A 72,089-nucleotide genomic window follows, 5' to 3' on the forward strand; every position below is an offset into this window, starting at 1 on the left:
AACTTTTGGTCCACCAAGTATTACGGCTTGGTGGCGCTAGCCACCACCCGATCTAAAGGGTATAGCCATATCAATCAATCTATTCATCCATCCATCCATCCTCTATGCGCTCGTTCACCTCCGCTGCACGCTCGAGGCACTCCAACGTAGCGCCTCCAGAATACTATTAACCGATGTTCTTGCACAGAACATTAAATAAATGTTTTGCTCACCCTCAACGGACGCAAGATTATCGTCTTTCGACTACATTTGCAGCGTAACATGCAGACACGAGGCCAATTTTTTCGGCATCGTCGTCCCTTATGACTGACCTCCTGTCAACGCACTTTCACTGGAACTGGGGGCATGGTACTCGGCTGCTGACCCGCAGGTCGCGGGTTCGAATCCCGGCTGCGGCGGCTGCATTCCCAATGGAGGCGGAAATGCTGTAGGCTCGTGTGCTCAGATTTCGGTGCGCGTTAAAGAACACCAGGTGGCCGATATTTCCGGAGCCCTCCACTGCGGCGTCTCTTAAAATGATAGGGTGGTTTTGGGACGTTAAACCCCATATATCAATCAACTGGGGACATCATAAGCACAATGAGCGAAGACAGCATTCTGTGGATGAAAAATCCAAAAAGAAAAGAGAACCTCTTATATAAAGTTGTCCTCCATATTTTCGCAAATTGTTGTCTTTTGCTCTTCAGTGGCCCTGAAGACAGACTGTGCAAGAAGACGATAGTAATAGCGCGAGAACAAAACGACGACACACAGACAAGAAAAACACGAAGGACACGAGCACTAACTTCCAACTGAGTTTATTGCACAGAGCGCGAAAATATATAGAGGAGACAGTAACCATTATTTTTCTGTTGTGTTTCCTGATAGACTTTTTTTGCCTTTTTTGTGCTTTTGTTTTTGTTTTTTCCTTACTCATGTTTTGCTCTTTGTGCCATATGTTTTTTTTTGTCACATGGTTACTGTCTTCTCTATATATTTTCGCGCTCTGCGCAATGAACTTAGTTGGAAGTTAGCGCTCGTGTCCTTCGTGTCCTTCTTGTCTCTGTGTCGTCGTTTTGTTCTCGCGCTATAACTATCATAATGCTATACCAAGTAGCCCAAGCTGCTACACTTCTAAGGTGTGAGAAGCTCGGGATCTTTGTGTCTGTTTGAGCTGACGGTTCTCACGTGTTTCCTGCATCATCGAGCAACCGTGCGCTTTTGAGCACCTCTGACCCTGCACGTCGCGGATACCTCGCTTCTGTGCCGAATCTCGAAGATCTGCCAGTGGTAACAAAATCAAGCTGGTGTCATCGTCTGTGGTTGCTTCCTGCAGAAGCGATAAGCAAAACGCTTCACTATGTCGTCGGCACCGAGCCGCGGCCGCCAGTGACCAGTGGGAGTGTGTCGCCGAGGCAGGTGAAAGAAGCATCGCATATATTTTGTTCCACAGAATACGATGTATTCTGGAGTAAAGTGCTGCCCGCATTGTCCGCCTGATGCACCAACTGTTCTCAAACAAGTAGCGCGAAACCGAGAGCCGAGACGACGCCGACAGAACCAACGAGCACCTGCCGGAGAGCTCGAACAAAACCCGGATGGTGGTCCGTCTCTTTCGTTGGAAATACATAAGTCACCCATTGCCCATAAGACTCCGAAGATAGCTGACACGTGCTCATTTGTGTCTGAAATGACGAGACGAAATTCGCACAGGATATGTATTTTGTGATCGCCAGCTGTGTTTCATCGCACAGCCGTGCTCCTCGAAAAGGTTTAGTACGCCGTGTGTAAGAAGCTTGTATGCAGGCGTGCACCACTCTTTGTACGCCCGTTATCATGAATACGTGCTGCCACTGTGTTTGTGCATCGCCGCTCAATGAAAATCATTGAGCTGCCGTGGTTCGTGTGTAAATAGGTATATTGTGTGGACTTGTCCAACAGCAGTGCTAATTTTGGCCGCACCACTGGTTGGCCGCACCATATTGACCGCACCAATGGTGAGGCCAATAGGCCAATATGCCAGCATGGGATAACAGAAAGGGTGAGATCGGGTGGGTTTATAATAAAGTGCCGGTGTGGCTACTAGCGACCTGCAGCCATACTTAAGTTTACGCTTGCACTTTTAATCGTTATTGTTAATCGATGTGAAAACACAGCTCTCCTACCAGTACTAGACGGCCGGTCAAAAAGTCTTGCCTATATATACCGGATTGTCGACGTGCAGACGAGTAACGCATGCTGTTGCTTCGAGTGGTGTTTTATTCTGTATTTGTTGTGTGTGAATGTTTATTTGTATGTTAATCTGTGTGCCATAAATTCTGCCGTCATTTGGTATTTAATAAATTTGTCGACTGTGAGCGAATGCACCCGTCAACACTTATATTTTACCACCTGAAATAACTCACGAAATCACCTCAAAAACCTTGCGAAGGTAGTAAAAATTTATTGACTCTATACTCGCTCAAAGCCTCATTGGGGTAAATAATTAAAACCCTTCTTACATTGAAAAACTCAGTGAGCACGAGAGTAAATATTTACTTCGAATAGTAGGGGATTAAAAAAATTAGGAAAAGTAGTGTGCTAGAGGACAAGAGGTTTACTCAGTTTTTGAGGTTATTTCAAGTTATTTTCATTTAGTGTGTGCGGTGATATCAGCTTCAAAATGATAACTTCCACCGTGTCCTGAAGACCATATTTTGTGCTCGACAAGCCGAGCTTCACAAAACACGCGATATCTAGCCTTGCTCTTTTTGTGTGCTTCATTTTATTCAATTGGGAATTCCAGACAAATGCGCCGCCTACCATATTACTTGAAAGTGGCTTTGTCTAGCGCGCACTGTAAAACACTGAAAAGCGTTGGATCACATTGGAAAATGTCCCGAGTGCCTAACAGTGAGCCCCTGCTGATGGCTGAATTGTCCAAGAAGCAATACACTAAACGCCGAATAGCAGGGTGAGGGGGAGGTCTAATAAGACCAAAAATCGCATCATCCAAGCTTATGAGAAAGAAATCTGCATCAGCGACACTTGACAAAAAGGGCACCTTCGTGCAACGACTGCTGCTCAGGACGCCGACATCCGCGACACCGCGATGGCAAGCCCCTTCAGTAGTGACAAAGAGACCGGTGCGGCTGCTAGAGTGTCTGCAAGCGCATAGACCAAAGAACGACGGCTAGCAGAAGGTAAACTGAAGAGCCACGTTGTGGCCCAGAAGCCGCGCCTCTCCTTGTCTAACAGGTCTTAACTTCGCAAAAGTACACGTCACCTGGATCGCGCAAGACTGAAAAACAGTACTTTTTTTACGGGTCCATGTTCACCACACGCTGGGGCCAAAAGCAGCGTGTGTGGCGCCCTGTCAATGCACGATACGCGCAAGAAGTAGCATCGAACGGATGCACGGCTGTGAATGTTTGGGGCGCTATGTCCCGTGATGGGCTTGGTGTTTTGCGCCGCATTGAGGAACACCTCACATAGGTAAGGTACTGAGACATTCTCGATTATAGGGAGCTTTAGAATAACGTTTGTAGGCAGTGTAGGCGTTGTGGGCACAGCGGGCAACATATGACTTTTAGAATAACGTTTGCACCTCCTAGGAAATAATCTAGGCACTTTAGCTGCCCCGCAAACTTATATTCACAGAAAGTCCACATAGCCTCGACAGCAGCGTTTGCGGGCTGCACACGCCGCCTGCTATTTCTGATTTTCTGCGGGCGCGCCACGAACGCGTACGGCGGCTCGCGTTACGAAGCATGCGACCTCGCGGCGACCGCACCGCGAGGGTTAGCGGGGTGCTATTCTGAAACTTCCTGATGTCTTGATACCTTACGCGTTGAACAGGTTTTTCTGATGGGAACTTCCTGTTTCAGCAAGACTTGTCTTCTGTTCCTACTGCAAAGGTTGGTGAACAGCTCTTGAACATGCGAGGGGTGCGGTAACTGAATTGGGTCCCCAAAGGGGCAGACCTCAACATCATCGAGGCTGTATGGGGCAGAATGAAGATCAGGCTGTGTAAAAGAGGGTTACACAGTGTTACGCCAGGGAGTCCACAGCGAACATCAATGCCTCTTCAAAGGCAAACTGTGTCAAGGCCAGCGAGCGAGCCTGTCTGACTTCATCAACTTAACGACTTCATCAAGCGGCGGCACCGGTCTGTCTTACGCAACGCACGGCGAGCTCCCTCAGCCCACGGGCCCGACGAAGCCATCGGCGCCTACCAGTCTGGCGAGTCGTACGCAATGCGTGGCGCCATCACTCGTCCTTGGGTGCAACCCAGCGCAGCGGCTGGGAATTTGAGGATCATGACGCAACCCAGCGGTGGTTCTTGACTGGAGGAATTTGACACGATGGCCAGCGGCGCTTCTGATTTAACGCTGGTGACGTAATGGACGACCTGGGGCCTTTAAAAAAAACCAAGTGGCGTGTCGACAAGCAGCCCACCTAAGCGTTAGAGAGAAAGGCCAACGTATGTGCCGGAGAGAAGACATCTTGGCTCTTCCAGTCCCTAAGCTGTCGGTCCCAGTGCCGAATATGTAACGCCTCTATTTCTATGCTGTACATAAACCTTGCCTTAACTCAACATCGTCTTGTCAGCTCGTCGATCAGCTCTGCGCAGAAGCAGTCGCGAGCTGAGAAACACACGCTACCCCAACAGCCAGTGACCTTGGAAGCGGTGAGTGTCACAGCAGTGGCGCCTTCTGGACTGTGTTGGCGTCGCACTTCGTAACAACAGTTCGTCCGCCAATCTGCTATGGAACGCTGTCGAAAAAGAATGGATACGCCTCCAAAATGAACGCAGTTTAATTGGTAATTTGTGTGCGTCTCTACCATCCAGAAAGCAGAATAAGACTGCCAAGCATGAGCCGCTACTAAGGCGTGGTGACCGCTTCATCTACTTTCCTTTCCCTTCACCTGCAATCTTACATCTTGATACTATCAGAGGCGACGCGTGATGGGTTCACCAGCAGCCGTTCAGCATTGGTTCCGCAGCCAAGCACCATCAACGAAGTTACTGGCTGGAATAGAAATTCGCATGTACTAGCTTCTTATGTTATGCATGTCAGTGTAACTTCATTTTGTTTTATTTCTGTGTACAATTCTGCCTTTTTACACTACTCGTGGTATTATTCTGTTTTTATTTTCATTGACTGCCAGAAATTGACTTTCCTTCGCCATTTCGAGCAGCACCTAATAGATATTAGACAAGCATAAAAAAAGCTGCACAGCTTTTGTTCTCACTTGAATATCAGTTACCTTTTTTGTTCTAGCAGTGCTTTGCTCTCTTTAGATGACCACACAATTATTTTGGAAAGCCAGGTGCATTGGCAGCACAGCTCTGCTAAAGATTATTACTCAAAATACTGCGCAGCCCGAGTCATCGCCGGCTCTCTATTTCTTCGAGAAGCTTGATGCGATCTGAAAGTAGCCAATTATAGTAAAACAGCACCTTTATATCTATTCTTGCACGAAGTTAACGCTTGTAAGAGTCGGAAGGAAGGACGCTGGAGGATACGAGAAACATAACAGGGTTTATGTCATTATTTACACATATTTACAGAAAAGAAGGGATAGTGGTTTCACAAACCACGAGCGTGGTGGTTGAACGTTACATAGTTCAGAGCGACGTCCAGCACTCTGCCCCGTCATTTTATGCCCTGTCGGGCTCCTCCTCTCCGAGTCGAACACCAATCACGCACACACAGGTGAGGGGGGCGAGCCTGCAAGGTCCACGTGAACACTGCACTGTGGTGGCGCCAGCAGGGCTCTTCCTCGTCGTGTGTGTACCTTTAGTCGAGAGTGCCCACGATCCTGGCCGCATACTTCAAAGGGTCCGCCGATTTTGTTCGCTCAATCAGCGGGGCGATCCGCGGCAGCCGCTGCGGTCTCCCCCAGGAAGACGCCGTCCCTGTTGTCCTCTCTGTGGCGTCGCGGCGTCTTGGCGACACTACGTCTCGTCCTCCGGCCAGCAGGGACAATGCCTGGCGGGCATAGGCAGTCGGCCGGTCGGCTACTTGACTGAGGATTAAAGAAGCGCCGCTCCGCCGTCAGCTCTGTCGCCGGTCACGCCAGCTTTTCCGTTGCCCGATGAGTCGCCGAGTCCATTAGTCACACTGCTGCTTGAAGGGACGACAAAAGAGTCCGCACTTGAAGGACGGGAACTCGCCTCTGCCCGCCGCCTGGTCTGGATAATCGCTCAAATACAAGACAGCGTCCGTCAGACCAGGCGCCGAAGGGATTGAGGGCCTCACCAGTGGATCGGCCCACGCACAAAGGCGTCTGGTCAGACGAGTTTCCAGGCCAAACTTAACAGCTCCTCCGCCGCCCGAAAAATCTCGGCTGGCCAGCGCTTCCAACCGCTGGGCAAGAAGAGAAAGGTTGGTGACGAGGACGAGGGCCTGGCTTTCTCCCTCCAGCTGCGAATTCAAAACCAACTCCCAAACCAACTCACAATAGTCGACAACAGCAAGGCCAACCACACAACACAATGCCATGCCGAAGTCAAGCACATTAGACCCGTTTAAAACCCTCCAGGCTTCTCAAGAAACGCAAACCAATTCTACTCTGAAATTTTGACAGAATTTCGTGCTGCCAAAGTTATAACAACCATGGATGTGGAGACGCTTACTAATGATGGAACAAATTGCCGTGCGAAAAAAGCGCACAAAGGCAAATACAATTTGGCCCCATATAACCATAATTACTCTTTGAAAACTAGCTTTCTCCTACCATCCACCCTACTACGTTGTAACTTACATTTACTAATTGCATGAAACACAACCACCTAAATTCCGCACAAATGCAGCCTAAACCTATAACAGGTAATTGTGTGCATTCTTTATTCTCTAACTTCATACTTGCAAGGCGCAGTCGAGAGTATCTACTTTCATGATACCCTGACGCCAACAAAACTCTCTCACATCAAATCCAACTGCGTCTTATAAATCCTAGAAATGTATCTAGTCTCAAAATTTGGTGAACGCAGTGCTTTCAGCTCAAGTGATCATATATGATCCCTAAGTGATCACAAAAACAACAAAACTAAGTAAACTTGGTGTGCTAACACGCTCATTTGCTGGATGTAGTTTCATGTCAGCCCATGTTTTAAAGAACGCACATGACTTTGCTGTGCGCTCTAGCACGACATCATACTATCATCCAAAGAACGCTAGCACACCAACACGCACCTAACCATAGGCGATATCTCTCTCACCTAGGTATCCTTAAATCCTCATCTGAACGTAAATTTTCTCAAGATATCGAACTGTGTAAATCCTTAAACGCATCTCTAATCTGAACGTTCGATATAACATAACGCTTCAGCGAAAGAATTCACCTGATTCCTGAGCACCTACTAAAATAACAAAGGGAAATGCAACTCGTGTACTAACGCGCCCATTAAATGAATGTAGCCTCATGCCAGCCCATGTTTTTAAAGAACGCACAGGACTATGCTTGTGCGCCCTAGCACGACATCATACTCTCACTGAAAGAACGGTAGCACACCAATCGCACACCTAACGGTAGGCCATTTCCCTCTAACCTATAGCCACCACTCCTGTAAATTTTGCGGGCGTACCAAAACTTCATTTGCGACATGCGTGTTCTTATCTTAAAAACTTCTTTCACGCAGTCGGTTGACCGAGGCGGGTAATTGCTTCCGCATACCGCTTAAGAACTTAACTCAAAATTTTTACAAAGCTTACGCACAAACAAAATCTAGAGGGAAGAAGAAAAAATATCCAAGCCAACCAGCTGTGGAGATGACAAGAACACCACTTTAAAACCAAATATAAACAAACAAATATGTTTCCAAAAAAACTCCTGTGTCCAACTCTCCAGCCTACAGCCGTCGCTCCCTCTTCAGTCGTACACGTGGCGGTCAAGGACTTGGCGGATGTCGAAGGCGCGCGAGGCAATGTCGTGTAAGTGCTACAAGCTGAACAGCGCAGTCACGCATCATTCGCGATTTCTGCGGGCTTTTGTCAATCTGGCGGAGGGAACCCGAGCAATGCCAGGGAAAGAGCGACGGTGTCCCCTTTGGTCTAGCCGAGCGGTGTTTAGCTATAGTGGCCTTTCTTCTAGGACCACGTCGACACTCTTTTCCATGAAAAGCTCTAAATCTCCACCGCGCATACCGTCGCGTGGACTTGCGCCATGGCCTACCACCTCGCCGCTGGCGTTTTCCTGCACGACACAAAGGCCTCCTCGTCGAACTGGCCGATAACCCACTTTTCCGTCGTTCGCCCGGCTGATTGCTACCTCCTTCATCCCTTCGTTTTGTCACTCGTGTACGGTTCTTCCGTTTACGGCGGCGTTTGCGACCGACCTTTCCCTCATTTGTTTGAAATTGGTCGCGGGTTGAGTCACCGGCAGTACTACAGTTCGAAGGCAACCCATGATACTTGCCCTTTCCACATGATTGCATTCCCGCGGTCTTTTTACTTTTCGTCTGGCAGTTCAGACGCATACAAATGAACTTTGACGCCGATGCAAATTTCCTAGTTCTGCTTGCTGCACTAATGGGCTTCGAACCTTTTTCAAACCGCGTAGAGCTAATTGTCTCACTCACGGCTCTCCTACGTCTCTTGCGTCGGCGCCGCTTTTTGCGACTCGTTTCGAAGCTTCCCGCTCGCATCTCAAACTCGCTCACCCACTCACAGCATTTTTCAGCTGTCGATGCCACGCCGTCTAAATAATTTTCGAAAAAATCACCTATTTCACATTCTAGATCGGCGGACAGCTCGACGCTTTCAGAAACAGTCCAGCTGCTTTCCTGCAAAAAATCTCGCTCGTCTTGCTGGGAGCTGCCTACAACCCCACTGTTCTCATCCTCTACCGTCGCTGCTTCTCCTGAGCTCTCTCCGGTGTCCTTGACTACTTCCACATTGTCTGCAAGATCCACCGTCGCGACAAACACACGTGAGGCCTGTACCAGTTTTTCTACAGCTATCCTAGCTGTTCGGCTAACAGTTGACTGGCACAGCACCTTGTCGCACTCGCTCTGGCCTTCGTCGGCCTCGCTACGCAGCGCAGCATCTGTAGCAGCACTCAAATTTGGTTCTTCATTGAAGCTGCTACTCTCTTCACACGTGCTAGCCTTACCTACGGCTATCAACTGCACCTCACTTATGTTTTTCTCGCACTTTTCGTGTGCTACACTTACGTATGGCTGAATTTTCAGTCTCATTGCCTCACTTTTCTGTTCCAATTGTTCGAGCACCAAGGCGCGTGCTCGATCACGCTCTTTTCTATCCCTTTCCCGTGCCTCTCGTTCCTCCAACCTTTTTAAAGCTTTTAACGCGTAACCAAAGTCAACCTCACTGGCGCTTTCCCAAATTAGCTCTAAAATTTCTGACCTGCCCATTCCTTTCTTAATTTTAATACCCAGGTCTTCACAAATGTACAAAAGACCATCTTTTAGCAGTGTCTTCACCTCCATGATTGCCCTTGTACTTTCGTCCTGCATCTCACACATAATTAGGTGATCCCTCTAACACACAAATAGGTGATCTCCCTAACTCACATACAATCCAGCTTCTAAACAATGCACAATCAAGAAATGAAGCCTAGAAAGTTATAGCAAAGACCAAGTACTCACCACAGCACAGCACCATGTCGTGAAGTTCATTTCACCGCTGCCAACCAGTTGTTAAGGTTGGAAGGAAGGAGGGTCGCTGATGGCATCCCACCGCTGCCATCAGTTGTAGCAGTCGGAAGAAGGACGAACGCAGGAGGATACGAACACAAAAACATGGTTTATGACATTATTTGCACATATTTACAGAAAGGAAAAGTTAGTGGTTTCACAAACCACGAGCGTGGTGGTTGAGCGTTACATAGTTCACAGCGACGTCCAGTACTCTGCCGCGTCGTTTTATGCCCTGTCGGGCTCCTCCTCTCCGAGTCGAACACCAATCACGCACACACAGGTGAGGGGGGCGAGCATGCTAGGTCCACGTGAACACTGCACTGTGGTGGCGCCAGCAGGGCTCTTCCTCGTCGTGTGTGTGCCTTTAGTCGAGAGTGCCCACGATCCTGACCGCATACTTCAAAGGGTCCGCCGATTTTGTTCACTCAATTAGCGGGGCGATCCGCGGCAGCCGCCGTGGTCTCCCCCAGGAAGACGCCGTCCCTGTTGTCTTCTCTGTGGCGTCGCGGCGTCTTGGCGACACTACGTCTCGTCCTCCGGCCAGCAGGGACAATGCCTGGCGGGCACAGGCAGTCGGCCGGTCGGCTACTTGACTGAGGATTAAAGAAGCACCGCTCCGCCGTCAGCTCTGTCGCTGGTCACGCCAGCTTTTCCGTTGCCCGATGAGTCGCCGAGTCCATTAGTCACGCTGCTGCTTGAAGGGACGACAAAAGAGTCCGCACTTGAAGGACGGGAACTCGCCTCTGCCCGCCGCCTGGTCTGGATAATCGCTCCAATACTTGACAGCGTCCGTCAGACCGGGCGCCGAAGGGATTGAGGGCCTCACCAGTGGATCGGCCCACGCACAAAGGCGTCTGCTCAGACGAGTTTCCAGGCCAAACTTAACACGCTCAAGCTTTGATAAGATTCGCACGACACGTCTGGTGGGCAGTGAAGTCACTGCATTGTGTTAAATATTTTTAGTAAACACAGAATCAGCGGGCAAAACGAAGCGCAAAACCTTCTTCCAAATAAAAAGGGCGAGGGTGAAAGCAAGCGTGTGGGACCGATGTACATTTGCAGGATAAAGGTTGGTTCACACCAGCGACTAGCAGCGGTCGCGCGACCATTCGCGACTGGTGACCAGAAAGGAACTGATCTTCACTCCGGCAGAGGCTGCATGCGAGTGACTGGAACTGTAGAGTCACGTCCGAATATTGTTATCGGCGAGAACTCTGGAGACCGGCACCGATCAGCTTTTCGCTGCCAGCTGAGAGAGCGGAGAAACCGAGCGCGCCACATTTATTGTTTTCGTCTGTTCTCGCACAGCGTTCCCAACAGCGTCAAGGAGTTCGATTCAAGCGAAGAATAAGCGAATGTCATGGTGCTGGTACGCTGTGCTTTGGTGTCAGCACTGGCAGCACAGATGCCCCCAAAGAAAAAAGCTGGTGCTGGGTGTGACCGTCCCTTCGATCGCGAGAGTTGGTTGGCCATGCAAGCTACCTACCTCCCGAGCTGCGCTGAGATGACGAGGAGTATTTCCAAGAGTCGTACATATTCAGAAACGCTCTTGAATTTATCTTGACTTGCCAAAGCCTCCAATGCAGCACAAACGCGTCTCGAACGTGTTCCCTTAAGTTGTTGCCAAGGCATAAAGCGCAAACGCGTTCCAAGTGCGCTGCATTGAAGGCGGTACAAAGTCAAGTTCAAGAAAAAAAACTATTCTGAATACGGGGGAAAGATAGTGCACAATTTATTTTCTCTTTACTTTGGCGGTGTTTAGCTTCTTGCGAATGCCGCCACATAAATTCGACACTTTCCTCGAGCTGCTGCGCCCCGCCATCTCTGAGCCAAGTATTCCGTAGTAGCTATGGTGCCATAATCCAAAGGAACGCACTCGTGTGTATCTGGCGACAGAAAGCCAGCGCAATGAAGGGAAAAAACAAAAAAACAAAAATTGAGCATCTCTAATTGGTTCAGCAGCTTCGCGACAGCAGTCGCGCGACTGAAAAATCGGTCAGGCAGCGACTAGCCAAAGCAGTCGCTTTGCAAACGTTTACGACAGTTCGCGACTGTTTGGGACCGTCGCAATTGGTCGCGCAACCCTTGCTAGTCGCTGGTGTGCACCAGCCTTAAGCCAAGCTCTCTCCCGATAACTCGAAAGTATGTCACGATCGGCGCTACTGTACAACCTTGCACCGTGCTCGGCCACGCTTCGCGTGATGTAGCTTATACTGAGCGCGATAGTACCTCTGATATTCTGCATTTTTGCTCTGGCATTAGAGTCTGCGTTAGCAAGCTTCTTTTGTCCGGTGATGTAGAGTTGAATCCGGGGCCTCCTAAGTTAAAAAAGGCTAACACTCGTCTTCTTGGTTTGTTCATTGCCGATGAGACTGGTGATTTTGACTCAGCGGATGTTGCATCGAATTCAGTGACTCAAATGGTTACTCCGTTAACCAAGGTTCAAAAAAATATATCACAAGATATAGCTGCAATCAAGAAATTCCAGGAAATTGTCAACTCTAGGTTTGATCCTTTAGAGACTCATGTCTCCGAATAACAATCGCTTCCCATCACGCGTTCACCCCCAGCCGGCAGTGAATGCGTTCTTGATGCCCTTCGTCAAGACGTGGTGAAGCTTACGGCGTCGCTCGATAGAGCAACCGATCCAGAAGAAACAACCTAATCATTTTTGGCCAAGATGACGCAAACACTGAAACATGGCCCGAGTTGGAGGAGAAAGTTCTATCTTTCTAACGAAGGCAACTGAGTGAAAAGATTACTGCGGTAAATATATAACGCTGTCTTGGGCTTGGTAGATTCAACGAAAGGAAAAACCAGCCTGCCTTTATTAAGTTGCTTCGCCCCGCCACGGTGGTCTAGTGGCTAAGGTACTCGGCTGCTGACCCGCAGGTCGCGGGATCAAATCCCGGCTGTGTCGCCTGCATTTCCGATAGAGGCGGAAATGTTGTAGGCCCGTGTACTCAGATTTGGGTGCACGTTAAAGAACCCCAGGTGGTCGAAATTTCCGGAGCCCTCCACTACGGCGTCTCTCATAATCATATGGTTGTTTTGGGACGTTAAACCCCACAAATCAATCAATTATTAGGGTACCTAACTTCAAAGATAAGGAATGCATCTTATCTCGATGTAATAAGCTTAAGGGCACTAACTTCGCTATTCGTGAGGATTTCAGCCCGGACATCAGGCTTGCACGATCTAAACATTTGAAACATGCAAGAATGCTGAAATGCCCTTTCAAGCTTCGATACAATAAGCTCCTTGTTCATAAAAAAGTGCTTCCTGTATGATAACATGCAGGATATCGTGATTGAATGGCAAAAAATAGCAAAAGGGGCAGTGCCCGAGCGATGCTTCCTCCGAGCTGTATGTCGACAGAAGGCGTTCTACTCATCCCGTTTCCGAACTCACCATTTGGTCGTTAACTACCAAAGCATAAAAAACAAGACCGATTACTTTTCTTCTCTAACCTTTTCACTCAAAACTTACGTGATTTTAGGCACGCTATCCTGGCTCGAAGAATCTGTTGGTAGCGCAGAGGTTTTTTCACCTGGTTTTCACATCTACCGTTCTGATCGCGATGCACATGGTGCTGGGGTCTTTCTTCTTGTTGATTCATGTTTACAGTCGTCTCCAGTGTCAACGCCATCTGACTCTTCCGAGTCAATTTGGTGCAATATCAATTTTACAACTGGACAGTCTCTGACATTTAGTTCCTTTTACCGTACCCCTCCCTGCCTGCGTATCGCCTGAGACTTTCAGGTCTATTTCCAAGTTTCTCTCTACAATAAACGACTATCTTATAGGCGGCGATTCAAATATGCCCAATGTTAGGTGGGTTGACAACAAACCTATCCTTGGTAATTCATCTGCCCTATATATGGTGTTTCATGAGGCAATTATTGTCAATGACTTGTATCAGTTTGTTACTGAGCCTACTAGGTATGGCCTCAAAATAGTTCTTCCACCTTAGATCTGCTCTTTTCATATCAGCCATCGCTCATGCATGTTACCACTGTTATTCCTGGGATTAGTGACGATGAGTGTATTGTGGCTCAATCTCAGATAGTCCCTTTTTCTTGTGCACATGATCGACCAAGGAAGATATAACTTTTGATGTAGGAAATTATGCTTCTTTATCAAATGAGCTTGCCATTTTTCTGCAAGAATTCAATCATTTAGCAGAGATTTCAACACCCTATTGGATACATTTTTCTTCACACTAAAGCAGACGGTAGACAAACATGTTCCAAGTAAACGTTTGTCTGCCAAACAACGTAGTGATAAACCTTGGGTTACTCCAGAAGTCAAGCGAATGATATAACATTTTGATATACCTTTCTGAATGATCAACAAGAGACATCGTCTCCTGAATTCTTATAGTAGCAACGCAATACTGGTGTAATCACGGTGCTAAAGCCACTTGGACAATTTATAAAAACAAAAAACGATTGCCAAGGGAAAACATTTCTTAGCATCGGGCCCAAAGTTACAAAATAACCCGAAAAAAATGTAAAGTGTTTAAAAGCAATCGGCAAGGAATCAATTGGCATCCCAAGCATGAACGATGGCGGTCTACTTTTAATTGATGACCCCGATAAAGCTTCTGCTTTCAATCGCTATTTTCAGGCTTCTGTTACGCATCTTTGTCGAAGAGATGTACCATGTATTCCGGGCAATATCCTTGAACCTATGCCGAAGCTGGTGATAAAACATGTTGGTATACTTAAGTTGCATGACAAAATAAAGGCTTCTGCAAATGGCCCGGATGGTATACCCTCTTATGTACTAAAAGCCTCCTCTGGTCTTATTGCCCACTACCTTAATGTTTAGAAATAATTGCGTACTTCTTGTTTACTTATTGAATGCGAAGTCCCGAATGTGGTTACGATACATAGGATTGGCCCTAAATATATTGTCTCCAACTAAAGGCCAATTTCCCTAACGAGCATGTGCAGCAAAATATTGGAACACATAGTATACAGCGTTAAAATGAATCATCTAGAAAGCAACAATTTTTTGTACCGAATCTCCTAATGAATTTTTATCTGGTCTTGTTCAACCGAACTCACTCAATTCAGTCAAGATCTTTTTAGCTCATTTGACCTTGGGGAGCAGACGGACTGCATATTTCTGGACTTTTAGAAATCATTTGATTCTGTGCCCCATGCTTACTTATATTACTGTATTTAACTTATTATCAACTTCTCAGGCTTTTTTTTGAAGTATAATTTGAGAAGTTGGAGGCATAGTACATTTTTTACATTCAGGGTATCTGTATGAAAAGTTCTTAACGGGCTCCAGGCGCCTGCGTAAGTTGATAAAAACGATATAAACAAAATTTTCCTTTGAGGAACAAAATATGGGCGATTATAACGTCAAACTATCTCTCGTTGCTTCCTTTCGAAATTGCCGTTAGCTGTATATTGAATTGAACTGAGTTTATTGCACAACAACGTTGTGAGGAGACCAGGCAAAAAAGTTGCACTGAGTAGCTTGAGGGGAGCCTTGAGGGAATATTGGTGTGAACACTCTTTGTCATGCACACAGCACCAGCTTTCCACGCGAGGCAACAAATGACGGGAAAATGCCCACTTATGCACGACCACATAAAAAATAAGATAATAAACTATTTTTGGTATGGCATATTGTTTGCCACTGGTTCTTCGGCATTTAAAATTTTCTGTGGGCCACAAAATCGCCTGCTTGTTATATGACGTCACGAAGGCGGAGAACATCTCGTTTAAATGTAATTCAAATAGGATAGCTCTCATTCAAATAGGCAGCGGCTACATATAGTAGCTGGCGAGAGGGATTATGAGTTTAATGAAATATTTTCACTTGCAGCATAACGGTGTTTAGTAGTTTGTATGCGTATACTTCTCTCTGAGCTCATACTAGCTGAGAAAAAAGAAGTAGAAATAAGCAGCGCTGCACGTGTGTGCTACTATGCCGTCGGAGATAAATTTAGAGTTGAAGAGGACAATTTAAGTTGAGTGAAAACCAACCAACAAAATCGATTAAGCCTCAGTAGTGCTAACAACCATGGTATTGATTGATATGTGGGGTTTAACGTCCCAAAACCACTATATGATTATGAGAGACGCCATAGTGGAGGGCTCCGAAAATTTAGACCACCTCGGGTTCTTTAACGTGCACCCAAATCTGAGCACACGAGCCTACAACATTTCCGCCTCCATCGGAAATGCAGCCGCCGCAGCCGGGATCTAACAACCATAGTATTTAACCTTCTTAGTTTGTAAGGAAAGTTGTAGGGCAAGCTTAAAAGCTGAGCTTCTTACTGAGCTCGAGTCCACTGCTTTATTCTTGGCCACTTTGCAAGGTGCCGCTTTGGCTCCAAGTAACCATAAGGCTGATCAGGTTTGTCATAGACTAAAGCGGAAAGATTTTGTGGCCTTTCAGTATGGAAAAACTCAAGCATCAAAAACCACTCATCACACCCATTGACTCGCAACAGCTTCGGCAGGTCGGCTGCTGACCCGCAGGTCACGGCGGTGGCTGCATTTCCGATGGAGGCGGAAATGTTGTAGGACCGTGTCTTCAGATTTGGGTGCACTTTAAAGAACCCCAGGTGGTCTAAATTTCCGGAACCCTCCACTACGGCGTCTCTCGTAATCAAATGGTGGTTTTGGGACGTTAAACCCCCCATATCGATCGATCGATCAGCTTCGACAGAGCAGCGATGATGGTATATCCTTTTAGAAGAAAATTACTTTCCGGAAGCAGCAAATGCTTTGACCGATACATAAACAGTTTCCACGTTCTCATCCGTAACTGCAACAACAAGTGTGGCAGCTTTGGCTAATTGGTATGACATCACGATAGTTATAGCGCGAGAACAGAACGACGACACAGAGACAAAAAGGACACGAAGGACACTTCCAAAGCTCATCAACAAGTCACAGCAGAATAAAAGCATGAACAAATATTGTAATAATATAGCACCCCTGTTCAGCGCTGGGCGTGTTAGATGCGTCGGTGTGTGCATGCGTGAATGTGGCGTGCGTTTGCGCTCAAATTAATTTTTTTTAATTTAAGGGCAGGTTACGTTTGTGAACCCCGCAGTCAATAATCAATCACAGCGTGGCCCTTACTGCCAGAGAATGGGCCTGGTTGTCAAAATATGACGAAGCCTTATTTGGATTTACCAAATGAGCGCGATTTGCCGAAGCAAAGCTATTTACCAAAACATTGCTTTGACCCGTGCCTACCAGTGTCTATACACATTTTCACTGAACGCATCCTGGGTGCCGCCATAGTCCTCTCTGGGCTGGTGTTAGTGCGCGTGGCCCCCTAAAAATTGCACCACCGAGGCTACGACGTCGGCTTTGTACTTAACAGCCCACAAAAGAGCAGATCCTCCTCTCGGCCCGGAGCCAGCACTATTTTTCAGTAATGCGGGCGAAAGCGGGGGGAGGGTATTTTCTAAAGGGCTTGAAAAACCCGTATTTTCAATATTATTGAGAAAAGAGCTTGCTTCATCCGAATATGCTGGTGTACAGTGGTGGTTTGCATTTGTTGTGTTGTGAGCCTGCTTTATGTCAGGTAAAATCCCTTACTTTGTAAGTTTTGCCAACTTTTTACAATTCTGTTTCTCAACTTGATATCACGTCTTCCTTTCCAGGTTCCCTTTTTCATGGCGGCTCATGCTGAACATGAGCAGCAACATAGCAAGCCAGCAAGCCACAAGTTTGATTCCTTCATCCATCATGACATTGGTTTATTTATAATCAAAGGGAATAAACATGGAACCCTAATGCTCATGTCTGCAGTTTTTTTTTTGCGTGACTTGACTTCAATACGTACATCACACCTATTTTAGCTGGCTATACAAATAGAAGCATGTAAATGAGAATAACCTCACTGAAATTCACACACCATTTTATTGGGCTTTTTGTATTACTCTGCTGGAAATTGTTTTACGCAAATGTTATTAAATAATGCTAAATTTGAACTACAATTTTTATGCAGTTGCTGGCCACCACGAAAAATATTACTGTATAGTTGGTAAAAAATGCTTCACTATTTCCAGCAGTAGTCGCGCAAAGTAGAACATGGGTCAATAGAGTAGCTTAAAATAGCCGTGGAGTCACTTGACCTACGTAGGAGCGCCACTGGCAAGAGTCGCCTGACTCCCCAAAAAGTAGCAGTGTGATCCTTCGCGATAGAGTCATTTCAGACTTCCTAAGAGGGTTAGCTAGGGCACTCTTCTAGAGCGCGCTGACTCTGATCCACCAAGAGAGTGACCCTGTCTCCCTGGAGAGGGTCGTATACGGGTCAAGTCAAAACTATCCGAAAAGAGTCTGGTATACTTTTTTTTTAAGTAGACAGCGGGCCCCAAACGCATAAGCTGGCTTTCTAGCACTTAATATAAACGGTGTTTCATTTCGTCTGATAAACAACATCGGCGCTTGTGTCAGCGTGCTTTCTGTAGTAGCAAAACACAATGAGGGCCATTTTATCGAACCTCTTAAAGCATGCAGCCGTGGTGTAAAAGCAACAGACTTCTGGGATGGTTTTTTTTAGTATGAATTTGCTTGTGAAGCACATAGAATCACAAAGTGGTTTCAACGGTGGAGAATGGCTGCATTGAACAGCCTGAAAACACCCCACATCCCCGGGTTCATCGCGGATACAAGACGGCAAATGCGAAATATATTTAGTCATACTTTAAATGATATGTACCCATGATATGTACTATAGTAAAAAGGGTTACACAAATATATATTCGAAAACGTTTAACAAAAAATAATGAAAGTAGATATTTTAGAGAGTCAACACACTTAACTAACAAATCTTGAAGTTAAGCAATCAACCGGCTATTGGTTCGAAGTCATAGTTCGCGATCACATGACATAGCGGTGTTCTGAGTAATAATATATGTGCGTAATGAATGTGTCCTTAGATTAGCTCTACTACTTACACAAACGCAGTCTAGCTTTTACAGTAGCAGACTTATAAATGACATAAATGAGGCGTATTAGTAGAGCACGAGATTTTCACCTTTTTATATTTAGATAATACACGTGAAATGCAGGCGCTAGATAAGCTAGTTAAAAGGTCTACAACACAACGCAGAGCTTTTTTTTTCGTGGGATAAACGATTCAAGTAAAAGACCGGCCTTCTGTAAGTATTTCCACAATGACCATTGTACGGTAACACTTTCTAAAACCCGACGGACGCCTACTTTTGATCAACCATCCATTTAAGGCGCTGTTCTTTTAAGGACATGCCGGTACCTCTCAAAAAGACACAACCAAACAACAAGTCAGGCTCGTAAAGCGTGTTTCAAGTGAAACTCATACATATCTATCACAATACGAATGGGTCACCGATTTGTTGTTAAGCCAAGTAAAACCAACCGATGGACAGGAGTGGAAGACGCTTCTGTTGAGGCTGCAGCGTCTGCAAGAACTTGAGGTAGAACGGACGCGACCTTATCCGTTCGGAGCCGCTTGATCGCTGGTACTGTGTGGCTCGTGCTGTAGTCGGACACCGAGGACACTGGAGTGCTCGACCTCGGCGGAGCTGCAAGGACACAGCGTCTGCGATTCGCATGAGTTGCACAGCTTCGTACAACTATTTATTGTACATGTTTAGCTCAAGACGTCTTACGCTCAGCGCCACACAGATGAAGAGCTTCGAGAGAGTGCAGAGAACTACCATGACCGCTACACAGAGCAAAGTTTCTGGCTGCTGGGTCACGCTGCTGACGATTGGCGAGCGCGTCTCACCTGACTACTACAGTCCCAGCTGCTGTTTCAATGTGATAGCAATTTTAATAATCTCGGCTGGTTTTTGCGTCGTCATCATGTGCAGTGCATGTACCAATATAATAATAAAAGTCTTTAGAGAAAGAAATTAACAAACTAACACTTGTTCCATGTACAAATAAAACCGATGAGCGAAGGTCCATACAAAGGGAACCGAAATTAACATGCGCCTGATCTCGCGGCTGGCTCTCATGAATGCGGTAGTGTAGCGAGTGGGTGGGGCGAGCATCTGTTGCGCTCGGTGGCGGAAACAACCAAGTGAGTTAGTTTCCGACGGGTGCGTCTAGGGGCACCTGTGATCGCGCTGTCCGTTTTGTTCAGCGTGCTAGCCCTGCGCGCTTGCCCGGTGTAGTGAGCTTCGACGGCGCCGGCAGGGACTGCGGAGTGCGGGCCTAAAGAGGCGGAGGGCTGGCCCGGCGTTACGCCAATCTCGGGAAGTAGTATCTGCGCGTTCTCGGCATTATAAGCGTGATGGCACAAAGGGTGCCCTTGGCGTCCCGCTCGTCACAACGCACACTCGTCTCCCACGTGTACTTTGTCCCGAGGGGGTACACAACATAGGCGCGTGCGCTTATCTCGCGAGAGCATTGTACGTGCTGGGCTTTAACCGGAATGATTGCGTCCAAGTTACCGAACTTATAAACGTCCATTCACTGGCTGCAGAGTTCCCGTTTGCGAAAAGCGCCCGCTTTTCAAACACAGCGAAGTAACTACTGTAACTTGTTCGCACTCGTCTGTACGTGTGAGTACGTTTTGTGCGTCGTGTTTCTTTGTTTGAGCAGCGTTTAGGCGTCAAACTGTCAACGTCGTTAGTTCGCTCTCGTCCCGTGCATGTTGTTTTTGTGTGTCATATGCGCGTGAGCAGTGCGCTTCAATCTGCTTGCTATTCCTCGCGTGGCATTCCAATTTGTTGCTATCGCATTCATCGCCTCGCACTTCAGCCGAAACCGAATTTTCGATGACGTTACCACTTAAACACACAAGATGGTTGCGAGTTCGTGCCATAACGTGCTTGCCTCGTGGTTTACGATTGTTTGTTTGGAGTGCCGGTAACTCGGCTGGTTGGTAGATGATTACGATGGCAAAAACAGCGCTGGACTATGATCTGCATGGATATGTGTGGGTCGATTGAAAAACGACAGAAAAGGGCACTGACCTAAAAACATTTGTTTTGTTGCTGGGATATGTAATATATGTAGAATCTTTGCACGGAACAACATCAAGAACGTGCTAATAAGGAGAAGAAGTCTTCACGCTACATGCATCGGCAAAAAAGTTTGTCGAGATTTTGACAAGTAACTGATCACGACTTTACGAAGATAAATGAACGGCACACTGGCGCAAGCGCTTTCGTGTGCATCTATATGCTAAGCGTCTGTTGCGAGAACGAAGCTTGACTTCTCAAAACTTTTCATCGATAGAATGTTGACTTTTGGAAAACCTTTGCGAGAGCGCGGCACTGTAGTTGCCACAGTTTACTACCGAGGAAAGAAAAAGGAAAAGCACTTGCTCACAGCCCGCCATATGGCAGAGCCACTCATCAAAAACGTTGCTCTGCCTGACCTCTGCAATGGATGTGGCATGATATCTGTTGCAAGCAGGTACACTTCATACAAAGGTATGTACTTTGCAGAGAAGTGCTTGCTGACTAGTGATGGAAAAGCAAAGTCGTGCTTCCAATGGAAATGTTTACGAAAGCTGTCGCAGAACAACGTGTACAGGAGAAAAAAGACGACAGATCTGTGCCCTGACAAAACTAAGTGCAAGAATCTTTCTCGTGCTTTGAGAAGGACACAAAAGAGCTTGGCCAATGTTCAGCAGCAAGTGACTCAAATGAAGGATCAAAACAATGCACTGAAAGAAGAAGCTCTAGAGGCTAATATACAGTCACTCCCGAAGAAAGAACAGCTAGCTGTGCGAACTTGTTTTCTGGCTGCAAGACGAAAGACTCTCAAAGGCATGACCTATGATGATGAATCGGTTGTTAAATGCTTGCTAATGAGAATGCGGAGCCCAAAGCTCTACGAGCATATTCGGAAGCAAAGTAATATGGTTCTGCCTGGAAGAATTTGCTTGCAGAAGTATCTGCACCGATTCGAGGATGGCTTTGGATAGAACGCTAGTATTTGAGGCTTTAAGCGAAAAGACCAAAAGCATGGACACCTTCAGTGGTCATGGGGCCTGCTTGTGGACGAGATTAAACTTTCGGAAAATCTCAACGTGAAGGCAGCTGGTGAGCTCCGCACTATTACTACCGTTAGATTGTTCTAACTTCACATTATTTCGATAATGCACGTTGAAAAGCAAGATGGTATTTTATTTGCTACATTTTCACAGCCTACGTGCTGCATGACGTGTAATGTATTTTTTTAATAATTCAGGTGATATCGCGGGCTTCGTGGATCTTGGGGACTACAAAACTAGTATTTACAAGGGTGTGCTTGCAGACGATGGGATGGTTTTGCTGTTTCAGCCCTACACTGGTAAGTTGTTTAAAAAGTTTACTGTCAAAAATATAACAACATCAACACTGTAATCCTAGATCATCATTGGTCTCGCCCATTTCTTTAGGCAGCTGGGCAGAAATACTTGGCGTGTTTGCCTCAAGAGGCAGTGTGAAGGCAGCCACACTTGCAAAAATTATAGTCGAATGCACCATCTTGGCTGAACAAGCGGGCTTGTATGTCGCCTCCGTGACTTCTGACGGCGCCAGCTAGAACAGAAGCATGTGGCAGATCTTTGGCATACACGATGAGCAAATTATTAACATCATTTTTTATTAGTAATGTCAGCCAGGCAGTGGACAGCTTAAAAGCAATGCTTTAGTTACTTGAATTCTGCCAGTAGTCATCAAAGAAGCTCTCTTGATTTTAAGCGCCTCAATTATAGAAGCGCTTGAAATGTGTATGAATGGTAGGTCGAAGTAATTTATTAGCAAACAATGGTGTATTCTTTTAGTTTCTTACCAATATATTCAAAATCTGAAATTTCATGCACTGCTGCTGCAGTGATTCAATGTGCTGCTCTATTACTTAACGTTAAAATTTTGTAGTTTAGCCTAAATAGTGTCCATCTGACGCTGGCTTTTTAAAAGCTCTGTTTTTGCATCATTTTGTACTTAACTAATGTACAAAATATATGTTTTAATAGGTTCTGCTAGTCATCTGAGAAGCAGCACGAAGCACCCTCTGGACCCCTAAAGACAGCTTTTCTTTGTCTCAGAATTTCCGCATCTTCTGAAAAATTTGCGCAATGGTTTTTTTTGTCTGAGGGTTACCTGACTCCGTCTGGCCGCGTTGACTGTGGCATTATCGAAAGAGCTTGGGAGTCCCACCATGAAAATGTCACACTAAAAGCTATGCCGAACATAATGAATGCACACCTGAAGCCGAATGCTTTCGAAAATTTGAGAATAGATTTAGCGCTCCTACTTTTTGGGGATCAAGTGGTCAAAGGGCTCTATGTGCATAGGAAGTGTATAGATTCCGTGTAAACAAATGTGAAACGAACAGATGAATTCATCAAGCCATTGAATCGACTTTTTCGAATAATGGCCTCAAACACGAGTACAAAAGCACTGAAGCCTGTTCAGATGGATGAAAAGTTTCTAGAAGATTTTCCAGATTATCTAGATGCGTGGGAGAAACACGCGAAACCAACTGGGAGAGGAGTTTTTACCGACAACACAGCTTGTGGACTAAGGGTTACGATCAGAAGTACGTTATACCTGCTATCTTATCCTAATTCCACTGCTGGTTACAACTAGCTCTTGACATCACGTCTAAGTCAGGACAAACTAGAAAATCTTTTTGACATCATAAGGCAGGCATCAGGTTGTAATGATCCTCCTACCGTGTCACAGTATCTTGTTGCTGTTGACTTAAAGTCATTATATAACCTGGCAAAACCACCGAGAGGAACAAACTGCTCACCAGATGTTATCAAAGCACTGTTAAGTGAAACACTTGTATCGCAATCTGGTACTAAGGCAGCACCACTTTTGAACGTTATTTGTGATGTCCAACGTTCGGAGACGAACATAGAGTAGCAAAACGATCTATTGCTATATATTGTCGCAAGTACGACGGTACAACAGCAAATGAGAAGGGTGAGGCAGGGCGGCAGCCTAGACATGCAGCTTTATACCGATCGCAGTCGGGTCACATGATTACTGGCAGCTGGGCTGGCAACTCTATCGACAATACATGGCGCTATCGCATACATGACATTTCCTCCCGCTTAAATTGTGGAGAGCTACAGTTACACAACATTAAGATGGCGTGTAGCGATCGGGCGCTCGTCGACTGCGTACTGGATATCTTCGTACTGATGCTGCTGTCTCGGAGGCGGCGGGCGCTGCCGTAGGAGTCTCCGCACTGGCATCCGAGAACTCCCAGAAGGTTTCTTTGTTCTCCTCACCATCGGAGACGTCAGCTGCACCCAAGAGAAGCTGATCTTGGTGACGATGCCACACGGCCAGTCCCCGTGGCGTGTGTACTTTACGACTTATGAAACAGGTCCTTTCTGCCGCACTACAGTACCCTGAAGCCATCTGGGTGGTCCCCTATAATTTTGAACAAGAACACCGTCACCTACAGCAAATTGTCGGGCTTTGAAGCTGCATAGGCTGGACTGAATGAATTGCTTGTGGCGAACTAATTCTTTTAATTCTGGCTTGAGAATGTCCAGTTTGGAACGAAGACGGCGACCGAAACATAAGGTTAGCCGGCGCTTCTTTCGTTGTAGCGTGGGGTGTATTCCAATAAACAAGCAAGAAGCTGCCAAGGCTAGCCTGCAGGTTTCCAGCATTTAAATCTTTCTTCACGGTCGTCTTTAGGGACTGAACCAAACGTTCTGCCAAGCCATTCGAACTTAGGTTATAAGGTGCTGTTGTGACGTGGCGTGCTCCTATCTCTTGAACGAACGTCTGGAACTCGGCAGACTTAAATATTGGGCCGTTGTCCGACACGATCGTTGCTGGATAACCGAAACGGCTAAACATTTCACGAAGACGATCGATGGTTGACGTGTTAGTAGTGTTTTTCATGATGCACACCTCTGGCCATTTAGAATGTGCATAAACCATAACTAGAAACATGCGATGCCGAAAAGGCCCAGCAAAATCGATGTGTACTCGCTTCCAAGGGGATGTTGGCCACGACCATGGGTGCAGATGAGCAATGTTAGGGGCAATATGCTGCTCCTGGTAAGGTTTGCATCCTTTGACATAAGACTCGAGATTGGCGTCAATTGAAGGCCACCAAACATAGCCACGGGCCAACTCTTTGGATCGCACAATACCTGGATGACCGTCGTGAAGTTCTTGTAGCACCAGAGACCGCAGCTTTGCAGGCACCACTATACGCATTCCCCACAGGAGACAGCCTTGGTGTGTGGTCAGCTGTGTCCTCCTGTCGAAGAAAGGCTTGAGCTCTGCATCGTCTGTAAAGTTAGGCAACCCCGTACTTGTGAGCTCGAGTACTCTGCAAAAAAGCTGATCATGTGAGGTTGCACGTGCAATATCTTTGTGCGTCACCGGCATTGATTGCAATCGTAACGACTAGAACGTTTCCTCTGCATCAGCAGCAGATTCCCGACGAACCAGCAAGCGCGACAAGCAGTCAGCCTCTAGATTCTCGTTTTACGGTCGAAACTTCAAGGTGTACGTGTAGGCAGAGAACGTCACCGCCCAACGTTGAAGCCTTGCTGCTGCCAAGATTGGTATGCCAGACTTTGGACCCAAGATAGTTTGCAGTGCTTTATGATCCGTTATCTGCGTGAACGAACGCCCGTATAGTAGTAAAACTTCTTAACGCCGAAGATGATTGCTAATTCTTCCTTCTCGATCTGGCTATACTTCTGCTCAGCATCAGACAGAGTCCTTGAAACGTAAGAAACAGGGCGAACGGTTCCATCAGCAAAAATATGAGAAAGCACAGCACCTACCCTGTAATGAGATGCGTCGCAAGCCATTTGTAGCGGTCTTTGCGGATCACAGTGAGCCAGGACCTCCGGGGATACCAACGCAGTCTTAATATCGTCAAAGGCCGTTTGACATTCGCTGGTCCATGCCCAAGCTTGATCGTCATGCAGGAGTTTGTACAGGGGATGGGCTAGCGTAGCCAGTTGAGGTAAAAATTTTCCGTAGTAGTTTACGGCTCCACGCAAAGAACGAAGCTGCGGATTGTTCTCCGGTGCTGGCGCGGCTACAATGGCATCAATCTTGTCCGTCGTGGGATGAATGCCATGTGCACTCAACTTGTGCCCCAAGTAGGTCAGTTCCTTCTGAAAAAAGAGCACATTTCTCAGCTCTTATTTGAACTCCTCGGCTTTCCAAACGGGTTAGAACTGCTTCCATGTTCTGTATGTGTTCGACTCTAGTCCTTCCGGTCACCAGGATATCGTCCAAATAGCATGCAACACCTTTGAGACCCTTAAGCACGGTGTCCCTTTTTCGCTGAAAAATACCAGGCACCGAAGACACGCCAGAAGGTAGCCGGTTTACGGCGAACAAGCCTTTAGTCGTGTTTATCGCCAGAAGACAACGCGCCGTTTCCGCTAGCACTACCTGTTGATAGGCCCTGTTCAAGTCAATTTTAGGAAATTCTTTTCCTCCACTGAGTGCAGCGAAAACTTCTTCAACACGAGGTAAAGGGTAGCGATCAGTGTCTAACATAGGATTGACAGTAGTCTTGTAGTCGCTACATAGGCTGATGTTTCCGTCTTTCTTTACCACAGGCACTACCAGTGTAGCATACTCGCACGTGGCTAATGGTGTGATCACACCCATTGACTGCATTTTGTCAAGCTCTTTTTCCGCTGCTAGAACCAGTGCGAAAGCCACACTGCGCGCCTTCAAAAACTTTGAACGAGCGTCCGTTTTGAGAAAGGGTTCTGCCTTCTCATCTGTGATGCATCCCAATTCTTCCTTGAAAAGGTTACTGTACTTCTGCAAAAGCTTGCTAACCTCTACTTTTGCTTCTTTGTTTGTCGGCTCCAGTGCCGAGCAGAGCTTGTTGCAGAAAAATACTGCGTTTCAGTCGAGGCGCACGTGCTGTAACCACTCTCGGCCCAGAACCGCCGGTGATCTCTGCTCAGTGACATACAAGAGTAATAGAACACTTTGTCCATTATGTTCAACAACTTCAGCCACTCTTGCTGGTTCGACGAATCTACCTGTGTAAGTGCGTAGACGCAATCTTGTCGTGCGAAACTTTAAAGAGGGGAACAATTTTTGCTGTTGCCTGCGAAAAATTACGCATACCGCTGCTCCCGTATCCAACTTCATTTCAAGTGGAATTTTGTATATCAACAGGCGTACTTTTATGACATCTTTTGCCGAGCACGTCATGCCGTTTAGCATCATTTCTGCGGCCCAGTCAAGAACTTTCAAGCTGCGTGCTCGCGCCCGAGATAACTTCGTGTTCTTGACCGACATATACGCTGGATATGCCCTTTTTTGCCACAGCCCAAAACACGTCGCCGACGCATGTCTGCAGTTTTTGCTCACGGGCTTGAAAGAACCGCACCGCCAACAGATGTTTGACGCTTTCTTTTCGCTGGCATCTTTTACGCCGACTGCTTTATGCCCCTGCTTTTGTGCAGTTACATGGTGTAAGTCAGAGACGCTTGTTGAACCATGCACATCTGCTGCACTTTTTGTTGCTTATTCCAATGCTAAAGCTTTTTCGACTGCATTTTGAAAGGCTAACTTCTTGTCTCCAACAAACAGCACTCGCTGAATATCTTGTCTTTGTAAACTACAAACGAATCTGTCCCTCAGTGCCTCGTCTATGAAATTATCGAACTCGCACGAACTCGAGAGGGAACGCAGTTCCACGACAAAATTGACAATGAATTCAGTATCACGCTTAGACCGTCAATAAAACTTTGCTCTCTCACCAATTACTGAAGGCTTCGGTGCCAGATGGTCACCAAGCAATTGCCTGAGGGTGTCGTACGACTTGCTTGATGGAAGGTAAGGGGCGGTAAGTGAATTGAGCAGAGCGTACGTCTTCGCCCCTATTAGGCTTAGGAACGCGTAAACCTTGTCTGCCTCCGGTATTTTGTTGAAGTGGAGAAACGATGTCGACCGCTCGTCGTATGAAGTCCAGTCGCTTGAGGAATGGTCGAAAGGTTCCATGTGGCCAATTCTTCCTACCACTTGCGTGACTGGGTCTGCCATCCCTGCTGTTCCAGTAGCTCGCTATGTGTCGGCGACCACCCCAGGAACTTCCAACAGGGTAGAACCTTTCTTCTGTTCTGCCAACACCGCTGAAGGTTTGAATCCCATCCTCGTCGCTAGATGTGATGTCCAGTGTTCGGAGACGAACGTAGAGTAGCAAAACGATTTATTGCTACATATTGTCGCAAGTACGACAGTACAACAGCAAATGAAAAGGGTGAGACAGGGCGGCAGCCTAGACATGCAGCTTTATACCGATCGCAGTCGGGTCACATGAGAACTGCCAGCTGGGCTGGCCGCTTTATCGACAATACGTGGCGCTATCGCATACATGACATTTTTGACCACTTATTTAACCATGGAAAGATTGATGAGGTCGAAAAGGGTATTGACAGTGTTTTATTAGAAATTGATCATGCCGCGTATGTATAAAAAAACAATGCTGCCTTGATTTACAATGCTCCCGGCTATGTGGCGAGAAAAAAAATTGAAAAAAAAACGCATGCCCACAACGTGCATCTTGCCATTGCGTGTCCCCAAGTGACGCAAGTGTGGATAAGAGCTCTCACTTCACGGCTCGATTTGACAATGGCGGACATATTTATCCCAGTTCTGCCCTGTCGAGTGCAGTGAAGCTGATCGAAGACGAATGCAGTCTTCTTTAGCAAAAACATTCTTCATGAGAAGAGCTTGCTATATTTTGCAAGGTGCCTGCGTTCGCTCCCACTGCCGCAGCTTGGCTGCTCAAGCCATGAAAATGAAAGCCTGTCTGAAGTGATCAAGTTTTATGTCTTGTTAAGGTTCAGATTTTTCGTTAAAGGCCTGAACAAGAAAAGAGAAAGTTGAGGACAGCGGCAAAAACTTCTTAAGTTACGCCACTGCCACTAACGTGAAGTGCGTACTCTGTAGGACCTGGTTTTTTTTTTGTGTTCAATGTTCTGTGATTAAACTGCTTTACATTTGATGTCTGCAGTGTTTGCAACTCTCTGAAATTATTTTTATCATTTTTATTGGTTCAATATTTACATTGATCTAATGCAAGCACTTAACAGTGACCAGATATAGTCGGGATGCAAATTTAGATACGGGTTGTCTTGTTTTACGCATATTAGCGTTGGTATGGTGTGTTGAAGAGTGTTTTGTCTATATCATCCTGAACTCTCTGATAAGTGGGTCAGTAAAATTATGAGGAAGGTATTAATAATGGTTGGCACATAATTCTGCAGTAATATCATACAGGGTGTGACTTAGGGCCATAGTCAGAAAATTTAAACGAGCAGGTCTACATTCTTTATGCTGTGTTTGGGGAAGCGCACCTGCTCGATGATATTCAGTGACAACATTATTATCATAAGGCTCGTCTATATTTTAAGTTTTGCATAGGTGATATAAGCTATGTTCAATTCTTCATGGTGTAATTGGGAAAATTCTCACTAGGTTGATTATTGGTCGTCAAGAAGGACAGCCCTTTGATTAATTTCAGGTATCAATCTTCAAAACAAGTTGACAGTATCGCTTTAAATTTCAGTCGTGTTATTTTACAGAATTCACCGTCGGATTCTCCGCGAAACGAGATAGTGAGTCTCATGCAGCATTAGTATCAGATAAGTGATTTGTATGTTACCATTCTTTGTTTTCACTCAAATCCTGGTAGAATTCAGACTGTTGTTAGGCTTTGGGGCCTTCTGTAATAATTTTTGCTCTCAAAAACAAACCAAAACTTTCAAATAATTTGTGGTCGCTGTCAATGTGCACGCGCGCGCGCGCGTGCATGTGCGTGTGCGTGTGCATGTGCGTGTGCGTGTGTGTTTGTGTGCGTGTGCGTGTGTGTGTGTGTGTGCGTGTGTGTCTGTGTGTGTGTGTGTGCGTGTGTGTGTGTGCGTGTGCGTGTGCGTGTGCGTGTGCGTGTGTGTGTGTGTGTGTGTGTGTGTGTGTTTGTGGGAGCGGTAGCTGACAGTGAGGTGTATGCCACAATATCCTCATTTGATATTGCTAAATACGAGTACTGTGAAAGCAGTCGCATAAGTATTGTACAATAAAACGTTTTGTAGAGAACTCTCTGGAAATAGGGAAAAATTGAAAGTTGGCCTCACGCGATTTGGCCTACTGAAAGCTTCGCAGCGCTTCCGAAGTGCGCGGATTCAACAAAGATTCACCCGCTCACGCAGGAGCGCACCAAGCGGGTGCCATAGGAAGTCATCTGCGATGGAGCCATCTCCCCGCCCGCGCTCAGCACACTGGGCAGCATTTTTCTAGACACTGTTACAGCACTACAAGCATGTTTTTTGAGCTGACTGTATGGTGTACTATTACCGTACAAGCAAATATTTTAACCTGTGTGAAACCTCGTGAACATAGATATAACGTCTGTGCTTGCCTCATGCCTTGAATGATTTGAATGCGAAGCATTTCTTAGTGAACTTCGGCGACTCTGATCGTATCTATCTATCTATCTATCTATCTATCTATCTATCTATCTATCTATCTATCTATCTGGTAGATTGCCACTATTGCCACAGGTAGAAAAAGCCCGAGCAAGGGCACTCGGGCTTTTTGTATGATTCAGTGCATTTCATGGATTCACAAACGGTACTGATAATGCGAAAACAGCCCGTACGACACAGCACCAACTGATAAAACCCTCTCGCTATAGTTTTAAATAATCATTGAATTTCAGGCAAGCTTAGGATAAAAGGCATGTGTGTTAAAGTGCTCACATCAGGCCTCTAAAACTTCACACCTATGCCATGCGTGTTTGTTGCTTAGGTATTAACATAATGGTCCCTTGAAAGTTACATGGCAGGTCAGAATATGGTACCTATATATACCCGGTGACTGAACCGTAGGTGTGCAGCGCGGGTGGCAAGCTGTGGTGAGTGCGAGTGTTGTGACATTACGGGAACGTTGTGCGCATGTATGTGTACTGTAATCATTATTGTGTGCTTCGAAGGTAATGCAATTAAAGTTACGCTTGCGCATGTTACGGCTGCTGACGTAATTTTCTTTCTCGGTTGATGTAAAAGTTTGCTCTCATACTGACCTGAACAAGTTCTCCGATGGATGTAAAAAAACCCTGCTGGGACCATGCATAAACCCCCTACTAATGAGGAGAAATTTTTTACTACCTCCGGACGGTGTTAATAAACCCCCCATGGGGGCGTTCGCTAGAAGACAAGTCACTGGCCCCTATCTTGGTTTATTTTTGTTCACAGTGCAAATACCTACACACACGGCCATGGCACCGAGTTCACGTCTGTGGCATATCTCGTATTTATGCGGGTGACCTAAATGTTATGCCTGCGATGTGCGGCTAGAAAACGCATAATTTACTGCCGGATCAGCAGCCTAGTTGCTCTTGCTATTGCAATGTGCAACCTCTTCGGAATCTGAAGCTGTGCCCGAGCAGCGCCACCACAGCGAGCGCACAAAGAACAAGATGCCCTTTCGGTGCCTTGGGACAAGTTGCATCTTTTCTCTTTTAATTGCGAAAGCATATCTTATACCCTTGTTACACAGGCAAAACAAGCACAGTTAACCAACCACGGTTAACTGCGTTCAACCGCGGTTAGCGCCAACCGCATTTCGCTGACGTTACACAGCGCAAAAGCATCCTCGGTTAAGGTGCCTAATGCCATCTAGCGTAGAACAAACTAACTTATGCACTCATCAACAGAGCGACGTTTTGTTCACAAATATTCCACTTATTTCTTACATAATGTTCTTCAAACGTATAATTGTGTGAATATATGCATCTTTTACGCTAAAGCCTCATCACTTGAGATAGTTTTGTTTTTGTGTGCCTATTACAGCCTTGGAACAATTTCACCGTGTAGTCTTGCAACACTGTTTCTGTTTTGCTGGGAGTAACTGGTGTTGGTGTTTGTCGAGCGTAAATTTTGTTGCTCGTTTTCTTACTGCCATGACTTTATCTCGGGAGTTGTTTGCTGCAGTGACTCATGTGCGTCGCAGTGACGGGCGTGCGTAGAGCTGCATGAGTGGTGATGGCTCTCAGCAAGCTGACGCTTGAAGTTGCAGCCGATCGCTACGAAGACAATGAACCCTACCAGCAATGGCCAAGGGCTATGATTGGACACACATGGGATTCCCATCGGCTTCCGTTGTCATTGGTCAGTTCCCTGACTGGTTGATAAAAAAGGGCATGGCCTACGTCCCAATTATGGGCAAGATGATGGTAATGACGGCAAACATGTTTTTAATGTGTTTATTTTTCTTATTGTTGGCGATCGCCACATATCAGAATGAAACAAAGTTTCGGAGATTGTTGTGTAAAATTTAATATGGTGGCCAAGAACTTTTTTGTGACATACCATGGTCGTGGGGCAATGCTCTCAGACTACGCTTGGTCATCAAGTACACTCACTTCTGCGTATCATATATAGCATATAGAAATTCGTGGCACAGAAACATGTATGTGCCAACGGTGAAAAAAAATGACGTGGAAGCGCGGCTGTACGTGTCTGTGATCAATGAGGTCGTAGAGTCAACTGTACCCGAATAACTATAAACATGTATGTTAGCGGTCTGCAATGCAATTCCGACGTGGGCGCTCTAATGAATACCTCACTTTTTACCCAGAGAATCAGACCTACAAATGCGCACATAACATTCGCGATGTTTGAATTTTGTACCTTTTCCTGCTCTTCGAGCACTTCGGCCTCCATACAGCCGTACTGCGCTAACAAAAATAGTTCACACAACGATTCAAACTGGTATTTTTGCGAACTTGCAAAGTGCAGCAGTTGTCAAGCGTTTATGTTATACTACATAATTCGTCAAACATATCGCACTTGATTCGTCTTTAAGCTTGTTTCGGCATGTACATATTTGCATTAGAGCGCGCATGGTTTTTACCCGACTTCCCCTGCGACTCCTGCGTGTGTCTGCCCTTTTTCACCTGTTGCTCGCTCGGTCAGGTTGTTCATCAAAGCTTTCGCCAAAATTGAAGTGAGTAAATATGAACTGTCTTATTCATTGCTCTTTTTATTGCGTGCAATTTATTGGTGAGGTACTGCGATGAAAATCGCCAATTTTTATAGTGTATTCCTAGACCCTTTTTAATTATATTACACAAGCTGTCCTGTTATTAGCGGACACGTGCGAAACATTCTTAGATGTGGCATTCGAGCACAGATTCAGTTAGCCCTAATTTATAATGATAGATTCGCTGTTTTGGGGACAATCGGCTATATGAAATCATCTCAATTCAACGAACGATGTCCTGTTCAGGTCATGCAGACGTACGGGCCATGTGTACTACATGCAGCGGAATGAGTAAGCCGCGCGGGCTGTCATCGCTCCTGTACATTCCTGCAATTTTAATAATATGGTGCAAGTGTTGAGTCAGTTGGCCACGGAATATCGCAGCGCCTAATATTGGCGAGGAGTAATGATCGCAAGGCTCTACGATGCGCAAGCGCTAAAGACACGTGTGTGCGATGCACACACTTTGTCTCACTGTTTGCTTAGAGATGACCGAATGCACCCTCTCTATCAGCGTTATCTGTGCAATCGTGCAGCATTAGCCGGTGTTAAGCTGAGCGTCGTATTACAAGTCTCGTCACTTCTCGCTTATATTAGAAAGAACATATCGATGATTTTTTTCTCTAAAAAGAAGAGTCGCATAGCAGAGATTTTAAATTAGTTTTAAAGGTTCATGTGTAATTAAGAATGCTTTGGCAAAGTTTGCAGTGATCTTTTGACTGTGTGCACTGTGGATTACTTTTTCAATGTAAAAAAACACTACTACATTATGGTAGCAGCAAATATACCAACAAAGTGAGATATGACGCAAAAGGGGGTGCACGCCTGCAGATATATCTGCAGTTAACTTAGTGCTCATGAATAACATGAAACAGTGCACTTGGGATGAAAATAAAAGCATTGTTTGGACACCTAGAGCATCCACCTTTTAATTATTTTAAGCTGACAAGAATAGCCAATCATTAATTACTTCTGAAATGCCGTCCATGTGACTTTTTGGAGTGTTGCTGTAGTGCATTTTGGCTATCGGTTTTAATACAGGTTCCTGTCCTTGGGTTCATAATGAGCATGGAGATATCTTCACAGGATCACAAAAGGTGATAATAAGTCCTTGCGTTGTCATTTAATTGTCATGATCAGGTGGAGTGAAGTCGAAAGGACACGGCACAATGAGCGAAAGAAAATCATTGGCGATGCGAACACAATCATTTCCCGCCCTGATAATTTTGTCCACTAGCTGTGCATCTAGCTACACACAGGATGACTTTACTCAAGAGTCTAAGAGACTTTGCAACTGGGCCGATGGTGTTCACATCAAAGACACGTCTCTTAGTGCACATGAAGACATTGCACATGAGAAACTTGCCTGTTGAACATAGCAACCTTGACATTACCAATATAATTGTGGAATTGGGTGCTTATTCCAGTTTTTCTGCGAGTTCATCTGTGAGCACATCTGATGATGAATTCATGGTTGTTAACAGGCCCCATGCATGGTATCATTTCTTCACTCGGAGAATCGGCACTTGGTAGAAACATAACGTATGAAAGTCTTGATAGCCTTCTGCGTATTCTGAAACCTCATTTGCCACAGTTGCCTAGTTCAGCGCGCACACTTCTAGCAACGCCATTGGTCGTTACGCTTAGTAAATTGACTACTGGACAATATTATCACTTTGGATTAAAGAGGAGCCTTAGCGCTCTGCTTGAGAGTATGCAACGTCTGCCAGGTTTAGCCTTCCAAGTGAGCTTCAATGTAGATGGTCTTCCACTCTTCGAAAGCAGTGGAACAGAGTTTTGGTTCATACTTGTCGAACTGCATCACCCCCATCATCATAAAGAGGACAGTGTACACATTATCGGGGCTTACTGTGACAACTCCAAGCCTCTTCTAGATGAGTTTATTTATCCCTTTGTAGGTGAGCTAGCTGAACTTTTGAGGAATGGCTTTGTGCATAGGGGAGAGCACTTCGTTGTGTGAGTAAGAGCTTTCATATGTCGTGCTCCAGCCAGATCATTCATAAAGGCAGTGAAAAGACACAATGCAAAGTCTGCTTGTAAAAAGTGTACAACTGAAGGTGTTTATTACGGGCGAATGACATTTCCAGACATCACAGCTCTTTCTCGTACTGATTCCGGTTTTTCTGAATAGACCGATGGTGACCATCACAAAGACCATTCACCCCTGACGTCTGTTAGACTAGGGATGGTTTTAGTGTTTCCTCTCGAGTATATGCACCTTATGTCCAAAAGAGTAACGAAGAAAATGTTGCTAACCTGACTGAACGGCAGCCTTTCAGTAAGAATGCCATCACCTAATGTAGAACGGTTTTCAGGACTTCTTTGTGGAATGAGGCTTCAGATTTCTACAGCAGACTTTCTCAGAAGGTGTTGTGGTGTTGATGAAGTCAGCGGATAGAAGGCAGCTGAGTTTCGTTTTTTTTCTACTTTATGCTGGTCCTGTTGTGCTGAAAGCTGTTTTATCTAAGCATTTGTATAAACATTTCCTAACGTTACATGTAGCAGCTTCCATACTTGTGAGTTATTCCTCTGAAGAGCGTATTATGTATGCTGAGCAGTTGTTGAAGTTTTTCGTGGAATGTGCAGTTGGGTTATATGGTAAGGAATTCTTAGTCTACAATATACATTGCCGAGTACACTTTGCTAAGGCCTGCCTACAATTTGGTGCTCTTGAAGGTTTTAGTGCCTTTCCATTTGAGAAATATTCGCACAAAGTTAAGTGTCTTGTGCACACAGGGAGCAGGCCTCTTGAACAGCTGGAAAAACGAATTGAGAAGACTCAAAGAGTCACATCTTTTAAGGTGCCTGTCGTTGCAATTATTTCAGAGTGCCATGTAGACCCTCTGTCACAGCATTTATATGGTCCTACTTGTGGACGGCTTTGGAAGGCACAGTACCATAAAGTTTACTTTGGGACCACAGTTCTACCTACAGAGAGGCCAGACAGGTCTGTACTTCTGAAAGATGGTCGTGTGCTATTAATCAAGAACTTCGTACTTTGTGACGACAAAATTTTTTTTGTGGGTCAGGAACTCGAAAAAATTGAAGACCTCTACTCTCATCCCTGTCATTCATCACTTTTTTCTGTGTTTTCTGCTCGTGGTGATAAGTGGCAGTTGTCCAGTTTCAGTGCTTCCAACATTGCATGAAAAGGCATAATTTTCAATGTGGAACGCAAAGTTTCTTTCTGTCTACTTTTTCACATGCTTTGTGTTTAGTTATGTAGACCACATTTAGCTCTATTTTTTAGTTCTGATAACTAAAGTAGACACACAACCTTTTTGTGTTATTTATTGCAAAAAGGATTGTAAATTATGCCAGCATTTTGCAAAAAGGTTGTCTTTGAGAAATGATATTTAGAGTCTTATGTACGAAAAACAAGATAAAATACGCTGTTAGTGGACGGTTCTGGGAATTTCGGCAATCTGGTGTTCTTTAATCGGCACTGACATCGCACTGTATACGGGCCTTTATCATTTCGTCACCATTGAATTGTGATCGCAGCCACTGGAATTAATCCCGCGACCTTCGAGTCAGCAGCCGAGGATCATAACCACCGATCACCACAGTGATCATGTTTTGCGTATAACAATCACTTGTAATCATGTCAACACTCTCACTTGTTTCAAAAATTTAGTGTGAGGTTTAAACTGCTCATTGAACCATACTCTTGTATAACTTTCAGGTTATCTCTTCTTTAGCTTTACCACAATGTTTACCACCGTCTCATGGAACTTTATCGATGTTGCTAGAAACATTTTTATAGATTACAACCTCCACGCTATCAGTCGTTCTGAGACCTGCTCTGGAGCAATTGATGTGCTCATGAATTAACAGTGCAATTCCACCGATTTTTCAATTTCTATGGCTACTGATATTTCAGTTTGTGCTTCAAGCAGCTCGGGCAGTCCAACTTTAATTTGAGAAGGTTGGTTCATGAACTGTTACTTGGTTCAGTTTGCAATGACAGCCTGTTTGTTTCCAGTAATTGTAAGCTCCTCTGCTGCTCTGCTAATCTGACAGCCGCCGTCATCAGTTGCTCTGCAGCTTTTACAGGTAGAGGACATCGATTCTGAATTTTTCTGTATTCTTCATTGATTGAGATGTAACTTGCTGAGCTTATGTATATATGTGTGCAGATTTCAAATATGCAATATTTTTTACTAAAACAGGTAGTTTTTGAAATATGACACAATTAATATACTTTTTGGGAGCCATACTTTATCTAAACTGAGATAATTACATAGTAAATAAGCACTTCATAATCACCTGCAATGAGTTTAGAATGCAATAAATCAAGAATAGAAGGAATTTGAAAACTACGTACTCTTCTGGGAAAAAATAAATGCATATTTGACATCAGCACATAGATGTACATAAACTCGGCAAGTTCCACTTAAATCAATCAAGAATTTAAAAAATCCTTTCATGCGCAGTGTCCTTTCATAAGGGCCAGGGTGTGATTAATAATATTTTTACTCTTTAGGTATCTAGCAATTGATTTTCTGAGTGAAAAGGCCAGCTGTGTTGTGCCTTCAACATAGATAGTTGAAGGAAACGACAAAACGTATGCCTTATGGCCTCCAGCGTCGACCAAGTTGGGCATTGTGAAGGCGGTGACTTCAAAAAAAAGCTGTCGATGCTTCATGTACACTTCATGAGGTGAAGAATATTGGCCACCAAGGTAAGAAGCAATGTTTATTAAGGCCCTTCATGCCATAAAACTTCACTATTTCATCTTGTTCAAATATGCATGTACATGGCGTGTTATTTTTTAAGATACCCTAAAGGAAGCTTTCGAGAACCTGATCGCATCGGCCGACACATCAGACTTTAGGAAATCTGATTTAGACGAAAGAACAACGAGAAAGTTCAGGAAGAGGAAAATACAATGTGACACCTCAGAATCCGACGACGTTGATGAGTCAAGGTGCAGGACTCACGGTCATCGCGTTGCAGCAACAGCACATTTATTTTTTTTTTAGTTTTTGACAAAATATGCGACTCATTTTACAGTGCCTATAACATACTTGGCGTAGTGGCGTGGTATTTTGCGCTTTTTCCGCTACAATAATGTCGTCCAGGTAAACTCTCACCCCGGGTAACCCCTGTAGTACCGCTTGTATGCGCCGCTGAAACAGCGCAGGCGCCGAGGTGATACCAAAAGCCAAGTGATTGTAACAGGAGAGGCCCTTGTGCGTATTCAGCGCAGCTACATTTTTGGCATCATCATCCAGCGGAAGTTGGTTTTATGCGTTCCGTAAGTCGAGCGTGCTAAACACCTCGCCCCCCGCTAGCGTCGCAAAGATGTCTTCGATTTTCGGAAGCGCGTACTGCTCTGTTCTTGTCGCTGGATTGACCGTCAGCTTAAAGTCTCCACACAGCCGTATGTCTCCGTTCTCTTTACCGCCGGCACTACTGACGTTGCCCATTCAGCCACGCTGACTGGAGACAGAAGTCCCACTTCCACCAGTCGATCAATTTCGGCAGATACTTGAGCCCGCATGGCGTACGGAACTGTCCGAGCCTTCAGAAATCGTGGTTGGGCGCCTTCCTTGAGGTATAGTTTCACCGGTGGCTCCATACAGCATCCGAGGTCCTCAAAGCAGTGGGAAAATTTGTCAAGAAGTGCGGTAAGCTTACTGCCGACGTTCACAACATTCACCATAGATGACATGCCTCTCTCCAAAAAAAAAAAGACGTGAGCTTTGAGAAATTCTTCTATTGTCTCTCTTCCACACAGCAGTCGCCCTTGATGGTCCACCACTATCAGAGAACTGCTCAACGTTACTGGACCAAGCTGTACCTTCATTTCCACCTTCCCGCAGACCAGTAACGGCAACGGAAACGTGAAATGCGTGTGCGAGTTTTCTGCAAAGCCAGCTACCACTTGCACTGTTTCTTGTACACGCTCTTGGGAACTACACTTACTGGTGATCTCCTGCTGACAATCACTCGAAGCCAATGGCCTTCCCACATTAAGGTGTGCTCGATTGGCTGCACTAAGCGCTGATTGGCCGAACTGTGTGCGACTAAAGCATATAAAATCTTTTCTTCATGTTCGCATTCCGTTCCTTCGACGGCGAACGTTCCCAACGTCGGAGCGAGGGATCTTTTGCAGGCTCTAGCAAGATGTGCTTTGTTGGCACATTGATGACACATGGACCTGCAATATCAACTTGACGCCGTGGTATGGGGCCCTTTGATTGATTGATTGATATGTGGGGTTTAACGTCCCAAAACCACCATAGGATTATGAGAGACGCCGTAGTGGAGGGCTTCGGAAATTTCGATTACCTGGGGTTCTTTAACGTGCACCCAAATCTAAGCACACGGGCCTACAACAGTTCCGCCTCCATCGGAAATGAAGCCGCCACAGCCGGGATTCGAACCCGCGACCTGCGAGTCAGCAGCAGAGTACCTTAGCCACTATAGCACCGCGGCGGGGCTATGGGGCCCTTTGCGTCTGTCGCGATAGAGACTATGACTTCGTGGTAGGTCGTTTCTCCTGTACATCTTTCCTTGCTGCTGTTTCTGTACCATGCTGACGCCACTGCCTGCAGGTATTGCGTATGGAGCTTGCATGCCACGAGCGTCTTCGTTCGTTTTTTCAGGGCCTAAGACAAATTATTCGGCCTCTTCACGAGTCAACTTCTTGGAGCCCAGCAAGCACCGGCGCGCTCCATCGTCCCGAATCCCGCAAACAGTTCGGCTCCGCAGCCTACGGTGCAGTGTCGTTCCCAAATTACAATTTACGCAAGTATTCTCAACTCAGCAATGTAGTCCCGAACAGTTTCTTGCTCTTCTCGCCTTCGCGTGAAGAATATTTAGCTTGAGGCTATTTCGTTTGCTTGAGGTTTGAAATGGTCTTCCAGGCATTTGACAACGTCGTTACACGCCAAAGAGTTGATGGGGACCCCCGCGTGGTGCCCTTGTCGTTCAATGACGGAACTAGTAGAGCTCAGCCTATAGCTGTGTCGGTAATCTTGTTGCCCGCAATGTAGGCTTCTAAGCGTACGTGATACGTACTCCAACTTTTTACAGCGTTGTCGAAGGCTGTGGTCGAGATCCTATTGCTCTGGTGTCAGACTCGAAGTGCGATCAAGATGCCATTTTCATCGCCATTGTGGTATCGTACGTAGGTGCGAGAAAAAGACACTTCATGGCAGGAACAAGACTGAATGTTTATTCAAGAGGCTGTTTTTATACATTGGCGAGAGGGCCGGAGCATGCGCCGTGACGAGAGGTGAAGGCACGTGTGGTCGACATGCTTCTCGTATCTACGTCTGAGGATCAACAATATATCACCTAAGGGATGCGTCTCTCAATACATGAAAGCACCATGTAGTGTCGTAAGTTTTTTTCATATCGAGGAAGACTGAATGACAATATTGACTGTGGACAAAAGCGTCTCGGATCTCTGCCTCGATACGTACCGTGTTCAAGGGTGGATCTGCCTTCTCAAAACCCGCACTGGTACAGGTCAAGTAGCCTGTTCGTTTCAAGGAAATGTATCAGGCACCTCTTTATCGTCTTCTCAAACAGTTTGCCAGCGCAACTTGTCAATGCTATGGGCCTGTAAATCATCACGGATGATGGGGTGCTTGACCTGTTTCGAAATGGACATAATGATGGCCCCTTCCGAGGAATTAGGTATCTCGACGAAAGCCCATGTAGCATTGCATACAGAAGGAAAGTAGGGTGTTCTGTGTTTCGACAAGTATGCTTTTCAACATTTCATGAAATACACGTTCAGATTCTGGTGCAGACTTATTGCAGCAGCTTAAAGGTGCCAATAGCTCACGTCAACAAAACGTTTCATTGTGCGCTTCGTATTTTTACATTTTTGCTCTAGCTTGTTTTTTATTCTTGATTTGTAGCGTTGGAATGCCTCAGAATACGACAAAGTTCTGGACAAGTGTTGAAACTGTTTGCTCATGCAGTTGTTTGCCTGGTCTTGCAAATTCTCACCCTGTGTGTTCAATAAGGGAGTGAATATGCCAGTCTTCCGACTATCCTGCTCACCCTATTCCTGACTTTACCCTCGTGTGTATGTGTAAGATATGCCCGGCAGAAACTTTTGCCAGTTATCCCAACTTCCTCGTCGGCGCGTCTTCCTGCTTTGCGACTTGATGTTCTTAAAATTTGCAAAGTTACCCGCTGTCAGAGAGTCCTGAAGGGAGCCTCCAGGCTTTGTTTTGTTTCTTGTGCACGTTTCGAAAATCGTTATTCTACCATGACAATCGTCGTTAGCCAGGTTGTCTGTTTGTTTGTGGGATGCATTTGATTGCTGCGTCAATAAAAGCAAAACTTTGAAATAGTTGACAGCAGCTTTTATGCATAAGGCACGCAAGTCAGTCCAACTTAAGAAAGTAAGGCTTCAAAACTATTTCCGATTGGTCTTCATTCTGCCATTCTATAATGTGTGGAAGACATTGATTTTCCATTGGTGTGCTTAGCATTATTTAGAAGTAACCACTTCCATGGGGAATACTAACATTTTCCTAATTAAAGAGGGTAAAAAAAGACGGAAATGTAATGTTCCGATCTATAGATAAGAATGTTCTGTTTGCGAGGTTGTGATATGCTGGGACTTCCTTATTCACAAGACACGCACCAGATGAGAAAAGTAATGTCTAAATTAGGCCACCTCGTGCATCACAGTTAAACTCGCCCCAGCGGCTGTTACTTTTTTAATTTTTTAGGGGCGAAGCTCCTTAGGGCGTGGGCTGTGCGTCCCCTGTAGCCTGTATGTAGCCACCTCTAATTTAGTTCTTGCAGTGTTCACTAGATGGCGGTACCGTCCCCTGTATGTAGCCACCTCTAGTTTAGTTCTTGCAGTGTTCACTAGATGGCGGTACCGTCTCCTGTATGTAGCCACCTCTCGTTTAGTTCTTGTAGTGTTTACTAGATGGTGGTACTTGTAGCTGATGATGAAAAGATGCAAAATGTTATAAACTAGAAAGCGGAACTTGTAGTTGATGAAAGACGCGAGATCTTATAAAATAGGAATGATGTCACATATGGCGCGTGTCATTGGTTGAAGGCAATCGTTCGATTTAGTGCGGCGACGTACGCTAGGGGGAGCGATGTAATAAAATCGAGTGGGCAAAATGTACAGAGGATTCATGGTTTACCAGGTTTACCTCCGGAGCTTCACCCACTCATCATCATTCACTTCGTGGATATGGCGGAATTTTTTTTATTTGAAAATACTGCAGGCATTTCACGGCCCATGCAGGAGTGGAGACAAGAAAATACATACAAACCATCGAAAGAAAATACATACCAAATAAACAAGAAAGAACATACAATGTACCACAGCTCAAATTTTAAAATAGACACACTGTATTATGTTCATAAATGATTGAATAGTGTTACAGCACGCAATATTGTTGTCTAGTCTATTCCAATGGTAGATAGCTGACGGAATAGGGGAATGTTTGTAAGCGTTAGCACGAATGAAAGGTTGATGGATAGTTTTCGAATGGTTCAGCCGCGATGAGTGTATCGGCGGGTCTAGCAGGTAATGAGATCGCGATATGCAGAATTGACCATGATATAACCGACAAATAAATTTTAGTCGCGAGATAATTCTGCGTGGCGAAAGAGGTTTCAAGTTTGCCCTTGCGACAAGCCTGCAGAACTGGATTGCCTCGACAAGTCTGAATATGCAAATCTAACTGCCAATTTTCGTATCCTTTCTATTTTATTAGTGAGGTGCTTTTGATGTGAACACCAGATGAGATCGGCGTACTCTAAACATTGTATAATTAGGGTTTTGTATGCATTAGGTTAATGTGGGATGGTGCACAGCGCAATTTTCTCCTCGCGAAGGATAGCTTCCTTTCCGCTTTATGACGTATGGCAAAAACATGTGGTTCCCAGTTGAGGATCAATCAGAAAGTAACGCCTAAGTATTTTACTTGGTCGTTTTTGTCGATAGTTCTGTTTCCTATAATATATGTAAAGTTAATGGGGTTGGTCTGATTTGTAAATGAATTGAAGTGAGTTTTGGTTGTGTTGAATTTAATGCCCAGGTATTGCACTAGGAATAGATCATTTGCAATGAATTGTTCAGCTTAGCTTGATTGTTTGAAGTGTGTACGACTTTGTACACGACACAGTCCTCTGCGAATAGTCGCATTTGAACAGGATTATATCAGGAAATTGAATATCGTTATTAAACATCAACAACAAAAGTGGTGCAAGTAGCGATCCCTGAGGTACTCCAGAGTAAACATCACGCGGTTGCGATAGATGGTTGTAAGTTGTTACTTTGTTTCGTTTGGTTAAAAAACTTATTCCACGCTACTATTTTATCATCAATACCAAAGAGCGAGACTTTTGTTAATAAATACTTGTGTGAACCAACATCAAACGCTTTAGAGAAGTCCAAAAAACGGCATCTAATTGACTGTTCTCGGTAATTGCATTGGCTATGTCGTGAGTTCATTCAGCTATTCGGGTTGTAGTTGAGAAACCTGATCTGAAGCCATGTTGATGTATTTAAAGAAACTCATTTGTTTCTAGGTGAGTTATTATGGCCTTGAAATTTATATGTTCGAATATTTTGCAGCACGGTCTCGTAAGTGACACTGAGCAGTAAATGCTTGTTTCTAGCTTTGAGCTTGATTTGTGTATATGGACTACTGCAGTGTTCCACCAGTCGTCCGGTAATTCCGAATTGTGTAGAGATAACGTGTATATTTTAAAGAGATATTTAGATGTCCACTGCGCATATCGGCATAAAAAAGAGTTAGTAACATTATCGGGACCAGTGGATTTTTTAGATCGAGCTTGAGCAGAAGAGCAAGTATTCCTGCTTCACTTACAATTATTTCTTCCATGGGTACTTTCACAGCATAGGGGGGTAGTACCAAGTGATTGGTATGTTTCGTAAAAACTGATTGAAAAAACTTATCTCATTAGCGATTTGTTCTGGTTCCCTAATAACTTGCTCTGAATACCTAATTTGCGAGATTGAAGTCCCAAAGGGCTAGACAAGGTGCACGTTGCTGATCTATTAGGGACTCAAATTCATATTTCTGTAGATTTTGATACGGGGGTGTGTAGAGTGAGCAAATGGTGACGAGTTGATCGAAAAGAACATTTCCAACAGCCATTGTCTCAAGGGGCATTTGGAGTTGTAAGTATGCGTATACAATTCCTTGACTGTTTTTAATGTCTAGACCTCAAGATGACGTCATGACATCATTCCGGTCCTTTCCAAAAATGATGTAGGTACGTGGAAACTTGGCATGTTTTAGTTTTAAGTGTGTTTTGGTACACAACCACTTTTGGTGAGAATTTGTGTAAAAGTTCTCGGACATCGTCAAAGTTCCTGAGAAGGCTTTTGACGTAGCATCGTATATTTTGAGGGTTCATGGTGAAAGTGAAGTGGTGCTGTGTGTATGAAAAGCAAGTGGCTATTTAGGTGGCACGTTTGCATTCAAATGTTAGGGCAATCCCTGAGAACCATTATCTGATTTTTGTTTTTTTTTGGTGCGCTCCAAGGAGCAACGGCGCTTTTTCACAGTACCAAGGGTACCACCGGATCCAATGCCTTTTCGGAGGCACTGAATGCCCGCACGTGCGAGCTAGTGGTTCAAACTTTGGGCCTCACCTGGCTAGGTGAGGCGTTGAGACAAGAGGACCCTGGCGTCTCCGCTCTCTGTTCGTGAGTAGGCGAAGTAAACTGAACTACTGCCGTCTTGGGGCAGGCGCCAGAGCCGACGGCTCACTCTGCATAAGTGGAAGGAGTTGCGAGGGCGGCTGTGTTGGTGCCCCCAGACGCGCTGTGTCAGCGTATGTAGGACCATAGAATGGCGGTACTCTTCTCCGTGCTCACTTAAATAAAATGCTCGCCTTCACCTTCAAGGTAATTACCTCTTTTATTCCAGTAAGAGACGAAGCGTAAAAATGCAGCTTGGTTTACTTCACAGTTTACACAGTGTAGCTGTTATTTGCAGTTATCGGAAGTGTGGCCTCAGACTGCACGCTGTGCACAACTTTCGCTACCATGACAGCTTTTTGAGCCGTGGCCATAAGAAATAACGACGGGGCAGAGGAAAGTTAGGCCTGATAGAAGTTCCTGTGTACCTGCTTTGAATAGTTTCGGGCAGGTTACTGGAAGCAAACGTCAGAATTAAGTGTTTGTTGGTATTTTCGTGTTGTCTCATCTCATGATAATCCTCTGTACATTGCTCACATTTTGGCTCTTCCACCCATCCAGGGGTTCAGTTTTGGTCAGGCCAAGCAAATGCGTGTCAGATACCACTTCGAAAGTTGAGTTCCTTGATCTGTGTGGTGTTGCAGTGATCGGAGTATCAGCGAAGGTTGAAAGGTCATTTAGCTTTTCAAACTGTTCGTTCTCTCGAATTTCGAGGAGAAGGTCTCCGCTGGCCAGTTTAATAACTTTGTACCCGGCACAAGAGTTTCTGTAAAACAAGTGGCTTCTACGCAGGGGGATGCGGTTCTGGCTTGCTTGTCACTTTTTTCACTACGTATGACATAAAATGAAGTTTTCATTTGATCGCTTGAAAAATTAGTCTTCGATGCATCCGCGCTTTAAAGTGGTAAGATTACTTAGCAGAGGAAAGCTGTATGAATGCTGGTTGAATTTTGTTTAGAAGCGTTGGCGCCCACCGTCTACCGAGTCCAACGAGGGGATGCTACAAGTTTGCGGATGCTGAAACCTGCAGACGCCAGCCGTACAACACTACTATACCTCAATGCGCCTACACCAAGCTAGATTATTTGCATAGGGTTAACCCTCGCTGCCACTAAATTAGGAAGTAAACGCAAAATAAAAGATTACAGGACAGATCAATCGCGAGAGATATAACGGAAAGTGAAACAATTAAGAGCAAAAATAAATAAAAACGACAACAAAACAACAGCAAAAAAATGTTTGCGACTCACCCGCACCTTGCTGTCGCCAAAAGGCGCGCTAACAGAGGATGCTAGAGGTAGCGGAAATAGCGGCAGAATGAAGAGCGCACGGCATACCAGCGTGCACATTGTTTCATTCGATGACAGCTTTTTCATTACGTTCGTTTACTCGACGTCCGTTTATATGTCCTATTTATCTACCAAAACACAGTGAAATTTGCAATGCATATGAGCGAACATACATAAATGAAACGCGGCTGTAACCTGCCCACAGCCGTTGCAGCACCAGCGCCGTTAAGTTTAGACCACGGTGGTCTACGCATATGACGACCGCCTCGACTCTCCTCCATGTCTCTTGCTTTTGCGATACAACAGGAGCTAGCTGAAAAAAATTGGTCCCATATCTGCATGTCTCACTGCAAATTTCGTCGAAAGGCCATAGTCTTGCGTCTGGAGAGAGTGAACAATACGTTTATTTTATGTTCTGCACGAAAAAATTGGTGAATTGCATTCTGCAAGCACTGCGTAATGGCCCGTTCACGCTAGCAGCAAGCCTGCCCTGAGGGCGCGGTGCCGCAGACTGGCGGCCGCCGCCGTCCGCAAGAGGGCCGTTCGAAGTGCCCGCCAAGCTTCGCAGGCGAGGCATTTCAGACTCCGACAAACATGGCTACCTTTCCGAATGCAGTTGTCGACCACCTCGAATCTATAAAGTGGCTGCCCTGAGCTATGTACCTCGTAAGCTCCGAACTGATGCTTCCATTCGCTTTAGACTCAAGACCTTTAGCTTCGACAACACAGTAAAAGAACGAGCTCACACGCCTGGCATGTTGAACGCTGGCAGCCGCCGTGGCTCCGCTTCAGGCCTGGAATAAAGGGGCGAAATTAGCACTGCCCCGTCGGCGGCTTTCGACGTCGTCTCGCGTTTCTCCTCCTCTCGCCTCACCGTGCGTTTCCAGCTCACGAGCATTTCTTGCTGGTCATCGCAATACTAAGCTCTCTAATATTGTAGACGCATATATCCAGCAAAAAAAGTGATTTTAAGCATAAATGCACGTTGCCCCACAGAGAGAGGAAGTTATGCTATCTCCTGCTAAATGGAACTATGTGTAGATCTGAAGCAGCGCGCGCTAACGCTCCACACATGACAACACGTGCGCGTCGCAGCGTGTCAGTGCATGGCTTTTTTACGGGGCGCTGCGCCATCTCCTTGTGGAGAGAAAGGGCACTCAGCATTGCGTCCATAGGAGAGCTCTTCAAAGTGCAGGGCAAGCTTCACCGGTGAAGCATTTCACCCACTGGGAAACATGGCTGCCTTTCATCGGGGAGAGGGTGTGGCACCACGTCACGACAGCCACGTGCTAATGTGCTGCGAAGGTTGCTTGTGGTCAGGCCTTTACACCAGCGGCGATGACTCTGGCGCTCATCGCGGCATTGCGCAGGAGAAAAACCAGGGGAGGGACAAAGCACGCAGTGATAGGCCCGTGTTTCCTACTGGGAGATGCTAATCACTGATAATGGGCAGTGAGAGAGAGATGACTCCGATTGGGCACACAAATGTACAGTTTGCTTTTGGTTAACGCCCACGCTGCGAATTTTCGTTTGTTCAAACATGCGCAGGAGAGATCTCCCAACGGCACAACCTTGGAAGTCAAGATCTAGTGCCTATTTATATGGTGGGCTCAATCAAGGGTTGTGCAGCGCAAGCAGGCAGTTTTTCTTTCAATAAAAAAACTCGCTAGCAGACACTCCCTGCGTGGACGTTGCGAGGTGAGAGGGGGAGCGACACGCATGCACAATGATGGTGTAAACCTCGTGGGGAATAATGCCTAGAGGAGTAGGGGAGCCAGCGTAAGTTAGGAGACTCTCCCTGGGTTCGCGTTACGAGGCGAGAGGGGGAGTGTAGGAGAAGATAGAGAGGAGGAGCGGACGAGCATGCTGAGAGAGGAATGGAGGAGAGTTGCGAACGGAACACCAACGCTCACGCCACGGGACATAGGCGAGAGCTCGAGATGCTCCACATCTAAAAGTGCATTTGAGCATTATTGCACTTTGCCTCTGGCACACCATGACCTGACCTTCTCAAGTCTGTAGTGGGTTACATAAAACTAAAAAAAAACTTTTAAAAGCCCAGACAACAGACTCTGACTTTTTTCCACCCCCTTAACAAGCTCGCGCATCTTTCCTATGCCTACCAACCTCCTTCTACGCGCAGTGACGTCAACTCGGCGATCGGTGACGACACGCAACGCGCATCCCGTTGATTGGTCTAAACCAGATCTCAAAAAGCTTTAATAAAGTAAACGTTGCCAATCCTCAAGTTGACGTCATTGCGCGTAGAACAAGACTGGTCAGGCGTAGGAAAGATGCGAGAGCTTGTTTGGGGGGTGTACAAAAACACAGCATATCGACGGAGTGAGTGATGATGAGTGGGGAGAATCGTCCATCAGTTCGTCCATGTTACCGTCTGTCCGTACGTGTGTACATTCATGCAATCGTCCGTCCGCTGTCCCTGCGTTCATCCGAGTGTCCATCCATGCGTCCGCTTCTCCGTCCGTCTGTCCATCCGTTCGTACGCCCTTCGACTTCTCGACGTTTTACACACGACAGTTTACACACGAGTTTACACACGACATAGCTTCTGCACTCAATAGTCACGATCAACTAGAGGCCTTTTTCATTGATTATTCGAAAGCTTTTGACATGGTCTGCCACGAAAAGCTTCTATGTAAACTGCGAGCAGTATTAAAAAGGTCTAAATTATTAGACTGGATCACTGTCTATGTACACTTAGGATTTTTGTTCGTTACTTTTATTCGCACACATTCTTCATCAGTAACAGTCACATCTGGAGTTCCTCAGGGTTTAGTGCTCGGAACTCTGTTATTTGTCATTTTCATTAATGATGTAGTAAGTGTTATTAACAACACCAACGTCAAGTTGCGGCTATATGCAGATGACTGTGTTCTCTACCGCACTGTTACTGATGCTAGTGATCAACAAGATATAAACAAGGTATTTTCAATGTTCTGCGAACGGAGTGATGGGTGGCACATGAAAATAAATTTTACCAAAACAGTTGCCATGACTTTCGGTAACAAGAAGAAGCCGCTGAAATAGTCTCACAATGCGAATGGTAGTTTTTTGTCCCAAGTTAGTCATTTCAAATATCTGGGTGTCCTTTTTTCACATAACCTAAAATGGCATGCCCATATCAACCATATCTCTGCAAAAGCGCTTCGAAAACTTGGTTGCAAAAGCGAACTTTAAAAAATGCAACGTTGGAATGTAAGCTGACTGCCTAGAAATCACTAGTTCGTCCGATACTAGATTACGCTTCAACTGTATGGTCTCCTCTCCTCACGTGCGACATAATGCAGCTAGAATCAATCCAGAAAAATGCTATCAGATTCACCTTCGGTCGTTATGATCGCAGCTTCTCACCTTCATCACATGCGCACATCCTATCGTTGCAGACTTTGGAGCATAGGCGCAAACGCGAACGCGTAATGCTGCTGCACGAGATCGTACACACCCCATCCGGTATTCAGGCACCCTTCTTTTTTGTACCCGCTAATACACATGTCACTAGAAAAACCCACAGACTGAACATTATTCCTTTCATGGCACATATTGACTGTTTTAAATTTTCGTTTTTTTTCGTTCCCTATTGAAACCTGGAACAACATGAATGATTCGCTTCACGCAGTGTCTCATGATGAGTTTGTTGAGAAACTACGAATACGCACGACAATTTATTCTGTTTGCATTTTCTTAACGGTTATCTTTTTTCTGCATTTCCATCAACATCTGTACTCGTACCTGATGAAAGATTTTGTTGTACAGCTATCTAAGCACATCATATCTTCAACTGTTTGTATAATTTTAGGGTTTATTTCTTTTGTTGGTTGTACTAAAATATGTACCCACTCCTGCTATGTCTCGAAATCGAGACAGCAGTATGTGTAAATAAATAAATACATAAATAAATAGGTAAATAAGCCTCTACACCAAACGTCTACTCACCGACTTCTGACGAGCCTCTCCCCACTCACGCCCCTTTGTCTGGTCACCGCTACTCCCGCTCCCTGTCGTCGCTACGCCACCAATCCTGCACTCCACCGCCTTTGTGCTCTTCCTCACTGAGCTCCTCTGGACGATCGCAGCAGGAAAACTAGATATTACACTTTGTGAAGGTGAAGCTTCAATACCAACTACGCCCGGAAATCCTCTTGTGGCGCTTCCCACACACCACAGTCTCATTCAAGTAAAAGTCGACAATGTTCCAGTGACTGCCCTTGTTGACACTGGCACCCAGCTGTCTGTTATGAGCGTTCATCTACGCCGCGGTTTGCAGATCATGACGCTCTCGACGCCTCAAGTCATACGTTTTGGCGATGGCGGCGCCGCATACATCGTCGGAATGTGCACTGCTTGTGTAGCATTGCTGGTCGTCACACCACAGTCCTTTTTGCCGTTCTAGCTCGTTGCCCCCATGACCTCATACATGGCCTTGATTTCCTGTGTGCACACTCAACCTTAATATACTGCTGTTCTGGCACGCTCAGCCGCGATCTTCCCCTTCTCTCTGATGCCTGTGAAAAGCCCGTCAGCCGCTTGGGTCGAACCACTTTTGTTCGCTTGCCCCCTCGAGCATTGACATACGTCTGTTTGTCATGGACTCCTCCAGTTCCTGACGGATACTACATCGTTACCCCGATAACAGACGCTCGACAGACGCGCAGTGTGACAGTGTCGCACATCATCACCACCATAGTAGACAACTGTGTGTTCCTTCCGCTCGTAAATTTCGGCTTCATTCCCTAAGTGCTGCCCTGCCAGATGTCGCTTGCTCAACTCACTGCCATACCAGACGATGACATCAACGTTTTTGCTGTAAGTGTTCCTGGACCAAGCTGGAGTTCCACGGTTTCCCAGTTCTGACAGATCCATTTTTCGAAGTATGATTGGTTCTAATATTTCGCCTGATCAAGCCGATGCTCTCTGCCGGGCTTTGGCCTCCTAGGGTATCATTTTTGACATCCGTGATTGTCCCTTGGCCCACACTAATATTGTCAACTACCAAAACAACACTGGTGACTTTGCGCTTATCCACTGTCAGTTTCACCGCGTGTCCACATCAAACAAGCAGTATTTTAGAAGAAAGTGGCCAAATTACCAGTAAAACACATCTTCGATCCATCTTCAAGCGCTTAGGCCTCCCCAGTGGTCTTGGTAAAAAATAAAAAAAGGCTCCTGGTGTTTCCGCATTGATAATCGGCACCTCAACAAATTACCAAGAAAGACGTGTATTTTCTTCCCCTTATAAATGAAACACTTGACTCTCTTCATGGCACCACCTTGTTTTAATCTCTCGACCGCCGATCTGGCTACTGGCAAATAGCTGCAGACGAAAAGGATCGTAAAAAATCTGTATTCGTTCACCCTTGACGGCCCTTACCAACTCAAGGACATGTCGTTTGGCCTCTGCAATGCTCCATCAACCTTCTAGAGAATGATGTACACGCTGCTTCAAGGATTTAAATGGACGACGCGCTTGTGCTACTTGGATGACGTCATAGCGTTCTCAGCCGCCTTCACCACACACCTCGAACGCCTTTTGATGATTTTATCAATAATCCGACAAGCCAGCTAAATTCCTCGAAGTGCCACTTCGGTCTTCATGAAACTACTGTGCAGGGTCACCTTGTTGACGCTACCGGCGTACGACCAGACCCAGAAAAAATACGCGCTCTAACGAACTTCTTAGCTCTACTCTCTGTCAACCATGCTCACAGTTTTGTGGGCATCTGCTCCTACTTTCGGTGGTTTGTGAAAAACTTTGTGGCACTCGCACGGCCACTCACTGGCCTCCTCAAACAAGACGTCTCTTTTTAATGAGGCCTTCTCCAACCTGACGCCTTCTCTAAGCTATCACCGCTCCCACGACACCTTCTTTTCTTGCTTATTTCGACCACCATGCTCATACAGAAGTGCGCACAGACGTGTGCGGTCACGGCATTGGCGAAGTCTTGGCGCAGTCTCAGCGGTGCAACGACCGTGTGATTGCGTATGCAAGTCGGGCCCTTTCGAAGACGGAACGCCATTACTCAATAACAGGACGGGAGTGTGTCGTTTTTGTCCGGGTGGTTTTGAAAATCTGTCTTTACTTTTATGACCACCCTTTCCGTGTCGTCGCAGATTATGACGCACTGTGTTGGCTTTCCACACTGAAGGACCCTACTGGGCGACTTGATCGCTGGGCATTGCGTCTTCAGGAGTACTCCTACTCAGTTGCCTACAACTCTGTACGCCTCCATCTGGACGCCCATCGCATGTCCCGCTACTCTGTTGATCAACCAGACGGATCAGTCGTCGAGCGTAGGTCAAGCGTCATGTCGATTTAAAGGTTTCTTCAGATTGGTAACGAACAGCTTCGCTATATTTTCCTGCGGTCACTCATCGACCGCCTAAACTCTGCTATGAACAACGCGTCGTTTCACATGTACGTCCTCTTGGATGACAAGCTCTACCGTCGCAGCCTCCAGCCAGATTGCTCTGAGCTCTTTTTAGTCGTGCCATAACATCTGCGTGCCACCGTGCTGCGTAAGCTCCACGACGAACCAACTGCTGGTCCTCTGAGTGTATCCCGCACGTACGACCGTGTTCGTCTCCGCTAATTTTGGCGCGGCCTTGCCAGCTCTGTTCGCTGCTGCGCGTCCTCCTGCGATAAATGCTAGGGTACAAAGCGACCTACTGTGCCCCCGGCTGTACTTCTTCAACCGAACTCCATCACCACTGAATCTTTTTTTCATGTCGGTATAAATGTTCTCGGTTCTTTTCCTGAATAAAGCTAGGGCAACAAGTGGGTCGCTGTTGCTACAGACTATGCGACTAGGTATGTCATTACTCGAGCGCTACGCAGTCCCACCAGCACCGCTACTGATGTTGCGGACTTTTTGCACCAGGATGTCATTCTGCACCATGGCGCTCCTCGCCAATTGCTTACTGATCGTGGCCGTGCATTTTTTTCACGAGTAATAGACGATCTTTTGCGCTGTTCCGTCACACAGCACAAGTTGACCGCATCTTACCATTCCAAAGAAACGGCCTGACCAAGCGCCTTATTTACGCACTCACGGGCATGTTAGTGATGAATGTCAAAGTCAAAGTCAAAGTCAAAGTCAAAGTTTATTTCACCAGAGAAATTCTGGATGGGCTTCAGGGATAAAAGCTGCTCGAGGCAGCTTGACTTGGTCCCTGAAGACCCTTTACAATTGGCAGCATACGACGTTAACAGTACAAAATGGGCTTGTAAGATCATACGTAAATATACATGAGCAATATTGTAAAAATTGCAGTTTGAATTACATCAAGCAATAACAATAGCATACAGAGAGTCAAAATGAGATTATGCATTTAAACGTTTAGTACAGCATAAACAACTTTGTAATACAGAAAGGTACAGAAAGTATAGAAATTTTACGGAATAGCAATATCGCGTAATGATCAAACACAGAATATTGAAAATAGAAGAATGCGGTATGACAAGATAAGCTAAAGTTTGCATAGTCAAGACATATCAATGCGAGGGCTACAACATAGACGTAAAAAATTCACGCAACTGCCGGTGTGTAGCAGTAGTAAGTTCGGTATATTCATTTAGGATAGATGGCAAATTATAGTGCAATGCTTGTAAGTTGTATGTTGTTCGGTAATGAGGAACAAACCACGCTAAAGTATGTCTCGTACTTATGGTAGTGTCATTAAGTTTTAGGTGGGATATAGTTTCCAGGAATTTTTTATAAGTGTCGGAAAAGTAGAAAGCTTGTAAGACCCGAAATTTGTATAAGTGCTGAACCCGCATGACAGTGTATTCTTGAAAGACTGTTCTAGTTGAGGCCAGGTAGGGAATATCTGCAATATGTCGGAGAATCTTCTTTTGCAGAAGCAAGATTTTATTTAGGTTCTGTTTAGTTGTGGTGATCCAAACCAGGTTGCAGTAGTTGAGGTGGGATGCGAAGAGCGCGTAGTATATTTGAAGCTTTACCTTTGTCGGGAGCAAGCGTTGACATCGTGATAATGCTCCAGTAGTTGATGACAGTCTCCTACATAGCTCTTCTACATGCGAGTTCCAACTAAGGTGAGAGGAAAAAGTAACTCCGAGTATCTTGTGTTCGTCTACCACAGCAATGTTTTGACCTTCATATGAAATTGGGTTTAATAGTTGAACTGTTTTGCTTCTTGCATGAAATATAACAATTTTAGTTTTTGTTGGGTTTATCTTTAGTTCGTTTAGGCTGGACCATGTTGACAGTGTTGACAGTGTGTTGTTGCATTCAGAGACAAGATCACCCACATTAGGCCCCGAAAATAGTATGGTGCTGTCGTCGGCATATATGACAAATTTTGCTGACTTATCAATATTTACGAGGTCATTTATATATAAATTGAATAATAGGGGTCCCAAAATGCTTCCTTGTGGCACGCCTCTTGAAATAGAAAGAAATGGCGATTTAGAGCCCTGCAAGCACACGTATTGCTGGCGGTTTTGCAAGTAAGATTTCAATAAATCTAATGGTTTCCCGCGAATACCACATGCGAACAACTTGTCCGCAAGAATCTGATGACTGAGCGAATCGAACGCCTTGGAAAAGTCAATGAACAGGCCTAGCGTGTAAAGTCTCTTTTCGATGTTGTGTACTATAAATTCTTTCATTGTTAGTAGGGCTGTTTCAGTTGACCTTCCTTTTCGAAACCCGAATTGCGAGTCTGATAGGATATGTTTGCTAGAAAAAAAACTTGTTATGCGATTACAGATAATTTTTTCTAAACCTTTGGAAAAGACTGGGAGGACAGATATTGGTCTGTAGTTTTTCATGCACTGTTGGTCACCTCCTTTGTATATTACAGAAACTTTCGCTTTCTTCATTTCTTCGGGAAAGGTAGCAGTAACCATTGCAAGGTTGAAAATATGCTTTAGCACAGAGGAGATACAGGCAATGACGTATTTTACGGGTTTTATCTGCATATTGTTTACATCTAGGGCCCTGCTGTTTGTGAGACTCATGAACATTCTAACGATTTCATCTTCATCGGTTGGAGTTAAAAACAAACTGTCACTAACGCTGTATTCCAAAAATTGAGTATGTGACATGCTGCCAGATTTCCTCTTATAATCAGGCATGGCAGCGTTCACAAAGTATGCATTAAAGTGTTCAGCCAACACGGTGCCAGTAACACGTTGACCGTCAACAAGAATACTTTCCGGAGTTACATGCTTCTTGTCACGACCCAAAACGGAGTTCATTACCTTCCATGCAGCGTCTGGGCGTTTCTTCGAGATATCAGAAAAAATGGAATGATAATAAGTAATTTTAGCACGCTTAAGCTCGCTGTTCAGCTTATTTCGTAGTGACTTGAATTCTGTCAGCTGTGACGGGCATCGTGTGCGCAGAAATAGATGATAAAGTTTATTTTTATTTTTTATCATATCCAAGTGCGCACGCGTTACCCATGGTTTTCTTATCTTTTTAGATTGTTTATAGGTTTTGAAGGGAAAATGCTTAACGTAGATGCGCAGAAAAGTTTCAACAAATCTGCAATAAGCCTCGTTTACGTCTTTCGTTCGCGTGACATGTGACCAATCGCACTTACTGATTTCATGCCCGAACGACTGCAAGGCTGCTTGAGATAAGTGCTGAATAACGAGAGGCTCGAACTTGCGCTTTTTGTCAGTAACAATGCAATCAAATGCAGCAAATACAGGGCAGTGGTCACTTATACCTGATGCTAATGTTCCCGCGTGCAGTACTGTATTTTCAACGTTCGTGATAATTAAGTCAAGTGCTGAGGCAGTATTAAGTGTCACGCGTGACGCAGTACTAATTAAATTAGTGAAACCAGTAGAGCTAAGAATCTTTTGAAAATCGGCCGCCTCGCGTGTGCTCTCCAAAATGTTGATGTTGAAGTCACCGCCACAAACTAGATGAAGGTTGTTTACTGAGATATAATCTAGAAGATTTTCAAAAAAGGAAAAAAAATTGTATGTGTTACCATGGGGTGGACGGTATACAACGGTTATAAATTTTGTGTTTTCCCGCAGTGTCAGTATTTCATAGTCCTCAGTAACTTTGCAAAAATCTGGTACCAACACATATCTTGGACCTTCTTTAACATAGATAGCGACGCCACCACCTCGTTGTTGAGGCCTATTCAGAAAGAAATTATTGTAACCGGGTAAGCTTAGAGTGGTACATCCATCATTGTACCATGTTTCTGTGAGCAGTATGGCAGAAAATTTCAAACTAAATTCAGTGACAAAATCACATATTTCTTCGTGCTTAGAAGCAGCCGAGCATGTATTTATGTGCAGAACAGAAAAAAGATTTTTGCTGACTGGAGTAATATGACGTGGCAGGGCAAATTCGTGGTAATCCATCTTGACAAGTTTTTGGTTATTGAATAGCAACGAACATATGTAACCCTCAAACTAGTGAATTTTATCAAGGTCAGCCTCGTCCGCGATCTGAAACACTGCAGCGTCGTCAGACTGCCTCGCAAATATCCTGCCACCGAATGTCCACACAGACTTCCACTTGTGTTCATGCTTGCGTCTGATAGCCCTGCCAAGAAGCGATTTTAGCGCAGGGCACAAATGCTCATTAACGAAAATGGCATTTGGGCTGTTAAGCCCAATCTGCAAGTTAGTGAGCCGCGTCTTCTTCGCTTTCTTTAGGGTCACATCACGTTTTGCACGAGATTTGAACTGCACGATGATGTTTGATTTCTCTGGATTTCTTGTGGACACACGATGGCAAGACTCGATATCGGAAAACGCAATCGGCTCACCGATAGCAGCACCTATCTGCGAAACAATATCACTGACCCGTTCATTTTCGCGCTTTTCAACGCCCTTAATTTCAATGTTGTGGTTTCTTGAATACTGCTCTTGATTGGTGATGCGTTTTTCAAGTTCACACGTGCGCTTTTCAAGTGAGTTACATCTCATCTGCATAGCCTCATTCTCGCTCTTCAAGTTAGCGTTCTTGGCAATTTCTGCTTCCAGACTCTTCTTTAGTTCCTCTATAACACCGTGAGAGAATTCAAGGCTTTGGGTCATGTTTCTTTGCTCAGTACGGAGCTCACGAATTTCAATTCTTAAGTCTCTCTCCAATGACTCTCTGGATGTCTTGAATTCATCTCTCAGTTTATGAATTTCCGCTTTTAGCTCCTCTTTTACCTTTGCAACATCCTTTGCCATTTCACACAACACTTTCGCAGCCAAGCAACAAGTACAAAAAAAAAAAAAAAAAAGGTATTTTGCAAAAAATACAGCAGACTATGGCAGTGGCAACAACGGAAATGTCAAAAAAAAAAAAAAAAAAAAAAAAAAACACGATAGAGGATATCGTAAGTTTTCTGAGCACTAACCTGCACCGAGAACCAACAGCGATTAGGCCAATTGCACTGCCGTCGTCACCACTGCCAAAATGAGGCGGGTAACAGTTTTGCAGTCCTTTTATGCGGTTTCTTCAGGTTGAAAAATCGCCGCCGCTAGTCGTCGCAGGCCCCAAGCTCCGCTGACCGTTCAGCTTCCGTCCGGACGTTATCTTCACACGTCGCTGAGGCAGCAAGTAGTGATGCGCAGCTGGTGATGCGTAGAAACGGAAGGGCGTATTGCAGCTGAACAAACGGGGACCTGCACCGAGAACCAACAGCGATTAGGCCAATTGCACTGCCGTCGTCACCACTGCCAAAATGAGGCGGGTAACAGTTTTGCAGTCCTTTTATGCGGTTTCTTCAGGTTGAAAAATCGCCGCCGCTAGTCGTCGCAGGCCCCAAGCTCCGCTGACCGTTCAGCTTCCGTCCGGACGTTATCTTCACACGTCGCTGAGGCAGCAAGTAGTGATGCGCAGCTGGTGATGCGTAGAAACGGAAGGGCGTATTGCAGCTGAACAAACGGGGACCTGCACCGAGAACCAACAGCGATTAGGCCAATTGCACTGCCGTCGTCACCACTGCCAAAATGAGGCGGGTAACAGTTTTGCAGTCCTTTTATGCGGTTTCTTCAGGTTGAAAAATCGCCGCCGCTAGTCGTCGCAGGCCCCAAGCTCCGCTGACCGTTCAGCTTCCGTCCGGACGTTATCTTCACACGTCGCTGAGGCAGCAAGTAGTGATGCGCAGCTGGTGATGCGTAGAAACGGAAGGGCGTATTGCAGCTGAACAAACGGGGACCTGCACCGAGAACCAACAGCGATTAGGCCAATTGCACTGCCGTCGTCACCACTGCCAAAATGTGTCCTCCGACTACCATGACTGGCGCCTGGCACCACCTCACGTGACATCCACGTACAATTTTTTGCGCCATAACACCCCTGGTATTCGCCCTGTTATTTGATTTATGGCCGTGATACGACATTACCATTGGACACAATACTTTCGACCACTACAACACCGCCAACCGTATATATACGCACCGCTAATGCTCGTGACGACGACGCACGTCAGACCACCCACTCAAGACTTTCGGCTTCAAAAGCCACTCAGAAAGTCATCTACGACAGCCGACATATCGACGTTCGCTTCTCACTCGGTTCTCTCGTTCCTGTGGTACCAAGCTCGTCGAGTTCGATTATCAGAGAAATTATATTCCAGCTACATGTGTCGTTACCTTATCGTCCGGCAGATATCTGGCGTCACCTATGAGAACACTCGTGCTTCTGAGACCACCCTGCCGGCAACCACGCTCAGTGATGTAGTGCAGGTCAGCAGGCTAAAACCCTAACAACTGCCTTGTGAACACCGGATTTATTGTGCACCGACACGGCGCGTTTACCGTTTGGGAGTATTGGTACACAACAATGTCTCTAGGCACGCACTCAAATCATAAATAGATGAAACCTTGTAATGGTCCAACAAGAATACCAAACACGTCATGTCCATGAAGTGCGAAACAGCGCTGCGGGTATGGCCGCGATGAACAATGAAACCACATCAAACAGAAAAATCTTAAATCAGATTTCGTGTGGACGTGAATTGTTGTTATGCTGGACGCATTACTAACCGCGCTGACTTAAAGCGCATTCTTTCCGGCTGCATGTCATGTGTTTTTTTTCAGCTTATCACGTTCATACTAAAGGAGGAAATCAAACACTTATACATTTCATACATAAGACGTGCAGAGGACACTATTCCGTGTATTACTATGGAAGCGTGGCTTGAGAACTTTCACCCTCTCCCTGTACCTCCATGTATCGGTAACATTGCTACGATTAAGTATGTCCTGCACATAGAGCGAAATGTGTTCATGTAACGCAGTTAAAATAGTAACCGCTTATAACCATTGTTGCTACTAGCGATGTTGCTACTGCTGGTGCTACTGCTGCAGCTGTACCTATAGCAGTAAGAATAAAATAATAATCACACATATAATGAAGAAGAACTTCGTCGTTTTTTCTCCATTTGAATCACTGTCTTTTGAACGTGCGTGCTACGAGCCTAGGAGAAATCATTCCATCGACTTCCTTCAGAACACATTTCTCTTGTGCTGCATCCCAATCCAGATATGCGATAACGCCATGACGTTATTTATTATATAATTTCATACCGTGCACGCAACGACCTTGCGGTGTCGTATGTCTTGTTCCGTCGCGAGAAAACTGCAGCTGCTTTTCTCATATTGACAACAGTAATTGTGTTTACCGATAGACTGGCGCCGCTTGATCGCTGAAGGTGGTTGCGGTCGTGGGTAAAGTGGTGGCTCGTCGCTATTACTCGTGATACCAAGATGTGATGGTTCGGCGAGCGAAGCTCTCTTGGCAGCCATTGATTTGCGTCGACTGTCTTTCAGTGCAGGCTTTGGTGACGTCTTCCCCTGCGAAAGCATTGCAAGAGGGCTTACTCGATTCGCAAATCGTTTGAAAGCTTTCCACGGCGAAGATGTGATGTTCCGTAAATATAAAAATACACGTAATAAAAAAATATTCCTCACTTTGCATAGCGCGATGGCGCTGGTGCGCTAATGAAGACGATAGCCTTTTTGGAATATTTCGAGGCGAAATTTTTTTTGTCTGTCATCCAAAACGGCTTAAATCTTAGTCTTTTACTGCTTGCATTTATTTCTAAAGTCCAACCACATCTGCAGTACCCACCAATATTGCTCTCGATTCTGCGTTTATACTTGTGCGCAGTATCAAATAAAAAGCAAACGCTGCGCATATCTGAGGCAGAGCGTCAACATATAAATACGGTGTAGCCTGTGTCTTTATACTATTTATGCCATACATAAGTAATTCCAAGGATCGTAGCATTTCTTACGCTAAGCTGACAAGACAACGCAACGCACGGAATAATGTCCCCACATCCTCGAAGGAAATCGTGAGGAAATTCAGATGCACTGCCCCAGGCAGGGGTGCCCACGCAGGCAAGCGCTTGGTGCGTAACGATACCAGGGACTCGAGAAAACGGGGGAAGGGGGGGGGCGAGTCGCTACTTCTTCTCACGCCTAGCCGTGCGCGGCTTTGCCGCGTCTGAGAAAAGGGGAACCTAGGGGTTGAGCTGATTCCGGGTGACTTCCTTGAACTAGCTGAAGCTCGAAGGATGGCAGGAATATAATGTCGTGAAAGTACAAAGAAAAATAATTAGGTGATATGATAAACAGACCCCAACAAAGCACATCGTAATTACCTTTGGTCAAGCAACCTCTCTGACTCTAATGAAACCGGTTACTGTAAGCATCGTGTCAAACCTTATGTACAAACCCTCGCCCATGTTTCAAACACAAGGGCTTTGAACACGGATCCCAAGCGTGTAGAACGTGCGCCAGGTGCGTGAAGTGCGCATCTTGTGAACAAGCATCGGACGCCTGCACTACAGACGTCTGCTGCGCTAACTGTAAAGGAGATCATCCCGCCTACTTTCGATAATGCTCCGCATGAAAAAAGGAGAAACAAATATAAGCACTTGAGGTCAAATTCAACCTATCATTCCAAAAAGCACGTCAACAGTTTTCTGCACAAAACCATTCTGATCCTTCCTTCACCGACGTGGCACGCCGGGGCGCTGTGCCACGTTTCTCGGCACCCGCGAGATTCACACCAAGTGTGATCGTGGTTGTGCCAGCAGCGCCTCCACCTGAAGCAGCCTGTACTGCTTCCGCTTCCTGCTGAAAAGAGTCAACATACTTCCGAGCCTGCTTGGCCCCGGGCCAATGCAAGTGCAGTCAGCTCTGAAACAGCCACGAACGTGCCTGCTAAGCAGGCGCCGCCTGCAACCTCAGAAGAGGTGTTGGTAGAAACGTACCGTAACCTAGGGTAACACTTTTGTGCACACGACACTTAACTACATTAAAATGGAGAAACAAGTTTCACAGTGGAACGTCTGAGGAATCCTGAGAAACCTTCCCGATGGTCAAGAACTTTTACTTAAACATTCACCATTAGTGGTGTGTGTACACGAACACAATTAAAAACTAAGAATATTAATTTTCTACGTATGTATGCTATTCATAGAAAGGACAGAGATGATGCTGTCGCGTCGTTAGGTAGTGTTGCCATTATAGTCAATCAAGGGATTTTATGTACTCATCTATCAATCCAAACATCAGTTGAAGCAGTGGCTATTCCAGTAGTTCTGAACAAACTCATCACCATCTGTTCTGTCTACATACCTCCACACCATCATCTTGAAAAAATGTGAACTTCAGTTCCTAATAAATAAACTTTCAGGAACTTGTACTCTCCTTGGCGATTTCAATGCATGTCTGTTTGGTGACTCTCGCTGCGAGGCTCGAGGTCACCGATTAACAGTTCATTTTCACTTCTGGAGCTTGTCTTCTAAATCAGAAAGAGCCCACATACTACTGCATCGCAAACAATACCTACTCATCAATATACCTCAGCATCGTCTCTTCATCCTTCATTCGTTTACTGACATGGAAAGTCAATAATTATCATTACGCAAGTGAGCACTTTCCAGTAACGCTGAGCACACCTATATCACATGAATATCGTTCCCAGATCCCCCAAATGGATCACTGACAAAGCTGATTGGGAACTGTTCTCGATGATTGCTCATTTAGGTTCGACATATCTATCTGGTATATGCAGCTGTACAATACTTTTGAGCTTTTCTGACAGATGCTGCGATGAATTGCATCCCGCAAACATCTGCACTGCCTGGCAAGCGACGTGTACCGTGGTGGAACACTGAGTGTCGCGATGCACGCAAACAACAAAACAAAGCGAGCAGGTTGCTTCGCGACTCACCGACAACCAATAATCTTGAAAACTTTAGGAAAAGTAAGTCCCAAGGTAGGAGAACGCGCCGGCAAGATAAGAGAGAAATTTGGCAGATGTTTTGATCAGGCATCGCTTCATACGCATAAGAAACTAAAATCTGGAACATGGTTAGTGAGGTAGCAGGGCGACACACATCCTAACTCGCGCAGATACTAAAGGAGACACCTTGGAAGACAAGGAGAACTTCCTTAGTGCCCCCCTTGGAAGAAGTGTCCAGCTCGTTGAAATAAACTGTAGTTTGTTTAACGACACCAAACCAAAATCGAAAAACGCAAACTACAGCGAAAATTTTCTAAACACGAAGCATATAACAACTATTTCTGTTTGGCTGAGTTAGAAGCATTGCTGTATGGCTGCAATAATTCTGCCCCAGGTTCAGATTGTGTTATATAAGAAACATTAGGACAACTGCCTCCTGGAATGCAACGACACCTACTTTCTCTGTACAACGCTATCTAATTTTCTGGCGAGATCTACTCTGCCTGGAAAGGAGCCATAGTTCTTCCGATTCTAAAGCGAGACATGGATCCATTTCCTGTTAGTAGTTACAGGCCAATCACACTTACAAGCTGTATGTGAAAAAGTTTCACAAACATGATAAACCACCGACCTGTACATTTCCTTGAAACAAAGAATCTGCTCGACCCATTCGAGTGCGGGTTTCGAGAGGGTAGATCCACCACCGGCCACCTGGTACGTAGCGAGACACAGGTGCGAGACACCTTCGTTCAGAAACAATACTTTTTGTGTTCTCGCGCAAAGAAAAACGTTCGGAAGATTGCGCGTACGGGAATTGATAATATTCAAAGCATCTCGAGGGACGGTGACTGCACTGTTATTTTATGGAGGGAAATGTTACAAAATGGCACTCAATATATTTACATGTTGCAAATTTTGTGCCAACAGATATCTGTTGGACAGCTCCAGATTTTTACATAACCAGTTGTTTACACTTGCGTAGTGATGCCAACAGCAACACAGGTAATATCAGCGCCAGAAGCGGTAAGCTGATCTGAGGCGCTTGCGCTTGCGAAGATGGTAGCCCTAGATTGTGCTACGTAGAACAACTTCAACGCTCGCGTGGATCTAGGGTAGAATGGTTGCTTGCCGCGTAGAATGCTCGGGTTCGATTCCTCCTCAAACCATGATATTCATTACTCGTGTTCATCGGGTGAACGTTGCCGATGAGCCTTTTTGACAAAGCTCTCGCTTTTAAATTACAAATATCTCTTGTCACCTTTCCTGGGTAGGTGCAAATAATAAGCCGCCTGTGGCGCATGTCCGCCAACCACGACCGTGGTATACGGGCCCGTGCCACACGTGTGTGGATGAAAGGATTAGACGATGTAGGCAACGAGGATTTAACGTTATTGATGTCCCCAGTTTCGCTCTTATGAAATTAGGTGAAGATTGTTGTGTACCCGTATTGAACCTATTTATTTATCTATCTATCAATCGATCGATTGATCGATCGATTTATCTATTTATCTATCATGTCATGTCATGGCCAGCAGGGTATATCCGTGAAATCTTACCTTCCATCTTTATTTAGCCTACACAAAGTTAAGGAGGCGATCTCCGGAAAACTCAGACGTGGGTGGCAAGATAGATAGATAGATAGATAGATAGATAGATAGATAGATAGATAGATAGATAGATAGATAGATAGATAGATAGATAGATAGATAGATAGATAGATAGATAGATAGATAGATAGATAGATAGATAGATAGATAGATAGAAACGCGTAGTGCCTATTTTTCGCTAAGAAATGCATCGCATTTAGTCGTGAATTTCATGCGTTTTTCCACAAACAGCGTCGTTTAGCGGCCGCAGTACTTGGGGACGTGGTGTGGTCATGTTACAACACACTGGAAACGGCTATTTCAACAATGACAGCCGTAGGCCTGGTCTCTCAAGCCACTCAGTTCTCAGAACGCGGTTCTCAGAACTATGTCCTCAGAACCACACCTGCACAAAACAGTATATTCCGGGTAGGGCAAAGCATCGAAGGTTTCATGAAAAGGGGCGGTTGAGAAAAAGGAAAGGTAAATTACAGAAAAGGAGGGAAAGCACTCGTGCATCATCCATACGTCTCGAATGACTTGACTTCTCGTGCTCAAGTGCGGCCAACTTGATCTTCGATTCTCCCAGAATGCACCCAACCGATACAAAACACATGAAATAAACTCTATTTATGGGAACTATGGCGTCTTCTAAGTAGAATTTCGGTGTTTTCGTCATTTCATCCAATGTTGTCGATCATCCCTTCGAGCCATTTTGCAAGCAGTTATCCCCGCATTCAGAAACGCTCTGTGACTTGAATCGGACTTCCCAATGCCTTCAATGCAGTGGGTTTGAAACGCGTTTGTGCTGCATTGGATGCGCTTGCTTAGATTTGTTGGTCGTTTCTCGTTCACGCTGAGCCATTCGGTCTCCTCTGGTGACAATTGTAGTCCAATGTTATATGGTACTGAAAAGGCTGAGAATCGCTGCTTGTAGTTCGCTTTGCATACTCCGCTCGTCGGGATAATCCACTGCTTCCATCGATATTGTAATGTTGTCTGCGTATATAATAAGACGTGCTGTGTTGTCTCTCTCAAGCCTTTCTGCCACTCGTGTCATGACTAGATTAAAAAGCATGGGTCCAAGGATGGATTCTTTGGGTACACCCCTATTCAAGTAACAGGTTCTAGGGCTCCATCCCGGTGCCATGCTCAGGAGCTTGATAAGCCTGTTTTGAAGGAATCTGCGAATCCAATTGTATGCCTTTTGGCTAGGGTACCTTACCACCAACTCCTCGAACATGACATGTTGTTTCACATTATCGAAAGCCTTAAGCATATCAACTGCTATATTGTAGTCTGGTAGCTGTTTGCGAGACCTGTGGTTTATTATTCTGCAGAGCAACCATAGTCAGTCATGCGTACCCATGCTCGGTCGAAAACCTGCTTGAGCCGGGTGTAGGCCAGGCCACTCGTAATCAATGTAGTGTTGCATTCTCGTGTGTAGCATTCGTTCGATCAGTTTACAGACGGTTGAGAGTAGAGCTATAGGCCGCAGATTTGCTGGCACTGTGTGGTCTTTGCCCGGCTTAGGCATGAGGTAGATGGGCGATACTTTAGGTGACTCCGGCACATCTCTCGATTCCCAGGACTCATTAAATATTGCTAGGAGTTTGTCTTGGGCTTCATTGCTGAGGTTTCCAAGCTCTTGCTAAGTTACTCCATCATGTCCACGAGCTGCTCTCCTTTTGCCCTGTGCCAGGGCTGCCATGAATTCCCCCAATATAAAGGGCTTGTCAAGATCCGAATTCGAGCTGTGAATTGTTGTTTTAGGCAATGACCCCGGTGGTGTTTCCGCGGCTTAAGGAAGGAAATTTTGAATGGCTTGAGTTTCCAGCGTCACAGTGTCCTCTCGCAGGAAGAGTACGTTCCATAAGTGTAGGTGCACCTTTGCTTCTACCGAGCAGACTCCTCAAAATCCCCCACAGTATTTTGAGGCCACGTTCGCGTCCAAGCTTCTCACACATATTGCGTCATTCGTCGGCTTCTCAGAGTTGCTGGTATTTCTTTATCAATTGATATTGCCGTTTAAGAGACAATAAATTTTGATGGCGTTTCCCTTTGTGTCGATATTGTTGGGTTAGACGATCGGCCTTTCGCCAAAACTTTGAAAGGTGGGCTTCCATGTGAGTCGTAGTGGCATCACATGGTATAGTCTCTCTTGCCTCTGACCGCGCCTCCGCGATTATAGAATTTCTGCAAAACAGTCTCCCATGGCTACTCGAAATTTGTTCCAGTCAAACATAACCGCGTGCCTCTTTTTTTCCTGATCTTTTTGCGATTTAGCATAATTATTATAGGCAAATGATCGCTTCCCCATGTGATCAAATCTACGTCCCATCGCCTTATCAACCCAGGAGTTGCTGCGTTAAATCAGGTGTCGTGTCCTGCTGCTTCACGTGTAGCCCATTGCGGATTGGTATATCTGGTGTGTTACACACGTTAAGCGTCGACATTTCTATTGATTCTTGCAGAGCGTGTCCTCTTGAGTCAGTCCTAACGAAGCCCAAAGAGGGGTGTTTGGCAACGAAGTCTCCACCCACCACGAAGGGAAGGCTTCCGGCTTGCGCCTGCACTTTACCGAGCCACGTGAAAGAACCGTTTTGACCCTTGCTCGTCATCGGTCTGTTATAAACGGAAACCGCAACCGTTTATGACAGCCACAATTTCTCTAAATTCGTTGCTTAGCTCCGAAATTCGTAGTTCAGTTGCAGCACAATCATTTCTTACTGGGAGAGCGGCTTGGCCTTGCGGCTGTTCATTGCCTTTACCCTGGTGCATTATGGTGGACTGCTGAAAGATACGGAAACTTCTAATAATACACAGTCCTCGTGTCTCCTGCAATGTTACGGCAAGAGGTTTAAGTCTTCCTATTTGATGCCTTAGTGTTGACCCATTCTGTTTGAAAGTGCGACAGTTCCATTGAATAACTGTAAGTCTTGTAGCCAGATTTAATCTGCTCTCTTGCGTCGCTTAGGCTCCTCCTTTTTTTGAAAAACGTTCTGCCATTCGTTGAGCACAGTTTGCATTTCGCTTTGTATTGTATTTGTTATGGTCTGAAATTCTCCCTTAGTTCTTTTTTTCCAAGCGTTGAGTTTCTATGAACCGCCCTTGGCGCAGGATATCAAACATCTGCGCATATGCTGAGTCTCGCGCAGTAAGTGGCGTTGATGTTCAGAGCGTCCTGCTCTTCTGAGTCTGCATATTTCATGGTTGTTGCTGTTTCCTTGAGTTTGTCATTCTTTTCCGGGTCAATGATCGCCCATACCGACTCCCTTAACTCGCGCTTTTTGTGTCACTAGCTCGCGGAGTCGGTTCATGCTGGTTCATGTTTGCGTAGATCGTTGATGGGGCAGTAGTCTTGCCACTATCTCTTGTCGCAGCGTTCTTAATCACTGGTTTTCTTTGCGCAAATCTTTTATTTGCTGTTCATAGTCACTGCATGGCTCAGGTTGTTTCAGCGTGTCTGCCTGAACTAATTCAGACCAGCTCACTGCCTTTTGACCCTGCGCATTCTGGCTCATTTTCTTTATGCACTGGGGCACGCGACTAGGGCATGCCGGGTTCAACGATGTGTGACCCTCTTTTTGGCAGGCGACGCTGAAGAGCTCAACATCGCATTCAATATCATCGGAGTGCTTTCGTCCGCATTGCTTACAGACTTCCTCTGATGGACAGTACTTGTTAATGTGTCTCAATCCATGGAAATTGTAACAGGTTATGACCTTCGGTCGATCCTCATGCACCTTAGTGATTTCACAGTCAAACACAAGCCTGTTAGGAGGTATTTCCGTGTCAATCGTGAGCAGCAGCATGTTGGTCTTCCCGATTAGGTGCCCATTTATAATTCTCGCCGTACCGCATCACAAGTGGTCAAGTATATATTCATGGGTCTGACCAGAGCACACTTTGATGACGCCGGGATCACTCCCGACTCATTGAGCCAGCGTCCTTTCAATGCTTATATTATACGAACGGTCTTATCCACACGTTTTCTCAGCTGATCGCGTAAGCGCCGCAAGTCTTTCCGCGTGTTCGTCGTCTCTTACTGTAACCATTACACTGTTCGCAGCAGAGTCATAGCGAAACATTGCCAATTCTGCAAGTTCCCAGCTTTGCGTGGTCATTTCTATTGCAGCTGTTATAGCCTGCTTAGGTATGTCATGCACATATCTTTTAGTAATTGGCGTGATTGAGAGTGCAAAACGAGGTCGGCTCACCCGTTCAAGGCGGAGATGCTCCAGCATGACTTTCCTGTTCAGCTTCCGCTTGGAGAATATGGACCACTGCACGCTTCCGTTTTCAGTGTCACTGTCTTTGGCGCTGTCAGCCTCGGTTTCATCGTCGTCAGTCTCCCGGGCACCGTTCAGTCGAGTTGTCCAGTCTGACTACAGCGCCAAAATACATAGCCTGGCGGATAAAAAAAGAAACCTTGAGATGGCCTCGGTGAAAATGGAACGCGACGCAAGCGTTTCGCGCGCTGAATCTCTAGGCGGATTGTGCCCGCGAGAGATTGGGGACGCGAGCACGCATCTCTGTTCTGCGTGCCCCTAATGGCGAATGTCAGAAACTTGGAGACGGGGCAGTGTGAGGAACGCAGCTCCTTTTGGCCAGCGTGCGGTGCAAGTCATCGCCCACTTGCGGTTCCTCCTTCTGCCTGCACTCCACCCCCGAGAGACGCACTTCGGCGTTCCCCACAGCTGTGCGGCGGTCGTTCAGCGTTCTGTCTGTGGCGCTCTTCGTTGACCGCGTTGGTCCCGTTCCGGAGGAACTGCTGTCCAATTTTTCGGTGCCTCCAATTTTCGGTGAGCACTCTACTGCCACCCTGGTGTCCGTTTGGCGCGGCTGAAGCTGCAATGGTAGCGACATAATGTCAAGCTTACCGGGCCGACCTTGATGGGTCCGCACTCAGCTTGGCCGAGACTTTTATGTTCGTGTGCCGTTGTTGAAAAAATTGGCAGCATATCCACGGTGTGAATGATGGAGAGTGGGGCAAAGCATTCGTCGGTCCATTCGTTCTTGCTTTCGTCCGTCCATGCGTCCATCTGTGTGACCGTCCATGCATCCATCCGCCCGTCCATGTGTGCGTCTGTTCGTGCGTCCATCCCTGCGTTCGTCCATGCATCCGTCCCTGCGTCCGTTCATGCGTCCATCCATGCATCTGTCTGTGTGTCTGTTCGTCCATCTATTCAACACTCCAAGTACACCATCTCGCATCTTTTCATCATATATTCCCCATATAGAAGCACCGCCATCCAGCGGACATTCCAAGGACTAAACGAGAGCTGGCACACGCACACTTTCTTACGGCTTGCGCTTCGAGTCTACATCCCACCTTTAACCACCTTGAGTTCTTGGTATATACTAGTTCACTGCATTCATGGCACTGCGGCGCAACGCTCGCTAAACCTTTCTAAAACCAAGGAGGTTACGACCAGCGAGTATAACGTAGCAAGCCTTTCTTGTCAGATAGTGATCAATGTACATGCCAATGGCTGCTAATGGGGATTGCAGCGTGCACGTTAACTAAAAGCCGAATGCTCCTGTCTCTCATTTTCCATTAGCAGCCATTGGCATGTACATTGAGCACTATTTTTTATTGTTCAAGAACGCACAGAAGAAATCTCTCACTGGCACCACCTTAGAGGTCAAGATGTTATACTTGTTACATACTACAACAGCTACGAGGGATGAGCAGGTGCCGTTATATGGAGCTTTGCCTCTAAAAAATTGTCCTTGTATTTCGGGATAAAGGTAACTGGAACTAATAAAAAGCACAACACACTCACCGGGAGCATTCACGGTGTTCGTTATCACAGTTTTGTGGCCTTTGAAAGATATTTGCCCGTGGAATGAAAGAAAACATCGAGGAGCCGAGGTAAGATTTGTCTACACACTCTACCAATCGAGGCACCCTCATTCTTGCATCAAAAGCAGTTGAGGTTGAGGTTTGTGGTTTATTTTTGTTTTCTGGTATATAGAAAAACGAAGCAAAAGCAAAAGGCTGTAAAGCCTGACGGAGGCTTTTGCTCCGAAATACAGTCTGATACACAATTTAGACGAAGATAAAACAAGTTTTTACGCAAAGGCTAACAATCAGCAAATTATAGTAAGACAAATAAACGCTCAAAATGTGAAAAAGAACAGAACAATATACATAATAAAAGCCAAAATACCATTAAACAAAACATCATTATCGCATTATATAGAATAGGTGAAATCAAAAACACATTTGCCAAAATATACATATTTAAAGCAAGCAACAGCATTGAAACTATAGTGTTAACAATTAGGACACATAAAGTAATAACTAATTTAAACGTTATAATATACGAATTCAATGTGCGTGGACCCTACGATGCAGCATACGAACCCCTGACTTTCCTGGAGAAACCCGAATGCATCAAAACAAAAAATAAGCGCTTCAATATTCTCCAGCCTACATTTTATCCTAAGTTGATGTGAATGTGGGCATCCACTCACCGCATCCTCGTTTTTCAGGGCAGCCGTAGTGGAGAGTAACTGCAGGTGAAATGACTCGTCGCCTTCCGGCTTCCCAGCTTCCACGGTTGCTTCAGCCGCCACAGTGGCAGTGGCAGCTGTAGGCATAGCGGCATCCTGAGCTGCTTCTGGCTTTCCAAAACGGCCCACCGCTTGCGACGAGCGCCGGCTCAACGGGGCGGCAGAGAGGTGCCGGCTTGAAACGACTGAACCGGGCTCCGCCGCTGCAGCAGCAGTGCCGAGAGTTAATCGCCGCTGTCGTAGCCCCGCCGCATGTCTCTCAGTCACATCGTACGCTGTGAGCCGGCGCGTAAACGGAACTCGGTGCTGCATGAAAAGAGCTCAGGTACGCACGTGACACAAGCGATGATTTCTCTGCGGTGTTCATTGCTACCATGATCACAAATTTGTTTTAATACTCGAAATCAATCGCGCAAAGAAAACACTGAGGTCTTATAGTAATCGTTATGTAGGTGTATAAATCATACGCGTGTTTCTCAACTTGTGAATCACATCAGTCATATTAAAAGATCCCTGCAACTTTTTTTTAGCATGGTCAGAAACAGCTGCCTATCGGCAGTTTAGGCTCCCGAGAATATGCGAGCCGAATATTAGAGCGGAGTGCACGGCCTGAAATTCAGAATATTTTTCAAAGTCGGTTTAAAATTGATTTGTCTTCTCTTGACAAACTACGGTGCAAGCGATGAGTGTAACGTGATGTTTATCGCATGTGTAGAAGCGTAATATATCATATTTAGGTACAAATAATACTAATTGCTAAGCCCAGGAAAGCCCGCGATTTTCGCACGAATAATTAGTGGCCCTTTCTCCTGTGCTTTTTTCGGCTGTTCATGATCGCATGCTCGTACGTACATGAATTTCGTGCCGCATCGGCAGGATCCTTCTCGAAATCAAACTGACAACTTATGCACTTCTGTTCCTGGCATTGTTTCTGCCAACAAGCAGTTGTTTGGCGCGTACCAGTTGCATTATAGTAATATATTCATTGTCCATTCTCATGTACAGTTTTAAAAAACAACTTGAACACGAAAGGGCATGGCCTCACCAGGTTCAAAAGTTGCACATCAATTTAACTAGCCATCCTTTTAACAAGGAAAAGATAGTTCCTGGCTTGCGATCATCCAAACCTATTCACTGGCCTGATAACCATGAGATAGCAAAATGTGGCGTCATTTCAAACATGTATGTGGTCTATACTACACTACTTGGGCTTAAGCACAATACTGTTTCTTTGGGGCAGGAGGGGAGGGGGGCTCCTTGATGGGACTGGGTAGCCAGATGTAGTCGTGTGTCATTTCGTGTCTCCAGGCCACGGCGAAAAATACTTTCGACGAATATGAGGGGCGCACAAGATCAGTGTGCAACCCCATGGCTGTGCCGCCGCCTCATCAGCTGTCTCATTCAGCCAAACCGCTGAACTTCGTTTCCAAGAATTTGGGAATGGACCTTGGAGAGAATGTGATAGCACCATGAATACCCAGATAAAACCTCAAAACACAAATACACTATGCATATACACAAGACTCAGTTTAGACCTTTCCGGGCATACAGCAAACTACGACACAGTTAATTTGAGGTGAAAGCCACATACTTCAAACAGTGCTTCCATATTTTTTTTTCTTCTTTCTAACACCACTGCCATCACTGCGGGCCAAACGTTTGCATGCAGAAATTATGGCGACTCCAGCAGAGAGTGCAGATCATGCTTTTTGCGAGATTTCGCACTTACTTTTTGCTGAATAACCATGACATCTCCAATGTAATGAAAGCAACTTGCAAAAAGACAATAGAAATACAAAGTACAAGAAAACACATATTTAAAATGTCAAGTGTTGAGTGCTATTTGCGCAATATGAAGCAGAAATATTGGCCAGATATGTCAAAACCCAAAGTGAATAATGATGAGTGCGTGAAGCACTAGAGTTCGTGGGCACTTTGACGCTGCTTCGAGCGCTTCAGTAACCTGATTCCTTGTCGTCAGGCATGCAGTGGGGCCTCGGCTTCCTGAGCTATCAACTCCAGCTCTGCTTGTCGGCATTGCCTTATTGCTGCAGCTTCTCCTGCTTGAAGGTCAGTGTCGGAGTCATGGCGTTTTCGTTTTTTTGCTGCGAGCATCAGCTTGCGTTCGCTCTCATTCATGACTGCGCGGAGAGCGGGTCGTCACAAGCGGCCCCAAGCGCCAC

General features: G+C 45.6%; 1 long non-coding RNA gene across 1 annotated transcript; it reads right to left on the bottom strand.

Annotated features, from left to right (window-relative positions):
• Positions 1-18,915: 18,915 nt before the first annotated feature.
• On the bottom strand, positions 18,916-59,391 carry LOC142803533 (uncharacterized). Its single transcript, XR_012894156.1, has 2 exons — positions 59,223-59,391; positions 18,916-19,175 (listed from the first exon to the last, which is right to left on the bottom strand). It is a non-coding gene; the product is annotated as an uncharacterized LOC142803533 (long non-coding RNA).
• Between the last annotated feature and the right edge of the window lie 12,698 nt (positions 59,392-72,089).

Source organism: Rhipicephalus microplus, chromosome 3, assembly GCF_043290135.1.
Source record: "Rhipicephalus microplus isolate Deutch F79 chromosome 3, USDA_Rmic, whole genome shotgun sequence".
In the NCBI taxonomy this organism is placed as follows: Eukaryota; Metazoa; Arthropoda; class Arachnida; order Ixodida; family Ixodidae; genus Rhipicephalus; species Rhipicephalus microplus.